The sequence below is a fragment of the Camellia sinensis genome, chromosome 8, assembly GCF_055761805.1.
Source record: "Camellia sinensis isolate YWXY chromosome 8, ASM5576180v1, whole genome shotgun sequence".
Classification (NCBI taxonomy): Eukaryota; Viridiplantae; Streptophyta; class Magnoliopsida; order Ericales; family Theaceae; genus Camellia; species Camellia sinensis.
Window position 1 is genome coordinate 182,817,825 of NC_138968.1, and position 72,089 is coordinate 182,889,913.

General features: G+C 37.4%; 2 protein-coding genes and 2 long non-coding RNA genes across 7 annotated transcripts; 1 reads left to right on the forward strand and 3 right to left on the reverse strand.

Annotated features, from left to right (window-relative positions):
• Positions 1 to 5,690: 5,690 nt before the first annotated feature.
• LOC114262158 (calcium-binding protein KRP1) lies at positions 5,691 to 6,029 on the reverse strand. The gene has a single exon (XM_028202519.1). It carries the CDS (start codon positions 6,027 to 6,029, stop codon positions 5,691 to 5,693), a length of 339 nt encoding a protein of 112 aa, XP_028058320.1.
• A 10,529-nt stretch (positions 6,030 to 16,558) lies between these two features.
• On the reverse strand, positions 16,559 to 19,263 carry LOC114262164 (uncharacterized). The gene is made up of 3 exons (XR_003629264.2): positions 19,103 to 19,263; positions 18,507 to 18,837; positions 16,559 to 17,640 (listed from the first exon to the last, which is right to left on the reverse strand). It is a non-coding gene; the product is annotated as an uncharacterized LOC114262164 (long non-coding RNA).
• Positions 19,264 to 24,234: 4,971 nt separating this feature from the next.
• On the forward strand, positions 24,235 to 28,590 carry LOC114262150 (uncharacterized). Of its 3 annotated transcripts, none has more exons than XR_003629253.2 (7): positions 24,235 to 25,206; positions 26,289 to 26,343; positions 26,424 to 26,543; positions 26,680 to 26,735; positions 26,837 to 26,910; positions 27,242 to 27,526; positions 28,259 to 28,590. It is a non-coding gene; the product is annotated as an uncharacterized LOC114262150 (long non-coding RNA). The 3 variants fall into 3 exon arrangements; XR_003629255.2 differs by having other exon boundaries at positions 24,246 to 25,206; positions 26,664 to 26,735; XR_003629257.2 differs by lacking the exon at positions 26,837 to 26,910 and having other exon boundaries at positions 24,246 to 25,206.
• Positions 28,591 to 29,137: 547 nt separating this feature from the next.
• LOC114262148 (G-type lectin S-receptor-like serine/threonine-protein kinase At4g27290) lies at positions 29,138 to 38,692 on the reverse strand. 2 transcript variants are annotated; one of them, XM_028202510.2, is made up of 7 exons: positions 37,315 to 38,690; positions 36,232 to 36,363; positions 34,967 to 35,124; positions 34,054 to 34,264; positions 33,686 to 33,923; positions 29,673 to 29,823; positions 29,138 to 29,590 (listed from the first exon to the last, which is right to left on the reverse strand). In XM_028202510.2, the coding sequence occupies exons 1-7, from the start codon at positions 38,591 to 38,593 to the stop codon at positions 29,285 to 29,287; spliced, it is 2,475 nt and encodes an 824-aa protein (XP_028058311.2). In that variant the 5' UTR covers positions 38,594 to 38,690; the 3' UTR covers positions 29,138 to 29,284. The 2 variants fall into 2 exon arrangements, with proteins under 2 accessions (XP_028058311.2, XP_028058312.1); XM_028202511.2 differs by lacking the exon at positions 36,232 to 36,363 and having other exon boundaries at positions 37,315 to 38,692.
• Between the last annotated feature and the right edge of the window lie 33,397 nt (positions 38,693 to 72,089).

Sequence of the window (72,089 nt, forward strand, 5' to 3'; positions counted from 1 at the left end):
AAAAGAGTTTATTATCCTTGTAATATGTTGAATTATGATTGATAACACACATGTGGATATGACATAGTTGTGATATATTGAATTATAATTGATAATGCAAATGTAGATGTGATGTAGTTGTTAGACAAGTAAGAGTTGAGTGTAGGATAACAATTATTGTATATAAAGGAGATTTGGATTTCTAGATTAAGAAGTTACAGCAAATATGAATAGATTGGTGGGAATAGCACATATGTGGGATGTTTTAGAGTGTTAAGGGAACTTGAACTTGAGGTTGTGATATTATAATAAATGTAATTAGTAAAACGGAAGAATGGACATAAAAGAGGAATGTTGAGATGGAAATTAAATGAGGAATATTTTGGAATGAGTTAATAAATATATAATGATGTGGCTCCTTAAACATATTTGTTTCCAAAAAGGATTTATGGTTTTCTGATGAAAAGGGATAGTTTTTTATGGTTAAAGGTTTTTCTTAAATGTTCAAATAAATTTTGAGAAAAAGATACTCTACGTATGATATTTTGAAATTACAAAATGTCACTGTAGTATATGGTATCACTATGCATGCATGATCATTTCTATCTATAGGATGGTTATTGTTTTAGAACTATGAGATTTCTATTGGGCAATTGTGCTTACCCCTTGTTGTTTTATTTTTTTTTTATAGGAAGAGAATTTGGATTGATTGGTTGAAGGATTAAAAAATTCATGTATCTCTTATGTGTAATCTCATTGTGCATTGATATTTGTAATTATTTATTTGTAACTCCATAGCGGGAGCTTGGTATGTATTATTACTATTGTTTTATTCATCAAGAGAGAGAACATGTACTATTATATTTCTGTTACTCAAGGGTAATAGATATTTATTTTTTTTTTAAAAAAAAAATGGACCTAAATTTTAGGCTATTCGTAATGTGTCCAAGTAATTAAAATTTGGGGTGTGACACTATGCACTATCTATATATTCTGTACATGTTCATTGTCACATATATGTACCCAAAAACCATCATTAAGTAGTGAAGTTATCTGCAAGAAACAACCAACAAAAAAAAAAAAAAAACAAAAACAAATCTAAAATCTGAAGTGAAGTTATCTACAGTAACCTTATGTTCTTGTGACCTGTGTCACACACTGAATAGGCATTAAAGGGCTCCCTCTTGGAATATCCTAAGTTGCAAACCAAAGTTAGTACATAAATTGCAAACCAAAATTAGTACATAAATACTTTGGTCCAAAAAAAAAAAAAAATGCAAAGGCAAAGAAAACAAAAGATGCTTACATGTGTATTCTCAATTGAAATACCTCTTCTCGATGAAGTTCTGCCTCTGTCTCTGCCAGATGAAGTGCCTCCTCTGCTAACAAATTTGCCTCCTTTGTCAGATGAAGAACCCATGTCTCCGCCAGATGTAGTGTTGCCTCCTCTACCACCCCTGATTGGACCACTCTGACATGTTCTCTTATTGTGCCCAAATTCCTTGCACCAATTGCATTTCAAAGTATAAGACCTCTTGGCCTAACTTGCGCCTGTTGGAGGCTCATGAGCACCCATCTTCCTGGAAATCTTTAGTCTTCCTACCAGTCTTTTCAGAGGTGGTGGCTGTAAAGGCTTCTTATTTATTAGTGTCCATATAGTGCGGTCTGATATTGGATATATAATCCCACTATTGGCCATCAAATATTTTTGCTTTGAGTAATAGGGGTGAACAAAGAGTTCTACATTCATTTTGCTGTGTGAGATAGCAGTCATAGAATGTGTGCATGGAATCCTAGAGATCTCCCACTCTCTACAGGAATTACTCATCCTACCTAGATGCACAATGTGTCTCACTCCCTTATTGTCCCTAATATCATACTTATGCTCTCCTGCATACTCTACTTTGCACTTTTTTAACTCATACAAGGTCTTATCAAGTTTCTTTTTAATGTTCAAAGTGACATTGGACTACCATTGCAATGCTTTTTGATACCCGTTTGAAACTTGCCCATTAACTTACATTTTATGGTCTCTAACATTGTCAGAATTGGTTTACTTCTGGAAATCCCCAACCAATTATTGAATGATTCTGTCATTTAATTTGAACAAATAAACAAATTGAACCAATTCAATAAATTTTAGCAAAAAAGATTCAACTAATTCCAAAGCTAGCATGCTTCAACCAGATAAACAAATTGAGAATAATAAATAATTCACAATATTAAGTAATAATGTTTAATAATCCAAAAAATTACAATTTTCATATAAATTTTTCACAACATCAAACAGATAATACAACATTGAATAAAATCTAACAAAAATCCTAAATCAATAATAATTCAATAAAATCTAACAAGCATTCTTATACTCCAAATCTAGTAAGTAATAATGTTGAATAATCCAAAAAATTACAATATTTGATTAAAAACTAGAAAAAAAAACCCTAAATACCAAAAAATACAACTCTAAAACCATAAAAATTAGTTCAAAATTACATTAACAAAACTCTCAAAACTCTAAAAATTCCTTCATTCATAAACCTTAAACCCACATATTGCATATTTTTTTTTTCAGAAATTTTAATATTGAACAGATTTGTTAGACAACTTACTTGGAAGCCGTAAATAACAAAACAAACCGATTAAAATCTTTCACACTTTGCACTGTGAAAGATAATCGGAGCAGATCTTCGACAAAACCCCTAAGCCATCATCTTCTCTTTCATTCCTTCGTTGCTTACTTTTCTCCTTCCTTCGATTTTCTGATCGTGAATTGTCACGATCCAAACTCGCCCCTATGGGTTTAGCACCGTAACCGGCCAGTAATCCAAGATTACCGAAGGCCTGCTTAACAGTAATACAGTAAAACAGAGTACAGGGGCCTGGTGGAAGCCAATACAGTAAATAAACAATGTCCAATGAGCTGTGACAGTCTGTATGCCAAAAGACTTTTTATACAAATATATACAGTCGGACAAAACAGTATGTACATATAGATAATCATTCAGTTTAGGGACCTAATCGCTATTAAATAGTACAGTATAGTAAACAAAACAGTTACAGAGATAGAAGGGGGAACTAAAATACCCCTAAGCCATAGTTTGACAGGCTCGGAACCTCGCAGTGAGGCACAGTGGTTGGCTTGACAAAACTGGAGCTTACTTGGACGCTTTTAACCACGGTCTGGTGCCTGTACACCTACATATATATATATATATATATATATATATATAAGCAGTGAGCTAAAACCCAGTGAACAACATAATGCGTAAAGGGATTTAGAATGAATGTCCTTACAGTAATGAAAACAGTTCATTAAATCAGTATTTCAGTCGTTCAGTCAGTATAGTCATATGTGGTACATCCATTAGCATAACAGTACAGTAAACAGTAGGTCTTGAAAGACCGAACAGTAAATGATGGCCATTAATCAGTAAATAGTAGTGGTTCCAACAAGGGAACCGACAGAGATCTCTATAACAGTAACAGTAAACAGTAGTTGCTAAGGATGCCACAATACAGTTCAGAATATAGGACATACATTCATTCAATTAACAGTAACAGTTCAGAAAGCAGTATAGTTCAATTGTTCAGAAGATAATCATTTTGAACATATCTTTACATAGTTGTTACTCACAGAGTTCTGGGCTACCGTAAAGCTAGAGCGCGTTCCCAGTCGCCAACCCTACACAGTTACAGATTGAACACACACTAAGCTACACAGTTGGGAAAGATAATAACTTAATCCCTAATTTGCCTCGGTGTGTTCTACATCTATATCCTCATTAAGATGCCTTAAACTAGGCCTAATAATGCCTAGGATGAGATGAGGATGCAAAAATGCACTGTAAAAGCATTTTCAGAATTTTCAGAAAACAGGGGTCACGCTCGAGTGTAGGTTACTCTGCTCGAGCGGACATGCAGACAAAGGTTTCCGCTCGAGCGTAGAATTACCTGCTCGAGCATTCTGCAAAACAGTCAAAAGTGCTGGATAGGTGAAAATCACGCTCGATTGGGCGCTCGACACCCGCTCGAGCAGACATCAAAACAATGCAAAGTGCTGGGAGCACGAATTCCACGCTCGAGTGCCAGTCACCCCGCTCGAGCGTGAGTCCAAATTCTAGAAATTCCAGATTTGAACCTCAAGCTCAAAACCAAGTTTTAAAACGTCAAAACCAATCCTTTTGGGCTAATTTTCCAGAAAACTCCTCAAAACTCATAGTTTAACATGATTCCAAAGCTCAATTGTAAAATCAAAGCCCAAGGGTGTTTCAAACAACTCAATTTCAAACCAATTTTCAAGAATATGAAAAACATGCAAACATGCATGAACTTAAATCATTTCAAAGCTTTAAATACAAGCTCAAATGAGCTAACTCTTACAAAAACATGATGAAACCATGGACTATCACACTATTATGAATATGCATGCACCAATTGCCATGAAATCAACATCAAAATGCAAGGATAAACACATTCATACATGATACAAGCTTTAATCCAACACTACAAGACCAATTCTTGACTTAGCTCATTAAACTATCATGATCCATGCTAGATAGAGCTTAAATATACAATTTAGAGGATGAAATTCATACCTAGGTTCCTCAATGACAAGCCTATAGGTTCAATTTGCCAATTTACTCTTCAATTCTTCAAGTTCTCTAGCCAAACTCTCAAGAACAACTCAACTCTCTCTCACTCTCTATCTTGGTCGGTTGTAGGCAACAAAAAAAAGCTGATGGGAGTGTTTTGATCAAGTGTACAAAGGCTCTAATATGTTTAGCCTACATGACCCACTAACAATGGCATTATGGTGATTAAGTCAAACTATGCAATTATCAATATTTAGTCTAGTTTAATCATACCAAATCAATTTTTAATTAAATATACTATAAAATCATATAAATTTCAATGATCTCAAAACATCAATCAATTTCTGATTTGGCCGCCGATAAGGCCTTCAATTTGCAGTTTAAACACAAAAACACGAACAGATCAATTAACAATCAACAGATAGAAAATGCATTTAAACAGATATAGTCAATCAATCAGTTTCGGATTTCAGTCAGTCAGTTCAGTATTTCGATCAATTCAATTATTAGTCATAATCAGTCTTAGTTTAGCAGTAATCAGTGATTAATCAGTAAACAGTGACGAGAGTTGTTACATGAACCCTAGGAAAAAGAATGAACAAGAGAGGTTTTTTACATTAAGGGTCAATTGTGTCTTTTCACAATATGGTTCAAGGGTATTATGGTTAATTCGACTGTCAAGTTATCGTTGTTCATGCTCTTTTAATGAGAAGGAGGAATCTGTGTATTATTTTTAAAAATATGGAAAGACAGTGTTATTTTTGAAACTAAAGAGGAGGTCCTTGTAATCAAGGTAAATCTTAGGGAAGGTCAGTGTAATTTACCCTTTTTATATTTTTAGCAATATTTAACTGAATTTCATTATTAACTATTTGATAATCTGAAATTACTATATAATATGCGGGTATTCATATATAGCCACATGAATTGAAGAAAGCAGTTGAAGTGAAAGATATGCCAGTCCAAGATTATAACATCAATCTTTATTAAATGTTTATTAAATTTGCATCACGTGTTACAATCCAAATGAAGAACATATACTTTATTTTTGGGAATACTAAAAATCATGAAACTAAACCAGACAATAGAGCTAGCCCTACATTAATTATTTAATTTTTAGATTACACCCATCTCTTCCATCCAAAGCTTGGATCCATCCATTAACCCAGGACTCAATCTAAACATGAGAATGCAAAACTCCATCTGACTGAGAGCTCCATCTCCATCCAAGTCTCCCTCTGTCAACATGCACACGAGCTCGTCGTCTCTCATGTCCTCCAATCCCAGTATCACTGTGTTTCTCTTCAAGCTCTCGAACGTTATCAGACCCTTTTCCACGTCCATCAACAAGAGGAACCCATTGCATAGCTCCCCCATGAACCCCTCTGCGCCGAGCCTCTCAACCATTGATGGAAAGTAGTCTTCGAACAGAAACGGATCATCGGCAATTGCCATTGTAGAGAATGACATGAGAGAGAGAGAGAGAGAGAGAGAGAGAAAGTTGTTTAATAGCCATTGAAACCAATCGGAGGTAGAGATATATATAAAGAGAAGGGAGGAGCAGTACTTTCATTGGTAGCATACATCCATTTCTCTATGTTCTATCCACGTTCACCTTCCTGGAAGCTGCATGGGAACCAAGGATACTTGGGGTGGTGTTATTATGTAGAATAAAGCAGGTTTATGAGGGACAATCACGGACCCAAAAAACACACCAACGTGATTATCGTGTTACCGTTGGGGCTTGTTTAGTCTCGTATGCTGTCTTTTGTTTTGCACTTCCTCCGCCTTGCTTGTTTTCACTTTTCAAAAAATACTTTTCAAAAAATTTTACTTTCTTATTTTTTGTATTTTTTTGTTTTTACTAATTTTTTTTAATATTTTAAGCAATTTTTTTACTTTTAAGACACACATAATATAAATACACCTAAAAACTAAAAAAATTGTAAAAAAAATCTTTTAAAAATTCACTAAATACCAAAAATATAAAAAAATACAAGAATTCAGTACATTTTTTGTATTTTTATGTATTTATTAATTTTTTAAAATATTTTTTCACAATTTTTTTACTTTTTAAATACATCTAAGTAAGGTACATCTAAAAAAGTAAAAAAAAATGTTTAAAATTTAAAAAATATTCACTAAAAACAAAAAAAAACACAAAAACCAAAAAAATCAATTTAAAAAAAACTTAATCCAGAAAACTCAAACCAAACACATTGGGCAAGTGGTCCGAACCAAATCGAACTACATTGATTTTTTTTTTAAAAATAAAAAAATTGAACCAAATCAAACTTCGTTTTATACGCTCGGTTTTATTGGTTTCTAAGAATTTCATAATTTGATTTAATTTTAAATTTTATAGAACTATTATAGTGATTTATCAAAAAGATTGCATAATAATCAATGAATGCCTTAATTATATGAGTGAAATCTACACCCCTATAAGCATCGAATTTTTTATAAATTCTTTTAGAATTCTTAACATTACTCTTAAAAATTGGACTATCAAGTTAAATCATGTGAAAATTTAGAGAAGCGAGAATTTGTGACAATGATTCACGATGTTGAGTGTTTCTAAATAAGAGAATATAGAAAGATAATCTCATGCATTTAAACTATAAGTAATGTTAGATATCATAAAAAATATTTCATAAAAATAATCATGAAAGGTTTATGACCCTTGAATTACACTTAGAATAAAGCCCCACATACTAATCAAGGTAATCTAAGGATCATAAATTTACTTTTCATGAAAATAATCATGAAAGATTTGTGACCCTTGGATTACACTTAGAATAAAGCTCCACACACTAATCAAAGTAATTTAAGGATCATAATTCTTTCATGATCCATAACTTTTCTCTTAAACTATACTAGCCTATCACCCGTGCTATGCTCGGGATAATTATAAATATTTATATTTGTTTTAGATTTTTTTTAATATATAAATTATGTTTTTTAAAGTTTTTTATAAAAATAATTTAACAATCTTATCATTAACCATAGTATATAGGAGAAGTTAAAAAGGGTATTGCAGTAACTATATACAGATTGTATCTATAATTATTTGCATGAGGGGATTTTAAATGTTGATCAAGGAATTTTGACCAAATCAATAAATGTAGGCATGTGGAAAGACATGTGGATTGAAAAAAAAGTTAATAAATGCTGATCATGAGATTTTAACAATATCAATAAATACTGAGTTTTTTTTTAAAAAAAATAAAAAATTTAGAAAATTCAGATTGAGATATTGAAACTCTCACAGATCTTGGGGTTAAAAATTTCTTTTTACTTAATATATAGTATAAGTGAGTTAATTGTTTTAAAGACTTTGTAATTTGATGGCATTTATGTCGATTTGCTAATCAAGTGCCAAAGTTTAAGTCTCTCCCCCATCTCCACCAACATGTTACGGTTTGTGTAATTCTAAAATAAAAAATAAATTGAATTATACAATAATTATTTATTATTTATTTGCATGCGTATGGTTGTTTCCTCATAATATATCAGCTTGTAAGGTCAAGTACAAAAATAAGTGGACATGCACGCTTCGCAGAATTTGTTTTTGTTTTTGTTTTTAACTTCGTAATTGAAATAGAATAGTACACGATGGCGATGGCGATGGCACTGGGAAGCATTTTCTTTCAACTTTTGTTGTAATCACTATGCAAATAGGAGGAAATTTCAATGCACTTTCCTTCGTCAATCATAGCGTACAGTGCACGCAACATAGCCACGCATCTTTCTTTCCCCTATTGACTCATCAATCTTTTAAACAAATTAACACCATATCACGGTTCATTACTTAAAATGAAAGACATATTTAAAGGATAAAGTGACTGCGGTGATCATCTATATACGTTAATAAAAATAAAAATAATAATAATCGAACGTAACTAACTAGTTTCTTTTATAAAAAAATTCTATTCTTATATAATAAATAAAAAATTATAAGTACATCCAAATTTAATCACAACATTAATATCTATAATTTCGGAAACATAAATATGGGTTAACTCTCAGAGACGACATCCATATTAATCCAAAACTTTTAAATTTACTACTCGCCCTTGTGGGTTAGATAAATGTGATAGGAATTATGGTTAAACTAACAAGTGGAAATTCTCATAAGCATTACAGATCTTGTTGAGCCCCGCCGATGCAGACTGAACATTAGAGATATATACACAAGTTGTCGGACCGGAGCTACCCTATACTTCCATGACCGCATATGCTATATAGGAAGTTAGCAGGAAGCTCACATATTGTCTATTCTTTTATTTAATGACAAAAATAAACACAATTCTCTCACACATTTATAATAGTAGTTGTTGTTGAAAATCAAGCCACATCAGATGCCATATGCATCAAGCCCTTTTCTGCTTTCGGTGATTATTTAATTCATTTGCTTTATTTAATTCATATGCTTTCGGTGAGTGTATGCTGATATAGATATAATATATATTAATGTATAGTTAATTATGTAGTGGCCTCGTGGCCTGCTTGTTTGTGTTTTTGGCCTCGTGGCCTCGTGGCCTCCATCTGATCATATTGTATAAACCTCCTATATAATGGAGTAGCATTGTAAGGCTTAAGTCATTGAAATAAAAAGTCTATGTTTAGTCTTTCAATCACTCTCTCTCTCTCTCAATATTAATATTTCTCATGGTATCAGAGCATGTGTAATCTTGTCTCGTCATTTTCGCCTCTTCAGTCAATATTCGAATTTTTCTCTTCTACTCAAATATATCCTTCTATTGCATGACTAAATACGGTCCAGCTTTCGGAATGACTATCAACTCATCCCCCTCTTCTTCTGATATTATCATCTCATCATCTTCATCCTCTCATCAAATGGAAACCTCTCATCTTCCGATCACTGCTCATAAACTGAATGGGCAAAATTATTTACAATGGTCTCAATCCATGTTAATGTTTATACGGGGAAAGGAGAAAGATGACTACATCACCGGAGCCTCGGCGCTACCAGAAACCACAGCATCAACCTACAAAAGGTGGATAGCTGAAAATAATATGGTCATGTCGTGGCTCGTCAACTCTATGACCACTGACATTGGCGAAAATTTTCTGTCATTTGATACTGCCAAAGAGATCTGGGACATGGCAAAAGAAACGTTTTCAGACAAGGAAAACACATCTGAAATCATCCAGCTTGAAAGCTCCCTCCACAATTTACGTCAAGACAATCTTACGGTAACTGAATATTTCAATACCCTTACTCGTCTATGGCGTCAACTTGATACGTTTGAGGTTCATAACTGGCAGTGTGTTACTGATAGTCTGTTATATAAAAAGATTGTCGAAGGGAAGCGTGTGTTTAAATTCTTGTTAGGATTGAACACAAATCTTGATGAAATCAGAGGAAGAATTATGGGAGTAAAACCGCTCCCTAACCTTAGAGAGGCATTCTCTGAAGTCCGTCGCGAAGAAAGTCGGAAAAAACTCATGATGGGATCTCATCAACAACTGAATATGGCAGAAAGCTCGGCTCTTAAGACTCAATTCGCTCCTATCGACAACCGTCAGAAAAATAAAGGAGGTAGGCCTTGGTGTGATCATTGCAGAAAGCCGGGTCACTCGAGAGAAACTTGCTGGAAGATTCATGGAAAGCCAGTAGATTGGAAACCACGTCAGCCTCTTGAGAAAGAAGGACGAGGTAATCATGTAGGTACAAATGAACCATCACCACAACCTGAAGTAAGCCCTTTCACCAAGGAGCAAATGGAGATGCTCCAGAAACTACTACAGTCACAATCTGGTTCGTCTTCCAACCACATCATAGGATCCGGAACCTTGGCTCACAAAGGTAATTCTTTGAACGCCTTTACTGTTAGTAAGAAACGTAAAAAACCTTGGATTGTGGACTCAGGAGCATCTGATCATATGACGGGAGATGCAACGATTTTTGATACATATAACTCATGTCAAAATAATTTAACGGTCAGAATAGCAGATGGTTCACTATCAAAGGTTGCCGGTACAGGTTCAGTTGTGCTGTCTAAGAATCTTATTCTCAACTCTGTTCTCCTTGTTCCTGACTTGGACTGTAATTTATTGTCAATTAGTAAACTCACTAAGGAAAAGAGGTGTGTTACTAATTTTTTCTCCACTCATTGTGAATTTCAGGATTTGGATTCGGGGAAGATGATTGGCAATGCTGAGGAATGCTCTGGACTCTACATCCTTAAGGAACGCCACTATCCACAAGAACAACCTCAAACGGCAATTTGTGGTAGTTCTTTTTCGGTTTCGTGTCAAAATAACGATAGAGCAATTATGTTGTGGCACTATCGCTTAGGTCATCCTAATGTTATGTATCTCAAGCATTTATTTCCTTCATTATTTAATAAAAATCCAAAACCTTTTGATTGTGAAATCTGTCAATTTTCTAAGCATGTACGGTCCCATTTTCCCATTCAATCCTATAAAGCGTCTCGTCCATTCTCACTAATTCATAGTGATATCTGGGGTCCATCCAGAATAAAAAATGTAACTGGTACTAGGTGGTTTGTCACATTCATAGATGATCACACTAGATTAACCTGGGTCTTCCTCATGAAAGACAAATCTGAAACGAGCCAAATCTTCAAAAATTTTCAAATTATGATTCAGACACAATTCCAGTCAAAAATCCAAATTCTAAAGTCTGATAACGCTCGGGACTATTTCAACTCAATTCTAGGAGATTTTTTAGCAGACAAAGGGATAGTTCACTTAAGTTCATGTGTTGACACCCCACAACAAAACGGCATCGCTGAACGGAAAAATCGGCATTTGTTAGATGTTGCTAGATCACTCATGTTTTCCACAAATGTTCCACAATTCTTCTGGGGGGAAGCTGTTCTTACAGCTGCCTATCTTATCAATAGGATGCCATCTAAGGTACTACAATTCCAAACTCCTTGTCAACTTCTCCTAAAATCCTTTCCCACTACTCGCCTCATCTCCACCATCCCACCCAAAATTTTCGGGTGTTCTGTCTTTGTTCATGTCCATCAACAGTATCGAGGTAAACTTGATCCCCGGTCGCTCAAGTGTGTCTTCATTGGGTATTCGTCACATCAGAAAGGGTATAAGTGTTACTCTCCGGTCACTAGGAAATTCTACACTTCCATGGATGTCACATTTTTTGAAACCCAGTCTTACTACCCTAAAATTGATATTCAGGGGGAGACTCCAACCCAGGAATATCAATTTTGGACCCCTGAGTCATTTAGTGAGCCATCCATCACCACCAAAAATCCCACACCTCCTGAGTCATTGAATCCATCTGTACCTGCCGAAAATTCCGAGTTCATTGTTGCCTTGCGGGATAATGAACACATCCAAGAGGAAATGGAGGAAGGAGCACTTTCTCAACAATCCCATGAGGCTGAACCGGGTTCTAATCCAAGCAACATTCCAGGTAACAATCTTCTTACCACAGATAGTACTGTTGATTCTGAGTTCGAAAACAGTATTCTTAATATGCCCATAGCTTGGAGAAAAGGAGTTAGATCATGTACTCAGCATCCCATTGGGAACTTTATTTCTTATGATAATCTATCACCTTCGTTCCGTGCCTTCACTTCTAGCATCACGGAGATACACATTCCTCGGAATATTCAGGAAGCCTTCAAGTCTCCTCAGTGGAAGGCAGCAGTCATTGAGGAAGTTCGGGCTCTGGAAACGAATGGTACTTGGGAAATTACTGATCTTCCAAGAGGTAAGAAACCCGTTGGATGTAAATGGATTTTCACAGTAAAACACAAGGCAGATGGTAATGTGGAACGTTATAAAGCTCGGTTGGTTGCCAAAGGATTCTCCCAATCCTATGGCATTGACTATCAAGAAACCTTTGCTCCGGTTGCCAAGCTCAACACTGTTCGTGTACTTTTATCCTTGGCAGCTAATCTCGATTGGTCACTTCACCAACTTGATGTAAAAAATGCCTTCCTCAATGGTGACTTAGCGGAAGAAGTTTACATGGACATTCCGGCTGGACTTGAGACGACATCAAATTTCAACAAAGTTTGCAGACTCCGAAAATCCTTGTATGGTCTCAAACAATCTCCCAGGGCCTGGTTTGAACGGTTCACTAAGGCAGTAAAAGGGTACGGTTTTGTTCAATGTCAATCCGATCATACATTATTTGTGAAGCACTCCCTAGGAGGGAAATTGGCAATTATCATTGTTTATGTGGATGACATAATTCTAACAGGTGATCATGAAGAGGAAATTGGCTTACTTAAAACATTCCTAACAAAGGAATTTGAGATTAAAGATCTTGGAAATCTTAAGTACTTTCTTGGAATGGAAATTGCTAGGTCAAAGAAAGGTATAGTCGTCTCACAACGTAAATACGTTCTAGACTTACTGAATGAAACAGGGATGCTAGGATGCAAGCCGGCAGAAACTCCTATGGACACAACTATCAAATTGGAAGAAAGTGACGGTAGTGCACCAAGTGATAAAGGGAGATATCAACGTCTTGTGGGAAAACTCATTTATCTTTCTCATACAAGGCCAGACATCGGCTTCTCTGTTAGTGTGGTCAGTCAATTCATGAACAATCCTACCGACAAACACATGACTGCTGTGACCAGAATATTGAGGTACCTAAAAAAGACACCGGGAAAGGGTCTCTTCTTCCAAAGAACAACAAATAGAAAAATTGAGATTTTTTCAGACGCAGATTGGGCAGGTTCAGTAACTGATCGGAGATCAACCTCTGGCTATTGTTCATTTGTTTGGGGGAACGCGGTTACATGGCGAAGCAAGAAACAGTCAGTGGTCGCCCGTAGTAGTGCTGAGGCAGAATTTCGTGCTATGGCCCTAGGTATCTGTGAGGGAATCTGGTTGAACAGACTGTTAGAAGAATTACGAGTTCCATCTGAGCATCCCATGGTTTTATACTGCGACAACCAAGCCGCCATCAGTATCGCTAAGAATCCTGTTCATCATGATCGCACTAAGCACGTGGAGATAGATCGACACTTTATCAAGGAAAAGATTGAAGAGGGAGTTTTTCAAGTCAGCTACACTCCAACAAACTGTCAAAAAGCTGACATTCTCACCAAAGCTCTTGCTCGAGTTAACTTCGAAGATCTGACGGACAAATTGGGCATGATTAACATCTACAACGTTGCTTGAGGGGGAGTGTTGAAAATCAAGCCACATCAGATGCCATATGCATCAAGCCCTTTTCTGCTTTCGGTGATTATTTAATTCATTTGCTTTATTTAATTCATATGCTTTCGGTGAGTGTATGCTGATATAGATATAATATATATTAATGTATAGTTAATTATGTAGTGGCCTCGTGGCCTGCTTGTTTGTGTTTTTGGCCTCGTGGCCTCGTGGCCTCCATCTGATCATATTGTATAAACCTCCTATATAATGGAGTAGCATTGTAAGGCTTAAGTCATTGAAATAAAAAGTCTATGTTTAGTCTTTCAATCACTCTCTCTCTCTCTCAATATTAATATTTCTCAGTTGTGTCTAATTCTATAATCGATTTATGCTTTTTTATTTATTTTCCTTCCCTGAATAAGATGATCCTGAATGTTGAGAAACCAACCACGCACCACTTGACTTGACCCCTAAAGGTCAGTTTTAGTGGTCATCTTAACTCCAATGATAACCTATTTATACTAAGTACTGGCTTCTTTAATAGTCACATGTCTACTGTTTTCCTGTTGATTTTTTTTAATTTTTTTTTATCAAAATATAATTATATTAATATAATAAAGAGTACAAGGAATATAACACAATTACATTAAAAGAGAGAATTAAAAAAAAATAGCATCAGCGCTTAAAGAGCAAATTTCAACTAAATTGGCGTAAGCACTCAAACCAAACAAATGCATACTTGTATTTCACTTTTGAGAAAGTCTGGTTACCTTGATAAAAAAAAAAACAAAAATTTTTATCCAAATTTTAATATCAATAGTATAGATTTAATCTTATTATTGTGGGATTATACTATAAATCAATCTTGACCATTAATTATAGATTTTGAACAATTTTTGAGTTTGTTCGTTTGGGATGGTAGAACCGCTGTTCACTTTTACATTACAAGGATTCAGGTTGCAAACTTTTAAAGATTATTGTGTTGACCTAATGTCTATGAGAAATCATGCGATGATTAAATTTTTAAACTAAATTTATTTATAATTTGAAGTGGCAATACTCATTGCAGGAAAAATTGCCTTTTCCGCCGTTTCAAAAATGCCGCTATAAATGGCAAAAACGTTGCCAAAAGGGTATGCCAACGTTTCTACTTTACGTTGCTGACATGGCCGTTGCCATAGGTATAAGGCGCTTTATGAACGTCGCTAATACTGGCAGTGGCATTTTCATAAACATCGGTATAATATGCAATCCATTAAAATAATAACTGATGACGTCACAGGAGATAGTGACGTTTTGAACAAAAACGCCATCTTTTTTTTCTTTATTTCATAATTTAATTAATATAAAATATGTTGTTGAGCTGGCTGGTTATTTATTCACATTCCAATTTGCACAAATCATAATGCACGACATAGCCAAAATAAAAATAAAAGTAAAAGTTGATGAAATAAAACCATCAAATTTGATATTTGATAGAAAAAAAATAAACAATACATGTTCATAGAAGCATATTTAAGTTCTAAACTTCACCCTGATATTTGGATATTTTAATGCTCTTACCAAAAATAAAAAATAAAAAAATTCTAACAAGATTTTAATTTTGGGCCTGTAAAAAAAAAAGAAAAAAAAGCAACAACTTCCTCTTACATCTTGAATTAGATCTTTCCCTCAGCAAAATTATCCTTTTGACCTACAAATAAATAAATAACAGTTGCAAATTATAATCCTTTTGAAGAAAATCTAGAACAAAGCAATATATACTATCAAAAGCATGAAGAGATAAAAGCTAACATGCACTACAACATATAAGACTTTTAGAGACCAAGTGTTTTGATCCATGAAAGTGAAAATTTTGTTACAAAAGACGTTTAGGGACCAATTTCTATCGTTATGAGGATAGTGGTTAAAAGGTCATCTCGAAAAGTTAAAAACAAGGCTTTTAGTGACAAAATTTTGAAAATGTCACTAATAAATAGACTTTTAGGGACAAAATAATTTAATCTCAAAATGATTTATTTTTTGCGACAAAAAATTTGGTCTCAAAATGGTTTATTTTTTTAGACAAAAAAATTTGGTCTCAAAAAGATAATAATTCATCACTAATGTCTAATTTTTGTTGTTAAAAATATAATAATGACACTTTTCACAACAAAATTATTTGGTCCTTAAAAATAATTTTGTCTTTAAATTTTAATCTCTAAAACCTTAATTTTTTATATACATAAATCACCATTATAATAAGAACTTGTATATTTCTTGCTTGTTCTAGATTTAATATAATCAAATTATGAAAAGCATATTATTTAAGTTCAACAATTAAAAAAGAAAAAAAAAAAAAGGAACACTTCAGCTTTTAAGGTGCATATATCAGAACTATTGGACCATAGAGGTTCATTCACACTAGTAGAGATAAGAGAAATAGGGAGGAACAAGATGGTTTCTCTGACTTGAATGTGTGTTTCTCATGCTTGTAGCCTAATTTTTGCGGTGAAATTAATTAGTAAGCATAGAAATGATAATTCAAGTGTAAAACTTGTTGAGTTCTAAAAAAATTCATTATCTAAACTAGCTGATGTCAAAAATTCATATCGAACAAGAATTTCTTTTTGCTGAACTCCTTTTGTTTCTAGTTTTGTCTTTCTACTTTCCTAAATAAAATTTTTTAGCAATCATCTCACCTAGTTAACTACATGAACAATTTAATAAAATTGAATAGATAGAGAAAAAAAGAAGAAATTATCTCACACACTTCTTATTATTCCAACAAAGTATTAATTAGCTGTAAGGAAACAGGTCATACGTGATATTCAGATGGGTAATCTGCAACATTAGGAAGTGATGATTTACTTTATGCAACTGGCCTCTTTTCTATTGAACGACTATGTCCATGGTTTTTCTTGCATATTTCAGGTAAACTAACATTCTCAGTAATTTCATAAAGAAATCAAATAGCTAGCAATAAGAAAAATTTTAAACCATGATGGACATGAGAAACTTGCACATAATTCATATAAATTAGAGAGAAAATTATATGGAGAATAGCTTTAATGCACACTACTCCTTTTAAAAATATAGAATTTCAAAGTAGATTAAAATGACAAAACTCACAGACAAAACTTGTCAACTAAAAACCATAAATTATTTAAATCACATTTGGTATTTTCTATCGAGAGTGATAGGTGCCAAAGAGGAACAATAAGGTAGATGCTTTATTGGACACTGTCAATAAATCCATACTCAAATTTATCATATGAAACTCTTGAAAGGGCCACAAACTACTTTCACAAAACAAAATTGGCAAATAAAAAGTCAAAATAGAGAAGTCATAGTCAATAATGCTTTGGAATCATGTTAAAAACAAAAAACAATGATAAAAAAATTTAATTCAAACAAATAGGCATTTGTTTAACCTACAGTTATTGCAGTCATTCAAGCTTAACCTGATAAAGGCAACAACAATGATTGAATTCAGAAAGAATACACACATACGTATAGAGAGAGGGGGCTCAAACTTGTTAAAGAGTGATGTCTTTCATAAATAAAAGTTTTCCAGACACACACATATACACAAGTAAATCAGTAACAAATTATATAAGAGATAATAATTTGAAAACTAAAGAACATAAACAATAGCATTCCATTCAAAATTTCAGTCAGACATCAAATAATGTAGCCTATTCAAATCTACAACCTAACCCAAAAAAAAAAAAAAAAAAAAAATCAAAAACATTAACATTAACATACACTACTAATTAAAAACATAATTAAAAAAAAAAATTCCTAAATAATTACAGTAAATATGACAATGGTTAACAATTACGATCCTTCAATTACCTTGAAGTCAGGAGCAATTTCACGGACAAGCCTCTTGAATAGAAGCTTCCTAATCAGGTGTTCAGTACTCTTTTTGTGCTTGCAAATTTCACTACACATCAATTAAGATAACAACTTCCTTCACTAGTTAATAACAGTAATATATCAACATAGCTTGAAAATTTATGTAACATTCTTTGTAAAAATCCTACACTCACAGAACCTGTACTGTACAAAACTACAACCATTCAGAAAGATGAAGTCAATGTTGATTAATGTGATGGACCAACAAACATTTTTGTGTAAATTCACACTTATTTATCACTTATATTAACTTGTATTTCATTTACTTTTATCTCACCTTTTATTTTTACCTTTGCAAATCTCTATATAAATTTATAATCCAAACACAATTTTAGTGTTTGAACAAATTTGCACTCATTTTTGAATGGGACTAATTATCCTGCCTTTCAAAAAATTCACGTTGATGGTATGCCCAACCAATGGCAGGGCTAAAAATGAAAGAAATGGTTGAGAAATGATAATATATCATTGGATGAGCACGTGGCAACATCTAAATAATAATTTATGGTCAAAGAGGTAATTTTTTTTTTTTTTGAAATAGTTTTAAGTCATTGCCAAACTAGTTTGAAAGAGAGTGTTTGCTACATTAATCCTTGTGTATAAGCAATAACTTGAAAATTTTTAAATGCACAAAATTCAATCACAAAATTAGACACAATCTTTTGTAATTAGATTATATGCATGTAAAATACCTACAAAAACTTTAAATCAATACATGAAAAGTTGAGAAAGAAAAAAGGGTTTGTATCAATCCATGTTTGCAAAAGAATAATTGAACACAAGAAACAGTGGAAGCCAATTTATGGAAAGTAGTAGAAAAACCCAAATGCACAAACTACAGGGCCAAACAAATCATAAGCAAGGTAAGGAAGAAGGGAATCAAACAAGACTCACCAGAGTGGAAATCAGGTGTCTGCAGTGCCCAAAACCCATTGTGAGGAAGAGAGAGACATTACTGCTGCAAAAATTGACACAGTATGGTTGTGATGGTTGTTTTGTGACTCTGTACACAAAGCTTGGATCTTCTCCCTCCAATCTTGTGTGAACAGATTGATCTATCTTCCTCTTCCTATAAGCATTGGACTGTTCTCTATATTTTCTAGCCATTATTACATGCCAATGGTTCTTCATTTCATTGTCAGTTCTACCAAGGAAGAGCCTAGCAATCATTGCTCACTTGTTTCCATATAGTCTATGAGCAGCGATTAGCCTCAATAGACTAACCCTAGAATTGCATATGAAGCACAAACGCAAAGATCACCACGAATGAGTCAGACATAAATTCGGTTTGAGGATGTTAGTATGTGCATAGGGACTAAAACTTACAGATCTAAATGAAAACAATCAATTGATCAAATCTAGAGAGAGTGTTCGATCGCAATCAATAAACTAAAATCAATCAATCGATTGATCTGTGTTCTCTTTAACATAAATTAGTATTTTATATATATATATATATATCAAATAGATCTGAGATCGTAGATACAGACCTGAGTTTAAATCAGATTGATCGAGAGTTTTGAGCCAAGCTGGAGAGAGTTGGATAGAGATTACGATCGTGAATCGAAGCCTAGATGCTCGATCTAGTGAACTTTCATCATAAGAAACAAGAGTGATGAAAAGACAGAAAACCCTAGATCTATCTCGGGACTGAGAGAAATGGAAAAATGCGTGGGCCTTAAAAGGGGAAATATTTTAGTACACCAAGTACGCGTGTTTTTTAAAATGAGTTGCTTACAAAATATTTTGAAAACCTTTGAAACAACGTTTTTTGAAAAAATGCCATAACAAAAACGTTGTTATAGGCTAATTTTCTTGTAGTGACTTTTTTGGGGAAATTATATTTCAGTACAAATTTAGAAAAAAAAAATTACACATTAATGATAAAGTTTATAAACACTAATAATTAAAATTATAAATTTTTTTATGTATTTGAAAATACTTTTTAAAAAATCCACTGATTTGTAAATCTCCCTACTTTTTTTTTGGTGCAATGGACTCTATATTGTGGTTTTGGATGATTTAAATAAGTTTACTTTTTGATTTTTTGTGAAAAGATATATAGAAAAATAAAGAGGTGATGTGATCCAAAAAAAAATAAAAAGATAAAAAAAATATGTACTTATTAGTACACCCCAAACCAAGCCCATGTGTTTTGTTTTTCTTGGTCTTAGTCACTCTTTCACTTCACACAATTTTTAATTTTATTTTTTAGATATCAATTTTTGATCAAAATTACATGATTTAAAAACTCAATTTAAAAAAAAAAATTAATAATTTGGAAATCAACTTTTGATTCAAAGATTTAATCGAACCATAAATTTTTGATTGCAAGCTGATTTTTATACCATCCGCACTAGTTTTACTTTTTTTAATTTTACTAAAAGAAAAATTAGTGTAATTATATTGTTAGGTGTGGTTTTTATAGGGATGCAACTCGGGCGGGTTCGGTCGGGTTGAGAGGTTGTTTAAACTCAGTCCAAGTTGTGCTAAGACCTGCCCAAGCCCGAACTGTAACCCGAGGTTGTCTGCCTAAGCCCGGCCCAAGTTAAACTCGAATTGCCTGAGTTGCCCGAATTGTAAATGAATTTTAGTTTATTTTTTTATTTTTTTGCAGCTACATTATTGAATTATTAAAATTTGATTATATCTACAATTTTTTTTATGTATAGAAAATCATTAATACCATCAAAACAAATAATTTATATAATGTAAGAGAGATGCCACTATAATAGTCCTTGTATATGAGTGAAAATAAAAAGAAAAAAAAGTAAGATTTTATATTATTTGTATATATAATATATATTCAATATGATTTAATAATATAAATTGTTTTAATATCATATAATGGCTAATAATTTATATGTATATTTAATATTTTTATATATCTATATATGTATAATTCGAGTTTCGGGTTGTTCGGGTTGTTTGACGTTTTTACCCAAGTCCGTCCAAATTTAATTTAGGCTTCTGAATTTTTGTCCAAGCTCGTACCAAATTTGAAAATATTTTGTCCAGACCCTAAAAAAATTTGGTTAGGCTCGAGTTGCTTGGGTTGAGCCCGCCCAAATTGCACCTCTAGATTTTTATTTATAATTTATTATAAATAAAAACAATTCAACTAAATTAATTATTTAAAAAATAAAAAAATAAAAGTAAAAATAAATTTTATTTTATTATTATTACTAAATTAAAAACAAGCCTAATATTTTATTATTAATAAATTTACAAGTCTAATATTTCACCTAAACAAAAGCCCGCCATTGAAAAAAAAAAAAAAAAAAATGGAAAGAAAAAATTGATTCAACGTTATTATAATTAGGCCCCGTTTGGGGACTTCAATACTTCTTTAACCTACGGTAGCGTACATGACAAGCTAATTACTATTGCTGGTCGATGATAGTGACAATGGTATCACCGTTAGGCGTTTGGGTTGTGTCATTCTCTCACTCATCACTGTCTCTCTCTCTTTCTTCAAAGACGCTGACAAAACGTGTCGGTATGTTCGATCCGCGTTCCTCTTATCCTATCTCTACATGTTATGCGTATGAATTATGTGTTTGTCTTTGTGTTTCTGTAATTAAATGTTAGTTTTTTTGGGTTTAATCGAAAAAGAATCATTGGTTGGGAGATTTGGAGAAGGATTTGGAAAGGGAAATGGAAAAGGTAGGTGAAATGTGAATATATCATGCCTATATTTCACATAATTTCACACACTTTTTTCCTTTCTCTTTCCAAATCCTTTCCCAAATCTCCTAACCAAACACACCATTAGAGTTTACTCTTCCCCAAGTCTTTTAGATAGAAGATGAAAAATCTCTCAAAAGCTTATTTATTAATTTACTACCGAACAGTTTCACGAGATGATAAACACAATTTTAGCTTCAGCAAGGCTACACCTTTTTTGGGGGATTTATCTTGCATCCAAACCGAACAGAACGGGAATTTGGCTAATACATTGTAAGGAAAAAGATTGTACCCAGTAACCAAATTAGTATATCTAACACATAATTTAAATGTGAATGTTTGTCCTCTAAAAAAAAGGAAATATTGAATGAATTGATTGTTGGAATAATCTTTTGTGTAAATAAAATAAATTGAAATAATTCAAACGAAATAAAATAAAACTTACAGAATTTATTTTGTTGAACCGAATAAATAATTAAAGATCAAGTCGAGTGTGTGACACTTTGTCCTTAAGACAGATTTGCCCCGTTACGGTGCTTACGGTTGAGTGGCGTCTATCTCCCAGGATACAATGATTTTTATAAACTTGTAGTAGCACTCCACACAAATTTGTACGGCGAACTAGAACCTCGTGTTCTTATACTCTCTTAAATTTATTCTAAATCTAATATGAAGAATAATGCAAAAGTAGAAAATTCTAGACAGCAATGAGACAATAATTTCAAACTGTTTTCGGATGTCTAAAACACTGCTGGAATGTTGGTATTTATAGGCAGCACATCTGACCCGAACTGGTGCAATATGTAAGTGAACAGGTGCAAATTCAAAAAGCACAGCTATAGTTTGAATTTCAAACAGATCCGGCACTGTTTCAACAGATAATTGCAGCAGTTATTCATCTGTTAAGAAACTGCTCAAAACCGAATCTGTTATGGACTGTTTCGAACATGTTTTGTCATGGACTAAATAAGGAAAGAATTTAGGACATAAATTAAATTCAAATTTGAATTTAATTAAATTTTCCTGCAATTAATTTTGAAAAAATTCAAAAGAATTTTTGTCCAAAAAATTAATACAACAACCAACCCACACCCGCGTCCGGCTCGGACGGTGGCGCGCGTGTGGTGGTTTGGGCTAAGGTTCACTTTGTCCATAACTCCTCCCTTCTACAAACTTGGGGTGCCCCTTGGGCCTCAACCCAAGTGTTGTAGGCTAGAGCTTATAAACTCAACAAAACTCTCTTAAAGTTTCAATGTGAGACAAACCTCACAAGGAAACCCACATTTAAACTTAAATGTTCTATTTCATGAACCCTGAGAGGGGAGATTTGCGCCGTTAGTACGGCCAAGTAGGGATTGGACGGGTCTGTTTTGCTCGGTGTCGAGGATCGGCTGACCGGGCGGAAACCAAGCCTGGCCGAGCTGCGACTAGCAAACATTTGGCGGTGTGCACAGCTAAGAGGCGAGACCGAGCTATGGATAGCTCGGGCTAAACTGTGGACAAGGGAGGGATGACACGTCTCTGACCGGTGAGCCGAGATGGGAAGATTCAATATAACCTCAGATGAAGGTAGAACGGACGGGGGCCGGCATGCCTCGCGACCGGTATGCCACGACGAACCAGTCAACTCCAGCCCGGTCCATGGGCGTCCCCCCCGCCGCCTCTTTGCCAAGGGGCAGTCCGGTGGGGCATAGCGCGGTTGAGCGCCTGTAGCGATAGTTCTTCTTGGAAAATAGGCCGGTCGTGATACTGCGGTCAGGTGTGCCACCTGGGCCAATGGCACGAAAGAAGGGACATCTGCTCCACATATGCCTCAATACTGTTAGGCAGTTCTGCGTGTACTGTTAGGAGGATTAAGCCTTTACACGCGTAAGGTGGTGAGAGGCGAGTACTTCCACCTGTCTTGGGAAGGACAACAGAGGTAGTGCGCGCATAATCTTGAGGCTGCATGGCCAGCCTTGAAATAGGAAGGAGGGTGAACGTTAGAGGTATGCAACTTCTTCCCAAAAGAGAACACTCTCTCTCTCTCTCAGTCTTCTTCCCCTTCCTCAAGTGAACTGACTTGATCGTCGGAGGGTCTATTCGGCACACCACCGCCGGGCAGCTCATCGTTTCTGTGTTGCCAGGTAGACGCCGTCAAGAGAAGCTCAGAGTACAAGGAGTACGGAAAGCAGAAGATATTTCGCCCCCGTACAAACCCGAAAACGACCTCATGTTCTCATTCACTCATAAATGGTTTTGACGAACCGTCTTCACTGTGTGACATGCCACGCGACAAGGAACACTTCACCTCTTCGGACCCACCCCAAAAGACGTTCGAGGCCCACTCAATTTTTGCCTTAAAATCGGCCCAAAATAAGCCTAATAAACCAAAATTTCCAACATTGATAGTAAATTTTGAGATTTTACTTTTCCTTGGTAGCTTCAGGACACCGCCTCATTGGAACTAATGCTAGTGATATCTTGGTGTCATTTGACAAGTTGGCTATTTTAGTTTTTAGCTATTTTAGTAGATTAAGTTTGGGAAGATGGTTAGATTTTTTTTTTTGTAATTGGATGTGATATTTGTGAGGGAAAAAGTGAAATGATTATGAATTTAATGTGATATTTTGTCTTATTAGCTATTTTAGCCTGTTTTATTTTTTTGTGAATTTAGGCCAAGTTTGGCATAGCTGAAAAAAGATAAAAAGTCAAAAAGTCACTATCCTATTTAAGTCACATCATCTTATTTAAGTCACATCACCTCTCTATCACATCACTTTAAACCCAACACATATTTAATAAAAAGTAAAAAAGTGCATTTATTTAGAACATCCCAAACAATCCCTTAATTTAAAAGAAGTCCAATTTTTGGCTTCCCAAACACCGCAAAACATTAACAGGAATGGGACGATGATGATCGTTATTATGAATGGGATGACAAGATTGAAAGTTTGATTCTTGCATATGATGATGAGAGTCTTATCTCATTCATGACAAGCCCGCCTTTTATAGATGGCACATCTACATATTCCACATTCATTCTTTTAAAAAATATATATGTATTGTTGAGGCTGTGAAATGTGCCACTGCATTGCTGGAAGGGAGGTTGGGCATAGATCCAAAAAATGTTATAGATGGTTACCACCTGCTGCATCATGCCATTATGTTTTCATCTTATGACTTAGCTCAATTGTTTCTTCACTACGGAGCTCGTAGGTACGATGCGATGATCCCGCTTGAACTAGCACTTTATAAAGTGAGGTACAAAATAAAAAATGGTAAAAGATTCGCGTAGTGGTTATTGTTCCTATTTTGGCAATGTTTTTTTCTCCTTAACTCTGATTTTTCCTTTTATTTATTTATTTTAAATTTATTGTACTGATTGAGCAGAACTACTCTATGTATGCTGTATGAGTGTGGAGAACAATCTGCTTTTGACTTGATAGTAACACTTTGTCTTCCGACAATACATATGTTTGGTTTTTATTCTGAAGTTGATGAGTGAGCTAATATAATTTTCTTCTTCAATTACTTGTTGCTGAGAGAGGCTTTGGCCATGAACAAGTTGGCTGCAGGGTTCACCAGGGATGTTGAAGAGTTAGCTTACCACTATGCCATGGAAGGAAAACTCATTGAGTTGGCTGTCTTGCTGTTTGTGGCTCGAGAAAAGGTTTTGGTTCCCATCACATTTCATGGAAAAGATGGTGCTGTTTTAAATGGGAGTATGACAATCCATGAATGTCTTAAAAATCAATTTGTGTCTCTAATTAACGAGGATATTATGGGTCAAGTTAAACATGAGAAATTAAATCAAATTCACAACAAGAAGGCAATTATGAAGTTAGCTATGGTATTGCTTGAAGTTTTTGAGAGGGCTGGTAATAGTATTGAGGAATATCATCAGCTACAACTACAACAACCTGATGTATGTATTAATACCTGTCCAATCCTCTTTGTTTTGATGCTTCTTGCTACTTTGTTTCATAATACATACAACATTTATTTGGTATAGGTATATGCATTAATACCTGACCCAGCAAATTTGGAATTATTTATTTATTTTTTAATTGTCAGAATGCAACATCTTTTATGTGAAAATAACCAACTTCCATGCATAATGTGCTGCTAATTTGGTGATTGAAGGATTAAATAGGATCTAGTTAGACACGCTCTGAACCTTTCCTTGATGAGAAAACATGTAAAACTACACCCTGTAAGTATGTTCAAGGTCAAAACTGAAATATCTATTGCTGTTCTCTTATATAAAAAAAAACATAATTTAATATGTATTGGTCGGATTAGTTGGATTCAATGGTTCCATAAATTTTTCCCTCCTTGAATAACAAGTTTGCAAGATTTCATTTATATTGTCTTATGTTTAAAAAAAAGGGTTCTCAACTACCATCTCTTATTTGAAACGTTTTGAGGTTTTTGGGTTTATTTTTGAACAGTATAAAAAACTATGGTTGGTGGGATTTGGAACCACATCTCTTGCGGTGAAGCCAAATGCCTTCACAATTAGACTATGTCATCATGCCCTTACAGAATTTTATCTTATAATATGGCCTCATAATCATTTTATTTCATTCTCTATAGCATTTATGAATTGTTTAACATATATATATATATATATTTATAGTTTATGCTGAATATTACGTTTCTTGATTTGCAACAAATAGGATTTCAATTCATGATTGTTGATTTGATAACTATGATCTTGTTCCCCGAGGTTGTGTTTGGATTTTGGATTTGTAGATGGCTTTATATTGGGAAAATAAAAGGCATGGGAAACAACAATTGGAAAGATTAAAAAATAGAAACTGTTTTTTTCTCCTCCCTCAGCAAATTCCTTCACAAATCCAATATCCAAACACTACCTAATTAGATGGAGGTCCCAACTTCTCCAGCCAGGCTTCCCGTAATATCTGCTTGTAAAGGTCTCTATTAACGTTCTGTCATCTAAATTTTTGTATCTTGCATGCTAATTTTCATCTTTTGTTTCTTCAGATGGATATCTGAGCTTCCTCATGTGGATATAAGCTGATGTTTGTAAGTTGTTAAGGTAATAAACTTGTTCTCACATGTGCAGTAATGCATATCAGCACATTATTACATAAGGTAATCATTTGGTGCTCCTTATAGGTGTAGAGAGAACACGTGGAGAAAGATGTTGCTCTGAGGCTTGTGGAAGCAGGCTTTAACTTGAAGGCTAGAGACTTTGATTTTAACATTAGAGACTGGTTTGAGAGCCTAATATTTAACGTATGAATGTCTTTTCTGGATTGTGTTTGTTTTTTTAACGTACATTTATTGATCATCCTTTGTGGTTCAGTATAACTAAACTATTATGTCATTGAATGGCTAATTGACACTTGGGAGTAGCTTTCTTTCTTGACAGGATCGTTTCCTACGATTCTGCAATGACCTCTACCAAATACATAGATACTCGATTAGGTAATTTATTGAGTTCTAATTGAAATAATCTAACTTCTGCTTCATAAGTAATAATGAAGAAATACAAATGGTATGCGAGTTTCTGATATGTTTTCTTACAGAAGATAAGTCATCTCAATTGTGGAGCCCTCATTTGCCCATGCAGCAGCAAACAAACGCTTTTTTTCCCCCAAGGGTTAGAAAATGATATTTGTTTTGTTTTTTGCTATTATTTTTATTGGTTCAAGTATTACTAGGAGTCTTGTTTCTTGGATGGTTTGTGCTAAACAACATTTTTCGCTTTCTTTTTTTCTTCTTATGATACAGTTTGCAACAATTTCATAGTTATCACTTTATAAGAACATGAATTTGTTTCAGAAAGGAGCTGTTTATGAAAGTTGTGATTATTTTTTTTGATCTATAACACGATGCAAAATGTTTTAATGATTTGCATTTTTCATTTACAATTTTATATCTATGTATATTTATTATAATATGTATAACTTGTTCGTCTCTTATTCGAGCAGAAAGAAATACCTGGTGATGGTAATTAGTCATCAGTCTCGACTACCTGTTTCGACAACACCTGTGCTTTATCGTCTGTGGTGAAGTCAAATAATAAAATTCAAGTCCCAAAATCCATCCCTGGTTCTCAGTATTCTACAGGTTTGGATGTTCAAGTGAAGAAGAGAATGAAAGCAATAGAACATAATGGGCCCAAATGTTTGTCAAGGGAGAAGTTTGTGTATACTGCAATGTTGATCAAGAGGGGAATAAGAATTGCTTGAATCTTTTTGGGACCGGCTTTGGTGGTATGAATGACTACTTTTGATTGTTCTTGTTTTTTGTACTTAAATTCTAGCATTTACTTTTATTTAAAATTCCCATTAAGTCCTACTTGTCACATGAAATTTCCGCCGAGTTCTATTACCAGAGGAATCAGTACTCTCAACATAGTGTTAAACGGACTTTATGGAAATTTATTGGAAAAATGTAGCACTTACGAGATATTTTATAACTTTTGTTTGTGTCTTTTTGAGTGTCCTAATTTTTCCTTCCTTCTTTTTTGTTTTAAATTTTGTGGTCTGTTTTTTTGTTTGTTTTTAGTTCCAATTGGCCCCAAATGTGTTCGGCTTGAAACTAAACTATATACAAACACTATCACTAATATAATTTTACTCTTTTCAAACTTATTGCTTGCATTAGTAGGGGAATTCCAAGGTACCATCGCCCCAATTTTTTTTGGGTACACAACTCATCCTTTTATTGGCGGAGCCGTGAATTTGTTTGAGTTTCAAGTTTGTTTCCAACAAATTAGTGCCAACTTGGAACTACTTTTGGGATTATGCATCATTTGGTGGTTTTAATGATTAAGTGGAGATGCTATCTCCAATTAGTGTTTTCCTCTTATTCTAGATCATTTATCAGGAGTTTGAGAAGTTGGAACTATCAAATAATTTAGTTGTGCTGACTTTTTTCTAAACTGTTGCTGGGCATAGTTGGTTGGATTTGGCAATCATTGAAATCAATTTTAAATGATGCAGGTGCTTGAAGGACTTACAAATCCATAGAATCTGGAAGACTACCTTCTCAAATGAGAAGGCTTTTGCAACTGTATGTATTTAAATCTGGAAGATTACCTGCTCAAATGTGAAGGCTTATGCATGTATGCTTGTCTGCGCGTGTACATGTGCGTTTGCTTTTTGATGGATCTTGATGGATCGATGACATTATAACAATGTAAATTTTTTTTCCTTTCTCTTTTCTTCTAGTTCTATATTAAACTCTATCCCCCATTAGTATTTATCTTTTCTAATCTTTTTATGTGACCTTTGATAAATTTTCTGCAATTAAGGATGCTTATAATTTTCCCTTATTTATTTATTTATAATTGGAGTTGAGGGTGATGGAGTGCAAATCCTGATTAATAATGATCTAATTACATATATAGATGACTAAAGTCTTGAGATAGCATTCATTTAGAGGACAGTTTTGACAGAGTAGGTGATAATTAAGTCAGCACAATATTTGTAGAATAAGCAATTATATCCCCAGAAGAAAAACAAAACAAAGAGAAAAGGGGAGGGGGGTGTGGAGGGGGGAGAATTTGGCAAACCCTCATGGAACATGATCAACATAAGTACCCATTATTTATTGATATTTTTCATTTCAACTATATTTTTTCTTTCCAATTTTGGTGAATATATTTAGGTTCATACATTATATTTATCCTCTGAAAGTTCTTCACAACAGTGTTGCTAACGAGCTATTCATTGCATCATTATAAAATTGCAATGACTATATTTTGATGCATGTGTGACATCGTCACCATCATGTTTGATTTTTGAAATGCTCACTCTCATCACATCAGTGATGATATGAAGTCATAAAAGTGGTATTTTTTAGATTAGAGTGCTAAGAAGTTTTGTTATTTTAATTCCTAAACATTCTTATTGAGAAAGAAATGTACAAAATGGAACTGTTTTCCTTTCTTCTGTTTAAAAATGTCTAATGCTGGAATAATAATGTCATATATTCCAAAGGACCAAAACTTCAACATGAAATGTCTTTTATCTGGGACCCAAAAATGTAACAGTTAATAGGTTGGCTGAATGAGATTCAGCCTTACTTGAAGAATAATCTGCGTCGAGAAGTTTCCTCTCACTGAAAAACCCGGGCTGCTTCGGCTGAGGCAATACCATATCAGTACAAAACATGAGAACCACAGATGACATGCTTGGCCTGTCCTCTGGACTCTGTTGCACGCACAATAGACCGATATGGATCGACCGAATAACTTCAGGATGATTACATGCATCTGCCATTGACGTGTCAATTAATTCTGAAGACTTGCCTTCTTTGTGGAGGTTCCATGCCTGGACAATTGCATAACATTTTGTCAGTAAGTTTTGTTTCCTGGCATTGAGAGATTAGGTAAACAGTAGTTTTGATGCTTACATGCCCTAGAAGGTTGAGGTTGTGGTCAGGATGATAAAATCCTCTGTTTTTCTTCCCACTGATTATTTCAAGCACCAATACCCCAAAACTGAAGACATCCGATTTTATGGAAAAGAGTCCATCAATTGCATACTCTGGAGACATGTAACCACTGGAAGAATCAATGTGAAAAGAAATTAATGTCCCAACTTCTTGTGAGGTGTCCTATATTTTCACTATGCACTCAGGTTTACTGCAGAGGGCTTTTTACAAAAGGTGGAGGTTTGAAGCTCAGATCTGTGTGTTTGCTTTGTTCTATTTATTGTTTTATAATTGGAACCATTCGACTTTTGCATAACATGATCAATAATAGTAGTCTCCCTCATAACTGATGTTAATGTACACTAAACCTAACCCACTAACCTAACCCACTACATCCACCCCACTAAACCTAACACACTTACCATCTCCACTACCACCCACCACCTCCACTACCATCCACTACCACCACTCACTTACCTCACACCTCTCCTATATAATAGCTTGTAACATACAAATCAATACATCAATCTTGTAACAAATACAATCAATTAATAATACATATATTATTACATGGTATCAGAGTTAGGTTAGGAACCTAATATTTTCGTTCCACCGGCGGGCGGCAATCTCGCCTTGGCCGCCCGCCGGACAAACCCAAATTTTCTAATTCTCTTTCTCCTTCCTCAACAAACTGATTCATCACCCAACCCGTGAATCAACGGTCCAGATTCACACAAACCTCTTGTTACTTCTCCCCACGCAGATCGCCACGTGTCCCGCCGGCACATCGGATCTCGTTGATCCCGCCGCCGCCGCCGCTGCAGCCTTCTCCGGTGCCGGCTTCTTCTCCTCCGGCTGTGGCTGTTCTATCGCTGGCTCCGAGCAAGAAGAAGACTATTTCTCATGCTTATTCAAACAAAACCAGGACAACCACATGAGAGAGATTTTGAAACCTAGAGAGAGAGAGATCAGTGAAGAAGGCAGAGAAATCGTGAGTCAGATCTCGATTGGCTCCATCACCGTCGACTTCCTCACCTGCATTGGCTCTGCAATGCTCCGCTGTTCACCGCTGCTGGAAGGACTAACGCAAACACCTACTCTAATACCAGATCAGCCAAGAACTTGAAAGTCAGAGCTCGTATGCACTCTTGCATAGAAGGTGTTTGGCGCCCAGGCACAACGCTAGCCACCGCCGTTTTCGCTACCTCTCCACTGTCGCCTCCGATGTTGCTCCTTGGCGGATCGACAGATCTCAGATGTCAAACCCCCAAACTCTTTCTTTTCTCTCAGCTCTCTCTGGTCCCTTTTAATCAGACCTATGCACATGGTCCCTTTTTTTTTTTTTAATTAACCCACCGCCCAACCTTCTTTAATCAGACCTATGCACATGGTCCCTTTTTTTTTAATCAACCCACCGCCCAACCTTCTTTAATCAGACCTATGCACATGATCTCTTTTATATATATATATATATATATCTAATTCATTTTATCATCCACATACTCCCCCCACATATATTCTCTGTTTTCTTTTTCTATTTTATTGTATTCTTATTTTTTTTTTTTATTCAAAAAAAAAAAAAAAAAAAAAAAAACACACAGCAGACGAAGAAGAACTGCAGCCACACTTATTTTATTCATATCAGGGATTCACCCCGCTCACCATTCTCCACCACAAAAAAAAAAAAAAAAAAAAAAAAAAAAAAAAAAAAAACAACAACAACACCACAAAACACACACACAAGGAACCAATCAGGCAAAAGATGTCTTCAACCTCTCTCTCACTCTCGGTTAAGACCACATGCACGCACTACCCTTCTTTTTACTTTTTTTTATTTCTTTATTTTTTTTTTGTTTCTTTACATCTCTTTACACCACTCTCTCTCCTACCTTTTCTCCACCACCCAACACCATCATCACCTTTTCCACCACCCACTTTTTTATCTTTTATTTCATAAATAAATAAATACATTAAAAAAAAAAACAAAAAAAAACAAAAAAAAACAAAAACAAAAACAAAAACCACGTTTCATATTTGCGCCACACACCATTTTTATTCATATTGGGAATCCACCCCGATCACCATTTTACAACAACAACAACAAAAAAAAAAAAAAAAAAAACAAAAAAAAAAAAAACAACACACCCACACCCACAGTGGGATTTTTCTTCTCTACTCTGCTGCAGGTCTCTTCTTCTTGCCTCCGTCTTGGACGGCCCTTGACGGTGTTGCCTCCGTGTTTCCCACTCCACTGGGCATGATCAGTACTCCCTGCTCCTCCACTGCAGCATATGGCGGCCCTCCAAATCGGAACATCACGGTGGCCTTCCGCTTCAGCTCCTTGTTTTCTGCCCTTAGCACGCTTATCTCTGCTCGCGCATCCTTATACATGCGTTGGAGCAGAGCCAGCTGGGAGTTTAAATGCTGCACCTCATTTGTCCTACTCTGCAGCCGGTTCGACAAGTTTGTGACCGCCGTCATGCTTTCCACACATGCCTTCAGAGTATACTGATTGGCCTCCACATCCGACTGCACAGCCATTTTTTGCTCCACCGACTGCATCGGAAAGTTCAACGGAGCAAACCCAGTGGTGTTTGGTTGAGGTTCACGGGACACCGCACCTGTTCTCTCTCCTGTGGACTCGTTGAGATCGGGAAAGAGAGTGAGCAGACCACGGGACGACGAAGCCATTTTCTCTCGCAACAGAGTGTTACAGACTCTCTCTCTCAGCACAATAGTGTTACAGCCTCTCTCTCTCAGCACAACGCAGACTTCTTCAGAGGTTTCTCTCAGTTTCTTGTCTGAGCCTCTGCCTCGGCCTCAGCTCCGTCTTGGTTAAATAGCCGAGGCAGCCACGCGCATCGCGCGCCTCTTCTCGCCGACAAACTGGCACGCCTTTTCATGGCACGCCTTTTGATGCATTCGGGCACGCCTTTTGATGGCACGCCTTTTGAGGGTGCGGGCACACCTTTTGAGGGCACGACTTTTGAGGGCTCGATATCTACATCCATGTATATTTTTTGGGCAGCCTATATACACACTCATACAGTGTCTTCTACACCGGTCAGCTTTATCAATCCCTTTGTTTCAACCTCAAATAGGTTTCTATCTTCACACCTATTTGAGTTTGAGGGGGGGTTATACCAGTATCATGTATAAGTCGCTCATGGCGCACTCCCTAAGTCGCCTCCTCGGTGCACCACCACAGCTTCTACAACGGTCCGACATGACCCCATAAACTGTCTTCTCCTCGGTGCACCACCACAGCTTCTACAACGGTCCGACATGACCCCATAAACTGTCTTCTCCAACGGTCCGACATGACCCCGTAAACTGTCTTCAACAACGGTCCGACATGACCCCGTAAACTGTCTGCTACATCGGTCCGACATGACCCCGTAAACTGTCCTGCTACAACGGTCCGACATGACCCCGTAAACTGTCCTGCTACATCGGTCCGACATGACCCCATAAACTGTCTTCTACATCGGTCTGACACGACCACACAGTGTCTGCTACAACGGTCCGACATGACCCCGTAAACTGTCTTCTACACCGGTCCGACATGACCTCGTAAACTGTCTGCTACAACGGTCCGACATGACCCCGTAAACTGTCTGCTACAACGGTCTGACACGACCATACCGTGTCTCCTATCCTGTTTTATTTTATTTATCAGTTTATTTTTTCTGTTTTGTAACTCTCTCCAAACTCAAGTTGGTTTGTGTCTAACCTCCTTGAGTTTGAGGGGGGCTGTTAATGTACACTAAACCTAACCCACTAACCTAACCCACTACATCCACCCCACTAAACCTAACACACTTACCATCTCCACTACCACCCACCACCTCCACTACCATCCACTACCACCACTCACTTACCTCACACCTCTCCTATATAATAGCTTGTAACATACAAATCAATACATCAATCTTGTAACAAATACAATCAATTAATAATACATATATTATTACAACTGAAAATATACTTACTATGTTCCAACTACTCTAGTCGTATTTGCTTGAGTTTCATTGCCTCCAAAACTTCTGGCCATGCCAAAGTCTGAAATTTTTGGATTCATCTCGTTATCTAGTAAAATATTACCAGCTTTTAGGTCTCTATGGATGACTCTCAGTCTGGAGTCTTGGTGAAGATAGAGAAGCCCTCGAGCGATCCCATTGATAATGTTGAAGCGCTTAGGCCAATCCAATAACATGCTTTGCTTTTCATCTGCTCAAATTTTAATCCAATTTATCATGCTTTTGCTTAATTAAATTTGTGAATATCATAGAAACGAATTTAACACAGTTGAGAAGTTCTAAAAAATATGCTATGTATAGAAGTTTAGAGAGAGACAAACCAAAAATAAAGGAATCCAAGCTCTTGTTGGGGAGATATTCATAGATCAACATCCGTTCCTCTTCTTCAATGCAACATCCTAGAAGCTTGACAAGGTTTCGATGTTGAAGTTTGGCAATACATAACACTTCATTCTTGAATTCATCAAGTCCTTGTCTTGAACTCTTTGATAGTCTCTTCACAGCTATTTGTTGTCCCTCTTCCAATGTACCCTGAAAATATCAATATTCTGCTTGTTTTCACGTTCCCCTGATTTTCCCTATGCAAATCTATGCCATGTGTTCTGAATAGATGCACTAATATAATTGACTGTGTCACAAAAAGCAAAGCCACAGTTCCACAGGCAATGTGGTTGAAGTAATGTGTTCTGCTGTACCTCCTTTATTTTTTTTCTTCCAATTGTGCAAGTGAAGCTAATATTCTGTGGACTTCTATATACCCCATTGGATTATATACATCTTGTAAAAAGACCATTTTTTACTTAACTTTTAACTGTGGATTGGGTTTGGAGACCCCCTTTTTTTTTTTCCTCTCTCTCTCTCTAAAAACACTGGGTGATCTTCAACCAAAACATCAAAATGAGACCTTATCTTATTGGATAAGATATTCGCAGTCTTACTCCTATTTCTGGAAATGTTGTTTCTGTGACTCAAGTTTGTGCCACCAAGACACTATGACAAGCTTTACGGTTAAGCCAAATCACCTTTTTCCGAAAGCATTAGTGCTGACTTAAATTTTCATAAGAATGACGAGCTTTGTGCCATAATTTGAGAGAAAGTGATAGGAAAGCTAGTGGTAGATTGTTATGTACACAAAAATTGGTCTCGGTGCATAGAAATGTTACCATGCCCAATGGGTAGCGTGAACTATTTTCCTTCTGATGCTGCATAATTGTGTATGAATATTAACAATACCTTGTACACAGGTCCAAAGCCGCCTTCTCCAATCTTATTGCTTATTGAAAAATCGTCTGTAGCTTTTGATATTGTAGCAAAGTCAAATAGTGGTAATTCTATATCTTTTCTATCGTTTTCATCATTGTAGTTTCTTTCTGGATTGAATCTAGTCATTCCTGCAGAGTATAATTCATGTAAGTAAATGAAGCTTTGGACTACCATTTATGCCAATAGTCACAACCTTACAAATTTGGTTGGTTATGTTTTCGGATATATAAATGTTTTTCATTTTTGGTTTTTGTTTTCATCTTTCGTGTTTTCAGAAACAAAAACAATTCAACCTTTGAGCACAGACACCTCTCCAGAGGTCGCGTACAGGTGTCAGACATGGACACACTCCGGACACGTGTCGGACATGCTGGAAAGAGTTGGACACACTGGGACATGTTGGGACACGCTAGGGACGTGCTGAATACTATTTTTTCAAAAAAAAATTTAAAATTTTTAAATTTTTTTTACTAAAATAGCATACCTAAGGCTGATAAATTTGATAAAATTAAATATTTGACATAAAATTCATATTAAATATTTAAAATAGACATATAATAAAAATATAAAAATATATGTTTTGAACGTATTCCCAATGTGTCGTGTCATGTATTTTTTGAAAATTTACGTATCTACATGTTCATGTTGTGTCATGTGTCCGTGCTTCTTAGACCCCAACTAATTTTGAAAATTTGTTTGAAATCATCTATCTGCCTACTTAAATGGATGTCATCTGTTGTACTATTTCATTTCTTACAGCTCAGTCCTTAAAATCATTCTGATTTCATTTGGAAGTCCCTATGAGCCATGCAGAGCTTGTTCATTGGTTTTGGAACTCTTCTATGATGCCAATGGTGTTCTTTGGACTGTCCACTGGACATTCCTCCATGGGGAAAATACTTGTTAACAAGGCGCGGGGGGGGGGGGGGGGGGGGGGGGGGGTTTGGTGGATTAAATTAAGGTGTAGAATGAGGGCCTAGATACTCCGTCCCGAAATTCATCCATGTCATAATCTCAAAGTACTCACAATAGTTAGATCATGTAAGAATCTCAAGATATGAAAATCTCCAGACATAATTCAATGATCGGGTGTTTTGGAATAGGGATGCAAAGGAATTTAGGGATACAAGATGCCAATAGGACAAGTGGCATAGGAAGTCAAATTGAAACATCATTTAGTAATGACAGATCATTTAGTAAACAGATTTAATATAAAAATTTATTCATTACATTACCTACTCTCTTGAGCTTTCTTTTATTCCTGACTTGGAAGAAGAGGAATAGGATTAGGAGAACCACTCCCACAAGTGATATAGGGATGATTATGATCCTCACTCTTCTCTTTGCACTGGAGCTGTTAAGTTTCTCTGCATAACAAAACAGTTGATTGACTCTGTAAAATAACTAAATTCAAAGCAGGGAAAATTATGATTAAAATATAGCAGTAAAAGGAGGCATTTTAATTCTTAGTGGCTTTACACAGTTTTCAGAAGTAACAGAATTTTAGGACTCAAAAATAATAATAATAATAAATAAATAAATTTTGAAAATAAATTTTCACTCACCTCCCTTCTACCGGCTGGTGGCCACTACCTCTGGCAACCCTCCATTCCTCTGGTCACTCCCTTGTGCAACTCACCACACATTTTTGTTTTTTGTTTTTGTTTGTTTTGAAAACATGTCTATGATTTTTTTATTTATAGAAAAAAATAAACATATGTATGTTTTCTGTTTTTTATAAACAAAAAAATAGAGAACTGTGAAGTTACCGAACTGTAAATGTGGAGGCATAGGATTCCTTGGATAACATGTCTGATTTACTGTTTAGTATGTTTATGTTTTATCAAATGCACTGACATCATCACAGTAGTATGCAGTAGTCGTAGATGAATGAGGATCAGGCTTGAGGCTACGTTGCACCAAAGGGTAAAGTTCATTATCGATGACCAGCTAGTCACTATCCTGGCTGATGACGAAGAGGGCTCAAGAAAGGTAGAACTTGTGCAGCATGTAGAGTCGGGAAAAAATAGTAAGTTTCTAATGTTGCTTCATAGTGCTCGTTTTTTTTTTTAGGAGGGGGGGGGGGGGCGCTATATCTAATGAATAAAAGATTTTAACATTTTTAAGGCTGTGTTTGGATTATGAATTTGGGTAGAAATTTGGAAAGAAGAAGGGAAAAGTACATGAAATGTAAATAATTCACATTTTTTATTTTCCTTTCTAAATCTTTACTCAAATCTATGATTCAAACACAACCTAAGTACACACCATTTAATTAATCTAGTTAATTACTAGTTCTGTGAGAAGTAAATTCATACCCAATTCTGAGGCTGCCATTCTCACATAAAGATCTTGCCCATTCTCAGCATACTCTCTAATGTCAATCAGGTCCCCAAACCAAATCAAGCATCCACTCCCACCATCTCTGATATCCACGTTTGCATAACCTGTACAATTACAGTTCCTCAAGCAAACCCTCTCACATTCCTCAAGACCCATGCTCACATTGAACCACGAATGTTGTGTGTCTGGCAATTTCAAACCAGAAACCTTCAAAAACCCGTCTCCATTCCCACATTCCAACCGAGTCTTCCTCACACACCCGTTCGACCAATCTGCCACGTCCCATTCCTTTGCAAATCTCGGCTCAAATCCTTTCAAGCACCCGCAGGCTGGCGAATTATTGATGTTGCAACTACCATATGGCCCACACAGTGCGTACCGGTCACAGTTATCCATCTGCGCGGTCAAGAACAGTAACCAACTTTGCGTCCTGTCAATCCAGGTGAATCGCTGTATCATTCCGCCTGGATTCAACACCATCCTGGAAACTACTGAGCTGTTAACAAGTTCATACTTATAGTATACCTCTTCCTGATCATAAACAAATTGAAAGGTGTAGATTGGGTTCGGCTTCAGATTAGGCATGCCACTGAACCGGAGACCGTTCCAGGGTCCAGACCGGAACTGTATACTCGAGCCTTTCCTCATAAGTATTTGCGGATACCCACCAGAATGAAACTTGTTTGTGTATTCGCCAGGGGAAGGATCGTCAGGACTCGTCCACGATGACAGGAACCGATTCAGGCCAGTTGTCAGATTTATCCCGAATTTCATGCCTGGTAAAAAAGTGTCTCCAGGATAATCAAAACTTTGCCACAGGTAGTCTCCAGGGTTGCTATCACTGCCGTCTCTCATAACTAAGTTCCCAGTGTCCAAAAGCTGTGCCACTGGATTGGCTGCCGAGCTTGACATGTTTGATAACCAAAGAACATCGTTGGCGGAATTGAGAAGTACTAGGTTTCCTGGGCTGACAACTTTGAGAACTCCTGACTTGTCAGTGATTGGACTAGCTCTGTTGGCCACCCATACTACAGTTTGAGTCTCAGATGATATCTTTTTGTACCATATACCCAAGTACCGGTGCTTGGAGCTACCGGGACTGAAAAATCCGAGTTCAAAGTTCCCACCCGCTGAAACAATGGTATCACCATCTTTGATGATTTGGTTTAAAGTTATGGTGTCTATTGCAGTTGATGAATTTATCAAGATTGGAAGAAAAGTGGAGATAAAGAAAAATATAGTAATAGTTTCCATTGAAGTGCAAGCTCATGGCTCGCATGGTTTGGTATATGTTTCGTGGTTCAAAGACTTGGGCTAATTGATGGGATTGACCGATTGATATACATATACATAATAGGGCTGCAAACGAACCAAGCTGTTCATGAATAGTTCGAGCTCGGCTTGTTTAAAGCTCGTTTGAGCTAGCTTGCTTCAAACTCGTTTGAGCTCGACTTGTTTACTAAACGAACGAGGTCGAACTCAATTTTTAAACTAGAGCCCTAAGCTCGGCTCAATGAGGCTCGTCAACATAAAAATAAATAAATAAATATTTATTTTTAATAATATATTAAATAATTTTTCAATAATCTATTTTATTTTTTATTTATGTTTGGTGTTTGTTTAAATTTACATATTTTATTGATGAAATTTATTATTAATATAAGTATTATTATATATTTTACTCGTAATTTTTTTTTTTAATCTTAATAAGTAAATTAATTTAAATTTAATTTTTTTCAAGCTCGAGCTCAAACTTGAACTCAGCTCGTTTATGTAATCGAACGAACTCGAGTTCAACAAATATTTGACGAGCCGAGCTCGAGCTCGACTAATTCTTAAACGAGCTTGAACATTCAAATGTTCGACTCTGTTCGGCTCGTTTGTAGGCCTCAGGATGTATATAGTTTTCAAAGCAATTTTTCCTTAGATAGCTTTTGTACTAGTACAAAAATTAATCAAAGATGTGAATACAACTTTTTTTTGAGAGGCTTATAACTATTATACTCGTGTGTTGATGTTGTGTTCAATCCAGTGATCGATTTTAATATTATATATATATATATATATATTTATTTATTTATTTATTTATTTTTGTTTTTTCGAGATGTTACCAAGAACCATCGGATTCATAACATGAACTAGTGGCCTAATATAAGCTTCTAGTGGTGGGCCTAAGCTTCTGGAATGCTATTGACATCAAGGACCAGGCATTTTCTTTTGAGTAGTCTCTACTTAAAAGACTAATGAATGGTTTTAATTCTTGGGTTGTTATGGACCAAACATATTGTTAACGGCCAGGATTTACACAGTCAAGCATGCTTCACAAGATGTTGATGAAGCAAGTGGGAAGGAAAATTGATCATCGATATTAGATTTCAAATATCACTACTGTGACAGATTTGCTTTTTTTTAGAGTTCTATCTTTCACTTAAATTCCGATGAGAAAATCATTCAAAAAAATCCGCTAAAAAAATGTGAATCAAATTTATTTTAGGTGTGAGTCAACTATATTAAATTTAAATTTATACCATACATTTAATTTTCATAATATTCTTCTAGGAGTTTGTTTATCTCCAATCCAAATTTAGACTAAATTGATACAGTTTAGACTAAATTGGCACTGTACAGGTTTGTGAGCCTTTCAATTTATATGCAGATAATTTTCAATAATTGTAGCCACAAGATTTATTATATTTGTTTTCAAAAAATAAAGAAAGAAAAATATTATTTAAAAGCATACTATCAATTTTTTTAAAATAAATTTCTAAAATCACGTGAATAAAATTATTTGATTAATTTGATTTTTTTCATAAATAATCTACACACGTAAGTTTAAAAGATGAAAGAATTGGATCATCAAAGTGAGACTCATGATAAGTTCATAAATCTAAACGAGACTAATGTAATAATCTACCACGTAAATTGAAAAAAATCCAATCCCCAATTTTTTTTTGTAGGTGGTGTTTGGAGCCACGTATTTTTATTCGTAACGTGTCATAACATTGTTCAATTTTCCTTTTACGGTGCTAAACTTCTGCATATTGTTTTTTTTCCCGCGAAGACTTGGAAAATGGTGTGCAGAGAACAAAGAAGATTGATAACATGTCAAAACATGTTTGTGGAGGGTACGTAGTGTCAGCATATGCGTGTCACATACAAAAAGTTTGACAAAGTCTGATTTGGGAAATCTTTATTGTCGTCTTTGTCTGACTTTTGTTGCTGGGATAGTGTTTTAGTTCGGGGATCTGAGCTTTTACTATGGTGGGTTTGTTTTGGACGGAAAGGATAAGAAGATTAAAATTTATTTTGATTGTTAGTTTTGAGATATATTATCATCGGATTATGTGGTTAGACTATATTTGTATCCCATATTTATTTAGTCTAATCTCATATTTATTTAGTCAATGATTAGATATTAAGAAATGACTATTTAGTTGGATAACATATGAATTAGAATTATTTGATTAGATAAGCTATGAATTATAGTTTGTGATATTATAGAGAAGGATAAATGTTCAAATGACTATTTTATCCTTTTCAATTATTTACTAAATAATAGCAATATTAAACATATCTTCAATATTTTAATTATTTTTAACCAGATTAAATAAAATTTTATTTTATTTTATTTTTTACACAATTAAATAAATTTATTTTTTAAAAATTAAATAAATAAAATATCAATAAAAATATATTTTATTTTTTAATTAAAATTTTAAATAAATTTATTTTAAAAAATAATAATAATTAAATAATGAAATTAAATAAAACATCTATTAAAATTTAAATAATGAAATTAAATAAAATATAAACAAAATTTTAAAATAAAACATCAATAAAATATCTATAAAAAAATTATTTTAAAAAATTAAATAAATAAAACATCAATAAAAATTAAATAAAATTTATTTTATTTTTAAATTGAAACATTTAAATTTTATTAAATATAATATATAATTAAATAGTAGAGGGTCAACATGGTCATTTCACCACCTAATCTCATATTCTCCCTTATCCCTCCATTTGTGTCGCATCCCTCATGGGACACAATAGTCCTATGGATTTGTGACTAATAGTCTGAAGGGACTAATAGTCTGATGCACAAATTTTGAATCAAACAATAGACTATTAGTCCGGATGGATTAATAGTCCAATCTCACCCCTCAATCTCTCCAAACAAACACCATCTTACAAGATAAGGAGATAGAATGAAATTGCCCATTTTGGGAATCCCAGAATAAGGGAGGCAATGGAGGATAATAAATTCTCTCTCTTCATGGGTGGTGGCGGTGGAGTCGTCACGGGAGCGAGGGGTGATGCGTATGCGATAGTGGTTGGGAAAGGGGATTAGGGTGGTGGCTGCTGGGGGACAGCAAGAGGCAGTGAACAGGTGCCGGAGGCTGGTTGTGTGTATTAAAAAAAAAGTTTTTACAATTTCGTATAAAAAAGTAATTTGATTAAGGGTCAAAAATATAATTAAAAGAATTACCGAGATGATGTATACTAATGAATTGATGGCGTGCAAATAAAATTTCTCTTATTATATTATCTACTACTATTAAAAACTTGAAGATTTGATTTATAAAAATGTTAGTAATGGGCGCCCATGTGGCATGACCATTAAATTTGAATTTGAATCCTTATCCAAATAGGTTTTGAAATTGAAATCAAACCTATTTAGGATAACCACTCAAGATACAGATATTATCAGTTTTAACTGATATGGATATATATAATAATATATTATATATCTGATATATGGTTATGGGTAATCAAGTGAGAAACAACGTATAGTCTGTTTCTACCCATATACTGACTCTCTCCCAAAAAACACAACGATCAAGTCTTTGCACTGTGATTTTGTGTGGGTGATATTCAATCTGTGATATCACTCCACTGCTGGGTTGATTTATCAGTTTTCTGGAAGCACGTGATTTATCCAAGAAGGTTCTATCATCAAGAAGGTATGATCTGATTATTTTATCCGCTGCATATTCTGTGTTTTTAGTTAACATTGGTATCAGAGCATGTTAATGGATATTTTCGTGTTTCCTTTAATCATGTGTACACTTTTATATGTATATGTATACATTATACACATGAATATTTGTAGAAGAAAATTTTTTTTTTATTAGATTAGGAGCATAAAAATAATTTTTTTTTTATGTTCATTAATGTCTTTTTTCATATCATAAATAGTTTTATTTTGAAAAAAGGAGTCCGGCAGTACAAAAATCGGACCAGAAAACACCCTGGAAGGCGGCGCGTGGTCTGCACGCGCCACCTGACGCCGTGGGCCGTTTCCACGCGCCCCCACGCGCAGCCACGCGCCCCCACGCGCCAGCTGCTCAACCGACGCGCTTGCACGCGCTCTCACGCGCGCGTCAGCGGCGCAGCCACGCGCGCGCCCTTCGCGCCACGCACGCGCGCCGTGCTCTGAGCCGCGGGCTGAGCCGCGCACTGAGCCGCGAGCCGAGCCACGCGCCGAGCCGTGCGCCGAGCCGCCGCTGAGCCGCGAGCCGAGCCAAGAGCCGAGCCGCGATCTGGGCCGCGTGCTGAGCCGCGTCGTTTTCCTCGACTGGCTTGGCTGCTGGCGTATTAGGCACTGTTTGTTTTGTTTTTAATTCTGAATTGCGTTAAATGGTCATAATTAATTCATTACATATTTGTTTTATGCGTGGCTTATACTGTTAGACTCAGAATTAATTTTTCTACATTCTGTAAAATTTTGAAAATTTTCAGAAAATATAAATTATTTTTCCTGTGTTAATAATTCATGTTTTATGCTTTAAACTGCTTCTGGTATTGCATAAATAATTTTCTGAGGCTGAAATAATTATTGTAGACTTCTGAAAGGTTTTATTATTTACTGGTAATATTGTCTCATTTTATCAGTTTCTGGATTTTTTATTTCTAATTTTATGTGTATTTATTAGTCATTTAAAATTCCAGAATATTTCAGAAAAATTTCAGAATATTTCAGAACAATGTACATTTTAATTATGGCATAATCTGAATATTGTTTCTGTTTACTAGTTTCTGGATTTTTTATTTCTAATTTTATGTGTGTTTAATTAGTTATTTAAAATTCCAGAAAATTTCAGAAAATTCCAGAAAATTTCAAAAATGATGTACACTTTAATTATGGCATAATCTGCATATTAAATACAACATTTTTTTTTGGTTTTTTAATATGTTGCAATTAAAGAAGCATGATTAATTATTTATTTGAATTCCATTATTAAATAAATATAGCACGAGTTGTTTGTAAATTTATATTGAGATGCTATTGTATGGAATTTATCATGCTTTGTATATGCCATAAATAGTGGGAGATTGTTTGATTATTTTTTGCGCATGGAATGAAATTAAATTTTGATAATTATCACTAGAGGTGCAAGAGATGATTACGAGCATAGCAAATTTTCGATCTTGAGACATGTGTAAAATTGTCATTATTTAATTTAGATTCCTTTTTTGCTGCAAAATATTTGATTTTGTGTTGCTATCATTAATATCCCCTGCGCATTTATTTACTCTGTATGTAGAAATGGCTGCTAAGACAGTGGTGGCAGACTTAACTAAGGGAGAGAAATTGGATGGCGACAATTATGACATATGGCGCTGTAAGATCCAATACCTCCTCAATGAGCAAGAAGTGTTGACCACACTTGAACAAGTGATGGTTGAGCCAGAGCAGGGCAATACAGCTCAACATCGTCGTGATCTTGAAGCCTTTCAGACTTGGCGTAACAAAGATCGGTGTGCGCGCTTTACTATGTTGAGCAGCATGCACAACGACTTGATTAGTGAGTTTGAGCATTGCCCGACTGCATTTGAGATGTGGGAAGCTCTCAAGCAAAAGTTTGGTATTACCTCTTTGGAAAAGCTACGTGGGCTGACTATGAAGTTTGACTCATATCAGAAAAGGGCGCATCACTCGATGAAGCAGCATTTGAGAGTCATGTCAGCCATGATACGTGAGCTTGCGGCTGCTGGGCATAATTTGACTCAAGAGCAGCAAGTACAGGCTGTGATACGCTCTCTGCCAAATTCTTGGGAGCAGATGAAGCAGAACATGATGCATAATGAGAGTGTGAAAACATTCGAAGACATATCGCGTCATTTGGAGCTAGAGGCTGAGCGCCTTGAGGCGGCTAAGTCTGATGGTTCTGCTATGGTGGTTGAGTCAAGCTCACGTAGGACTTCTTAGTTCAAACGTGGAAAAGCAAAAGGTGCCCCTAAGAAGCAAGCAGCGGCTGCGCTTAAGCCCAATGGCGCTAGAAATTTCAAGCGTAGGGGCAAGAGAGGTGGTAAGAAGGCAAAGGCTAAGATGACATGTTTTAACTGTAACAAAGAAGGACACTTCGCTCGGGATTGCCCTGAGCAGAAGAAGGTACTCCCTTACTTAATTTCTCGCATTCAATGCTTTGTGTCTAGTCAAGCATTAATTGCTCATTCTCCTCATTTTTGGGTTGTAGACTCCGGAGCAACAGACCACATCGCGAGGGACAGAGTAGGGTTCGTTGAGTATCGCCGAGTACCTGCTGGGAGCAGAAAAGTTTACATGGGGAACGAGTCCAGTGTGGAGGTGCTTGGCATTGGCACATTCAAGCTGGAAATGCGACGAGGGCGCACCTTGTATCTTCATGATGTTCTTTATGCTCCGGATATTCGGCGAAACTTAGTTTCAGTTATTAGCATGATGAGCCTTGGTTTTAGTTTTTGTTTTGAGAATAATGGTGTTAGCATTTATTTGGGAACAATTTTTTATGGTTTTGGTTATCTTTCAGATGGTTTTTTAGTTTTGGATGTGGATGATTCTAGTATTAATAAAAATGCCAATGGCTCTATTTCTAATATTGCATCTTTTTGTGATAATGATTCTATGAGATGGCATGCTAGATTAGGCCACATAGGACAAGACAGGATGACTAGATTGGCTAGAGAAGGTCTTTTAGGCCCACTCGCTAGAGTCACTTTGCCTACTTGTGAGCACTGTCTTGCTGGAAAGGCAACAAGAAAACCATTTGGGAAAGCCATAAGGGCATCTATCCCATTGCAACTTATTCATTCTGATATATGTGGACCAATGAATGTGAGGGCAAGGCATGGAGCCCCTTATTTCATCACATTTATAGATGATTGCACACGTTTTGGTCATGTCTATCTGATTTCTCACAAGTCAGAAGCATTGGATTGCTTTAGACGGTATGTTAATGAGGTTGAGAATCAATTAGACAAGAGCATTAAAGCTCTAAGGACTGACCGAGGATGTGAGTATCTATCTGAGCAATTTAAAGTGCTCTGTGAGGAAAAAGGAGTTATCAGGCAATTGACAATTCCTAGGACTCCGCAACAAAATGGTGTAGCGGAGAGAAGGAATCGCACATTGCTTGACATGGTTAGATCAATGATGGCGCAAGCTAATCTTCCAATTTCTTATTGGGGAGATGCTTTGTTGACTGCTGCCTACGTCCTTAACCGTGTGCCCTCCAAATCAGTTCCTTCCACCCCATATGAGATGTGGACTGGCAAAAAGCCTGATTTGGGCAATTTGCGGCCTTGGGGTTCGGCAGCTTACATACACAACGCTTCTCATAAGTTTGGGAAGTTGGGCCCTAGAGGAAAGAAGTGTATCTTCATTCGCTATAGTGAGCATTCTAAGGGCTATGTGTTTGTTGGGGAGCATCCGGATGGAAGTGTGACTGAAATTGAGTCGCGAGATGTGGATTTCCTAGAGGAGGATTTCCCTAGCAGAGGTGAGGTAACTAGAGAAGTAGAATTCTACGAGATGGAGGATCTACTTGAAGGCGCACCTAGTAGCTTAGTAGAGAATGAGGAAATAATTCCTCAAGCTCCTAGGGACAGTGGGAGCGATCTACCTACCCATGGATTAGATCCAATGGATGAGGATTCTCAACTACGTAGAAGCAAACGTGGAGCTATACCCCGTCGTCGTTTTGAGATTGAAGGGGAAGCATTCATGATTGCTCCGAGTGATGAGATGGAGCCTAAGAATCTCAAAGAGGCTCTCTCATCCCCTGCTAGTAAAGAATGGAGTACTGCAATGGAAGAAGAAATAGAGTCTATGAAGAAAAATCATGTCTGGGACTTGGTTGATTTGCCGCTAGGGCGCAAGACTATTGGGAACAAATGGGTTCTCAAAATCAAACGCAAGGCGGATGGTTCCATAGAAAGGTATAAGGCTCGCCTAGTGGCGAAAGGTTACACCCAACGAGAGGGTGTGGACTATGAGGAAACTTTTTCACCAGTTGTAAGGTTTGCCTCTATTCGCCTAATCCTGGCCATAGTAGCTCAGCTGGACTTAGAGCTATATCAGATGGACGTTAAAACTGCATTTCTCAATGGAGAATTGGATGAAGAGATCTATATGAATAAACCAGAAGGCTTTGTGGCAGTAGGTCAGGAGCGCAAAGTTTGCAAGCTTCAACAATCTATTTATGGCTTAAAGCAATCATCCAGATAGTGGAATCTGAGATTTCATCGAGCCATTGTTTCAAATGGGTTTACGATGATTGATGAAGATCACTGTGTGTACGCTAAGCGGTCCAAGGACATTTTTCTGATATTGTCATTATATGTAGATGACATATTATTGGCTGGAAATGACAAGGAGATGATTGTCGCCACTAAAATGTGATTGTTCTCTACATTTGAAATGAAGGACATGGGTGAGGCGAGCTATGTGCTCGGTGTTAAGATCCTTAGGGATCGCTCTAGGAGACTTCTTGGTTTGTCTCAAGAGACTTACATTAAGACTATTCTAGAGCAGTTCCAGATGCAGAGCTGCAAACCCATTGACACTCCTGTTGCAAAAGGCGAGAGCCTAAGCCTTGATATGGGTCCTAAGACTCAAGAAGAAAATGAAAAGATGGCCCGTGTTCCCTATGCAAATGCTGTTGGAAGCTTGATGTATGCTATGATGTGTACACGTCCTGACATTTGTTATGCAGTCGGATTGGTGAGTCGTTACCAATCCAACCCAGGACCAGCTCATTGGAAAGCAGTTAAGAGGATATTACGATATCTTAGAGGGACTGCAGATTACACACTTTGCTACCAGAGTTCAGATCTACATCTAGTTGGCTATTGTGATGCTGACTGGGGAGGAGACCTAGATGAGCGTAAGTCTACTTTAGGATATGCTTTCATGCTTAGCGATGGTGCTATTTCTTGGAGCAGTAAGAAGCAATCCTGTATCACCTTATCGACTATGGAGGCTGAGTTTGTGGTTTGTTCATCTGCCGTTCAGGAAGCCGTGTGGTTGAGGAGATTCCTTCAGCATTTGGATGTTGTCACACACACTTCAGACCCTGTGACTATCCATTGTGACAGCATGGCTGCACTCGCTTACGCTAAGGATCCTAAATACCATGGCAGAACCAAACACATTGATGTGAGGTTCAACTTTATCAGAGATATTTTGGCGCAGAAAGAAGTGATCCTGGAGCACATCCCTACGAGTCGCATGGTTGCGGACCCTTTGACTAAGCCCATTGCTAGAGATGTTTATCTTACTCATGTTAGGGCTTTAGGACTACGTAGGTGGTGATATTTTTTTTATGTGTATTCAGTTGAACTCATTTTTGGGGATATTTATGCCATTAGTATTCATACTTGTTTCTATCACACATTTATGTTTACTACTTTTAGCAATGGTTTGTGAATTAGCATACACAAAATAATTAAATTGATGTTAGCAGGCAAGATTGGCTCACTCACACGAGCGATCGCCCTTAGCGCTGGGTAGCGAGTAAGGATGAGACTAGAAGCTAAAATTATCCACTGGCTATGTCGCCTTGGTTGGAGCCAAGATGAGGTCTTGTTAGAGACCGACCATGGATATGAGAGTACCCACTTTTCCATGATATGTCTGTTATGGATAGCCAGATGCGAGATCTCATTTGATGCCTGAGAGGCGAGCAAATAGAGAATTCGAGTTAGACGCTAGGAAGCGACTCGTGCGCTTAAGAGCGACTAGAGTAAGATCTATATGGTGTGTGAGTTTAACATCACTCTTTGGAAGAGTAACTCCACTATAACATGCATTCATACTGCATGTGCTTATCGACCCGTTAGCGAGGTGAAAGAATGGATCCCTGCTTCTTCACCGTGTGAGTCCTAAAAGTCATTTTTTCCCTAAATGACTTCACTTTGTGCCTTTTGTGACCTTTGACTATGTCATAAGATGAGGAGTTGATGTTCAGCTACTTTGGTATGTTGCCTGCGGTCATGTATGATTCGGCTTTAAGGGACATTACTGGGAAGGCGGTCAACTTCAAATTGAATGATATGAGGGTGAAGGGAAGATCATCTAGTTCTACATCTCTGCTCTATATTTACTGTCGACAACTCACATCGCTCTTTATAGGATGCTGATTGGGTGTGAATATAATGCGGGACCTAGGAGAGTCAAACATGCTCTTTGAGGGATTAGAGATGTTTTTGGACTGATGTAGCTAGATGGGTCTGGGTACATGAGACACTATTTCTATTCTTTTTGGGTTGATGTCTCTGTGCTGACTCATGTTGAGTTTCTAGTATAGAGCTCCCACTTGCAGGTGTTCTCAGCGGTCGCACGGTACATTGGCTAGTATGAGATTGTTCGTTTTTTGGGGAGATTGAGATAAAGATGTGGCAGTGTCATGCCAACTCATGTGCAAGTGGGAGATGTTAGTAATGGGCGCCCATGTGGCATGACCATTAAATTTGAATTTGAATCCTTATCCAAATAGGTTTTGAATTTGAAATCAAACCTATTTAGGATAACCACTCAAGATACAGATATTATCAGTTTTAACTGATATGGATAGATATAATAATATATTATATATCTGATATATGGTTATGGGTAATCAAGTGAGAAACAACGTATAGTCTGTTTCTACCCATATACTGACTCTCTCCCAAAAAACACAACGATCAAGTCTTTGCACTGTGATTTTGTGTGGGTGATATTCAATTTGTGATATCACTCCACTGCTGGGTTGATTTATCAGTTTTCTGGAAGCACGTGATTTATCCAAGAAGGTTCTATCATCAAGAAGGTATGATCTGATTATTTTATCCGCTGCATATTCTGTGTTTTTAGTTAACAAAAAACAGTAATGCTACATGCATTAAAAAAAAAAAAACAAAAACAAAAACAAACGTGTACCCTCATATTATGGGATTGGTGCGAAGCACACCTACAATAGATACGTGTCGCATTGATTTTTCTGTGCATTTTTTCATTGTATTTTTATTGATGGAGCTGTGAATTTGTTTGAGTTTCAAGTTTGTTTCCAACAAATTAATGCCAGCTTGGAGCTACCTTTGGGATTATGCATCATTTGGTGGTTTTAATGATTAAGTGGAGATGCTGCTATCTCAAATTAGTGTTTTCCTCCTATTCTAGATCATTTTATCAGGATTTTGAGGAGTCAGAACTATCAAATAATTTAGTTTTTGCTAAAATGTTGGTTAGGTTTGGCGATCAATGAAATCAACTTTAAATGATGCCGGTGCTCGGAGGACTTACAAATCCGTAGAATCTGGAATACTACCAGCTTAAATATGAAGGCTTATGCAACTGTATGTATTTAAATCTGGAAGATTACCTGCTCAAATGTGAAGGCTTACTATGCCCGTCTATTTATCTGTGCGTGTATGTGTGCGTTTGCTTTTTGATGGATCTTGATGGATTAATGCACGTTATAACAATGTAATTGGGGTTTTTTTTTTTCCTTTTTTCTTTTTTTGTGTGCAAGCCTTAACAGTTGAAAACAATTTCAAGTTCTTGTTTTAATTGTTTTTTAAAAATGAAATAAAATTTACTGGCTAAAAATTTGACTTTATTAGCCCAAGTCCAGTTTGTTGGTCTCCCAGCTATGACATGATTACCTGGCCTGTACATGCATGACTAGTTTTGAAATTCATAGTTTGAGTACCTTGTAGAGATTCATTGGTTGTTTGATAATTTGTCGATTTTGTGTTTAGATGAAATAGGTAATGTACGAGCACGAAATAATGTTCTCGTATAATCCTGTTGACCAAGTCTGTACTCCTCCAAACGTCGTTGCTTTACTCCCTGAAAACACAAACGTGAGCTAGCCGGTGGGTGTGTGCCGGATACCTCTCCGATGCCTAAGTCAGCAAAATAGACAAAAGCTCTGTGTATTCGAGAGTGAAAGTTGTGCTACCTGTACATAGGTTTTGTTGTGAGCTTTTATAGTTTTTGCCTAGCACAATCCTAATAGGACTCTTATTCCTCCATGTAGAGTCCTCATAGGAATCACACTCCTGAAAGATAATGCTTATCCTTCAACACCCTCCTCACTGCTTAAACCAAGTGAGATGGTTTTTACCTCGGTTGGATAACAAAGCAACCGGGATAACATTAGCCCTTTGTCATAATCAAATCTGGTGCTTTCATACGCAACACCTAGCTCGGCTCATATTCTCTTGTACCTCGGTTTTGTTTGTTTAAACCAAGCTAACTACAGCCATCTCTGACCGAGCTAACAAGGACGAGGTCCAACTTGCGAAGCCCAAATACCCCGGCCCACAGCTCGGTTCGAACTTCATCTGGCCCAACTTTGTTAGTTTTTCTACCGAGCTACAGCAGCTCTTATCTCGGTGCAACACATGGCCTACCTTCCAAAGAAGCCTTTAGCTTGGCCCAATTTACTTATAAATTACCCTCTTAAATAACAAGTTTTTGTACACAAATGTTTTAAAAACAAATGATAACAAAAACAAATAACAATGTTTGGTGAATTGCTAGTTGCAGGATGTCGTGTCCGGAGGTGGAAGAGGGTGAAAACTTGTTTTGAAAATAAAAGATGATACTTTTTTCGCTGCTGAAAATCTTGAAATCAATTCAACTTGTTTTTAAAACTTTCCAGTTTTAAAAAAAATAATAAATACAAAAATAGGAGACATTGAAGTATTAATGAACAAATTCTTGCACATTTCATTTTTGGGATACTTTTTTGTGTGCATAATATTGCTACAAGATGATCCAAGCATATGAACAGAGCCTACATGCTACACCAATTCACACTCCTGGGTTCTGTTCTGTGGCTGTGTGTGAACAAAATCAAAATTGAGTGATGAAGAAATCCTCAAGGCTAACTCAAGCTCAGTGTGGTTTGCCAAATTAGCAAAACACCAAACTAAAATGAAAGGTGCTTATAATACTGGATATTTCATTAAATTAAGTCATTTTTGTGGGAAAAATATATTCACAGGTAGTGGTCTTCTTCTATCTTCCCTCCAACAGTGTAACTGTGACACTGACGATGTTGTCTGAACCTGGTTCATACGTTCTTGTTGGAGAACCTGTCTCAGGTAGGAGATTTCTTTCAATGAAAAAATCGGGTTGCTTAGGCTGAGGCAATGCACCCTCACCGCCTAACATTAAAACCATAGTCGACATGTTTGGTCTGTCCTCTGGATATTGTTGCACACATAACAAACCCACATAAATTGCTCGGACGAGTTCAGATAGATTTTCTAATTTTTCCACTGATGGATCAACCAGCTCCCGAGGCCTGCCTTCTTTACAAAGTTTCCAGGCCTAAGAAATCAAAACCGTTTTTCAGAAGCAGTTTTAAACTCTCAACACAAAATGAAATAGATTGCTCAAAGCTTACATGTCCAAGAAGGTTGATGTCACGACCCGAACCCGCCCCTATGGGTTAAGGACGTAACCGGCCAGTAATCCTGAGATTACCTACGGCCTCAAACCAAAATAGACATAAGTCAACAGAGTAAAGGGGCCAAACGGAAGCAATAATCAAAAACTTTGTCCATAGAGCCGTGCTTATATGCACTTCAAAACAAACCATACTCATATACGTTAATAACCCATGTCAAAAGTACAACACCATAAAATTCTTTATAGATAGGATCATCCAACTAAGTCAACCCATGACAGACTATTTACAACTATACATAAAGTCCTTGCCAGCAAGACAAAATATAGTTACATAACGAAATGGCAAGGATAGGTCTCGTGCGTGAGACACAAGGCTGACTTTCTCAAAACTCATGTTGTTCCTGGCAGACTTCACTGGGCTGGGTTTGGACTTCCCTCGGCTCACCTACAAACACATGAATGAGCGTGAGCAATAGCCCAGTGAATAATATCAAATACAGAAGTCATATAAATAATATGTAGGACAACATACTCCAAACGGCCTTGGGCCCAATTCATTTATGTCAAAACGGCCTTCGGCCCATCCATTTATGTCATAACGGCCTTCGGCCCATATATTTGTGGCAAAACGGCATTCGGCCCACTCATTCATGTCAAAACGGCCTTTGGCCCACTCATTCATGTCAAAACGACCTTCGGTCTATCCATATATGTCAAAACGGCCTTCGGTCCGTTCATGTATATCAAAATGACCTTCGGTCCAGTTATTTCTATCAAAGCGACCTCCGGTCCATTCTTTACTATCAAAGCGACCTCTGGTCCATTCATCTCTATCAAAACGACCTCTGGTCCATTCATTTCTATCAAAACGACCTTAGATCCAATTATTTTCATGTCAGACTTTTGTCCACAATCCCAATCAGCAAATCATAAAGCTTATAAGGGAATAAACAATTGGACATTCACAATTATTCGAATATCGATATTACTCACAGTGATCGGCTTGTGGATTCGCCCTGGAGCTTGACCCTACACATTCCATGAACACAAAAGGGTCATTATCAATTCAACCCGTTCTTTAATTCACATATTCCTCTTTAGGTTTTATTCTTATCTCATTAACTCATTTACAATACTTAACACATGCTTAAGAGTGCTTACAAGTGAAAGAGAACGGAAAACAAAACATAGAACGAGCATATAAAATTTCGGAGAACAGGGTCCCGCTCGAGCATCAATTTCCCCCCTCGAGCGGACCCTTAAGGCCTGCAAAAGTACTGGTTGCATGAAAACTACGCTGGGGCGTGGAATAGAAAGCTCAAGCGGAAGGCCTGTTTGCAAAACTCCTCGCTTGAGCTTGAGATATCCCGCTCAAACGGACATCCAACTCTGCAAAAAAAGTGTTGGGAGCACGATTTCTCCGCTCGAGCTTCCTTTCCCCCGCTCGAGCGGAAGTCAAAATTCTGGAAATTCCAGATTGAGTTCTTGAGCTTCACCTCGACTTTCAACCCATAATTTATGCATGTTATGGCTCAAAATTCACATTTACTCATGCTAACATGCTAGCAATACAAAATTACAACATTAGGAAGCTCAATTTCTTATGTCATTTACATGCATGCCTCAAATTAATCCAAATTCATCACCAACATATCAAGTTTCAACATGCAAAGCTTGCTCTTTTATGATCTACTCTTGCATGTAAGAAATACACATTATTCACAACTTATTTGGTGAAGAAGTGGTCATACCCATGGATTTCATTCAAACTTCAACATAGATTACACAAAGTAAGCTCAAACATGGAAATCTATAACAATTCTTTACATGCATGCTTCTATTAGCTTGAAATCCAACATATACAAATCAATCCCTTCACATTCAAACTAATTCATGCTCTTGGCCATCTATTAAACTTGAATTCACAAGATGATGACTAAAAATGCATGAATTACTCACCAAGGAGTTTAATCTTCACAATCTATGGCAATTCTTGAGCTTAACCATCAAAATTTCCAAGCTTTAAGCCAACCCTCAATCTCCTATTCTCTTTTCTTCCAACCGACCCTCTCTTCTCTTCTTTGAGTTTATTATCAGTCAAAATGAGGCTAGGGAGAGAGAGATTGAGTGTTTAAAGCTTGACAATAAAACCCACTAAGGCCAAGATTATAATAATAAGGTAGTTGGGCTCTAATTCATCAATTTAATCGGTTTAATCTAACCCGAATCAATTTTCAATTAAAATTCACCGTAGGCTCTAAAAATTATGCCAATCACAATGGCGTAATCAATTTCGGGTTCTGTGGCCGATAGGGCCCTCAATTTAATTCCCAAAGCAATTTACTCAAACAGATATTCCTACAGTGGACAGCTAGAATTGTAAAATCACATATATTCACATAATGGCACATAAAATCATGCTAAACACATAATCATATTCAAATTAAGGACCAATTTAGCATATTACGGAACAGGGGTATCACAGTTGAGGTGGCGTTCTAGGTGAGAGAATCCTCTGTTTCTCTTCCCACTAACTATTTTTAGGACCAAGAAGCCAAAGCTATACACATCAGATTTTACTGAGAACAACCCATCAATTGTATACTCTGGAGACATATAACCACTGATTGAACCATTGAAAAAGAAGGAAAAAAAAAAAACATTACCGACTGACTGAATAGGAGGGCAATATAGAGAACATGACAACAAAGAAATACTGACTATGTTCCAACCACTCTGCTTGTGTTAGCTTCACTTTCATTTCCTCCAAAACTTCTCGCCATTCCAAAGTCTGATATGTTCGAGTTCATTTCGTTATCTAGTATAATATTACTAGCTTTTAAATCTCTATGTACAATTCTCAGCCTGGAATCTTGATGAAGATAAAGAAGTCCCCTGGCAATTCCATTGATAATGTTGAGGTGTTTAGTCCAATCTAGAAACAAGCGTTGTGTTTGATCTGAAAATGGAAATAAAAAGTTATTGGTCCGTTCACTTGACATTGGTCCCAACAAATTATGATGAAACCATGTATGAAAAGTATAACTAGTTTTTTATGCTGAAAATAACAAGGTTTGAAGAGAACCGAACCAAAAATGAACAAGTCTAAGCTTTTGTTAGGCATGTATTCATAGATCAACATCTTCTCTTCTCCTTGAAAACAGTAGCCAAGAGGCTTCACAAGATTCCGATGCTGGAGTCTGGTAATATATATGACTTCATTTTTGAACTCATCAACCCCTTGCTTGGAATTCTTTGAGAGTGTCTTCACAGCTATTTCTTGCCCGTCTTCCAACACACCCTGAAGAAAATTGTCATTTCTGATAGTATTCAGTAGATACCACAGACATAGGCCATCAACTACTATCCAAGAAACTGCATAGCTAGAAATGTGTCTAATTGTTACCTTAAAATTGGCCCAAAACCGCCCTCTCCAAGTTTATTGTTAATTGAGAAGTTAATCGACAGCATGAGTTATGGTAGCAAAGTCAAACTGCTACAACTCTAGATCTTGCTTTTGGCTTTCATTGGTGCAACCTTCATTGAAACTATGCCTCATGCTAACTGCAAAGTTGGGATGAAGTGCATTTTATTAAACCTAATATGCATTGATTTTGCTATGCATTTCAAGTTCTAATTGTAAGATTTCTGAATAGTTTTCTGTATCTCATATATTCAATGTGTATCAATTACAATCAGACCTTAGAATATATATATAGCCCTAACTCCTAAACCAAAAAGGAAATACAAATACAATACGACCATGACTCTAATAGAACTCTAATACAATCATGCCTCTAATAGGACTCTAAGTTAATTTGTAAGACTCACAATATATTTCACAATATATTCTCACACCCCCGCTCAAACTCAAGGTGTTTTAGCAGAAAACACGGAGAGTTTGCTAAGAAGAAACTGAAATCGAGCAGTAGTGTGAGTCTTGGTGAAGAAGTCCGCAAGTTACAAAGTTGAAGGGATGAAAGGAAGTGAGATAGAGGCAGACTGCAGATGTTGGCGAACAAAGTGACAATCAATCACAATGTGTTTTGTCCGCTCATGGAAGACAGTATTGTGGGCAATCTGAACAGCACTGCGGTTGTCACAATAGAGAGAGGTCGGAGAAGACTGAGAGACACCCAAATCAGTAAAAGACAATGAAGCCAAACAATCTCAGCAGTGGCATGAGCCATAGCACGATACTCAGCTTCGGCAGTAGAGCGGGCAACGACTAATTATTTCTTACTTTTCCAAGAGATCAAGAAATCACCAAGAAACATACAGAAACCAGACGTAGACTTGCGATCAGTAACATCATCAGCCCAATCATAGTCAGCATAGGCCACTAAGTCCAAAGAGGAAGTAGAGGACAATAGTAAGCCTTGAAATATGGTACCCCTGAGATAGCGAAGAATGCGAACCAAAGCTGCCCAATGGATAGAGCGAGGAGCAGAAACGAACTGACTAACCACATGAACAGCATAAGCAAGATGAGGGTGAGTGATAGTCAGATAAACTAAACAACCCACAAGCTCGCGATATAAAGTAGGATCATCCAGAGGGACACCATCAGTAGAATTAAGCTTCACATTAAGCTCAATAGGTGTATCAGAAACCTTAGTATCGGTAAGACCAGCACGGTGAATGACTTCATTAGCATACTTAGCTTGAGACAGAAAATAGCCCTTTGGAAAAGAAGCAACCTCAATACCAAGAAAATACCGTAACGGACCCAAATCTTTCATTTTGAAGGTGTGGAAGAGATGCTGCTTGACTTCAGAGATACCAGAAGAGTCAGAGCTAGTGATGATCATATCATCCACATAGAGTAAGAGAGCAACAAAACCAGCCGATGTATGTCTCAGAAATAAAATAGAGTCGGAAGCAGAAGAATGAAACCCAAGCTCGGTAACAGCAGTCTGGAAGCGATCATACCAAGCACGAGGAGATTGCTTCAGACCCTACAGAGCACGCCGAAGACGACAAACTTGGCCAGAGGAATGGAAAAGACTAGAAGGAAGACGCATGTAAACCTCCTCAGTAAGATGGCCATTAAGAAAAGCATTCTTAACATCCATCTGATAAAGAGGCCAAGAACGAATAGTAGCAACAGAGATCAAAGTACGGACAGTAGTCATCTTGGCAATAGGAGCAAATGTTTTCTCATAATCAATACCATACTCTTAAGAGAAACCTTTGGCAACCAGACGAGCTTTGTAGCACTCAAGAGATGCATCAGAATGAGTCTTGACTTTGTAGACCCATTTACAACCAACCAAGTTCTTACCAGCAGGCAAAGGAACCAGCTCCCAAGTACTAGTTTTCTGTAGAGCAGACAACTCATCTTCCATATCGTGAACCCAATGAGGGTCCTAACATGCCTCTTTGTAAGACTGAGGTTCTGAAAAAGAGTGAATAGTAGACAAAAAAGTACGATAGGAAGCAGAAAAACATGTATTAGACCAACCTAACCTGTTTGGAGGATGACGCGCTAGAGTAGGATATCGGTGTGCAACAGAATTAGAGTCGGTAACAGTAGGAGGATCAGCAGTAGGAGTAGAGACAACTAGTGGAGGAGGAGCCTTGAGACGAGAATAAACTAACAACGGAGAAGGAGAACAAACTGAAGGAAGAGAAGCAGCTAGAGGTGAAGCAGAAGGAGAAGATGAAATAAGCTCAGGAGGAACTATGGAAATATACTCATCAGACGGTACCTTAGAAGGAAATGGGTCAATGTGAAGAGGAAAAGATAAAAGAGATAGAAGAGGAAAAGATAACATCAAAACCAGAGGCGTCAAGCTGACTGATAGATAATAAACTGACAGATAATTGAGGAACATAAAGAATAGATGGAATAGAGACAACAGACATAGCAAACGGTAGGACAGACCCAACAGATATAACAAACATACCAGACCCGTTAGCAGTATTGACAGTAATATGAAAAGGAGGAGGAGTGTAATTTTGAAGTAAGGAGAGATGAGGAGTCATATGATGAGAGGCACCAGAGTCAAAAAGCCAGACAGATGAAGAAATACCTAAAGAAGACTCAAGAAAACCTGAATGAAGAGGGGAAACAATGGAGGCAGACATAGATGGTTGGGAGGTACACAATGTATGTTGAAACTGACTAATTTGAGCAGTCAAGGAAGCTAAGTCAGGATCAGGAGTCAAAGCAGATACAGTAGAATTGGTGGGAGGCCGAACAGTACTGAGAGGAGGAACGCAGAACTTAATCGGCAATTGCTGAGAAGACGAGGCAAACACAGACAAAGTAGACAAACATCCCTTCTTGGGACAATGATACTTCCAATAACCCCTCGGATGGCAGAAGGTGCACTCATCTCGAGCTAGTGGTCCTTTCTTAGGTTTTGTTAAAGATTGAAGCTTATGGGTATTCAGCATCAAAGTGAACCAAAGTTATAGAATTTTGGGGTCAAATTATAACCACTATCTCAGTACTTAGAACACATAGGGGAGTGAGCCAGTCCAAGTGTAATAGTTAATGAAATTTTGGGATCAAAGTGTAAATACCAACAAATCAGTTATATGTATCACAAGGGACTGATTGCGAACCAGAGAAGATTCAAAAGACAGGACGGAGTCGCGATAGCTGAAGACGATCGCGAGGTGAGTCGCGATGGCTGTGGACGACGGCGGAAGACAATCACGACCTGAATCAGAAACACAGTGATGACGTTCGTGAACCAGAAGGACCAGAACTGAGCCGCGATGAAGCAAGGGCTGAAGCTGATCTCGAGTTGCTGATGATGACTGAAGACGCGACATACAAACCAGAGAGACCCACGAACCCTAAGTCGCGATTGTGAAGAAGACCAAAGAACAGAGACAACTTCAAACAATCGGCGACAACTTCGAACAACAGGCGTGGACTTAGGGTTTCGAACAAGGCTCTGATACCATGTAAGATTTCTAAATAGCTTTTTGTATCTCATATATTCAATATGTATCAATTACAATCAGACCTTAGAATATATATATATAGCCCTAACTCCTAAACCAAAAAGGAAATACAAATACAATACGACCATGACTCTAATAGGACTCTAATACAATCATGCCTCTAAGTTAATTTGTAAGACTCAAAATATATTTCACAATATATTCTCACACTAATGACTCATTTGACTTACCTCCACTAATTTGATGCTGCTGCTTCTTCTTTTTCCAGAGGTAAATGGTCAAGCTGAGACCTGTCAGAAACACTCCTGCTAATAATGCCAAGTTGATTGCTATGATCCTCCGCCTAAGCTTTTTGGCGCCAATTCGACCTATATTTAAACTATTAAAAGCAAGAAATACATGACTAATTGTATTTGGAGGGGACATTGAGGCCCGAGAAATGTGAATTAATTATCATCACAAAGGCAAAGACTTAAGATTTTTAACAAGGTTAAAACTCTGTGGAAACTTCATCGAACTTTGCACTATTAGGCTGTGACTTGAATAGAATATTTAATATGATTGAATTTGTTGTAGAAAATAGTGATTTGTTACTGAATCTTATACTATCAGTTTTTAAATCATATTTATAGTATAAATTGTATATTACAGATGATGCGAGTTAGAGCCAGGGTCAAATACCATGTAAAGTATTTCACAGAATGCAAGTTGCTTCTTTTTTATTTTACTTCTTCACAGTAAAGGAAAACTCAATTAAAAAAAAAAAAAACAATAAAAACACAAATTCTTCTACAAAAATGCACAAAATGCAGTGACAGCAGCACTACATTACGCACTTTTCTATGAAAAAATTCCCGTGTCTGTATCAATTTTAATTGCATTGGGAAAGATATTCCATACCTAATTCTGAAGCAGCTACCTTTACATAAACATCTTGCCCATTTGTGCTACACGTTCTTATATCAATCAAGTCACCAAACCATAAGAAGCACCCACTTCTTCCTCCCCTGATATCCATATTTGCATAAGTTGTGCAACTGCAATTCTTCAAGCATCCGATCCGACATTCATCAAGTGTCATGCTCTCATTAAACCAACAATACCACGTATCTGGCAATTTAACATTGGAATATTGAAGAAAACCATCTTACCCCCAACAACCCAACTGAGTCCTGCAAATGCACCCATTAGACCAGTCTTCCACATCCCATTCTTTTGGGTATTTGGGCTCAAACGCTGGATGACCCCATTCGGATTCAACACAAGCCTTGTAACAACCGAGCTATTTATCTGCTCATATCTGTAATAAATCTCCACCCGTTAAACACAAACTCGAATGTAAAAATTGAGTTAGGCTTCAAATTTGACACTCCACTGAACCGAAGACCGTTCCATGGTCCAAGCCTCATTGTTTCAACTGCACCATTCTTTATGATAAATTGTGGGTATCCACTCGGATCAAGCCCATATGTAAAATTACCTCGCACTGGATCATCGCTACTCTTCTAGGATGATGGGTACCAGTCCAGCTCGGTCATCATGTTCATCCCAAACTTCATACCTGGTAAAAGTGTATCGGATGGATAATCAAAACTCTGTCACAAAAAGCTCTCCGTATTATTATTTCCATTCCAGTCGTTGACAACAAGATTTCCAGACTTCAAAAGTTGTACTAGTGAATTAAGGCCTTCCATCAGTATTCTCAGGCTTCTCTTCATAGCATATGCTTCTATATTTCAAGTAGGAAAACAAACTAGTCGTTTTTTCATAGAAAAAATCACAAAACAGAGACCAGCAAGGAACAGTTTCATGGAGTTTTATTGTAAGCTACTTGGTATGTGTGTTGCTGGAGGTCCATTGAATTGTTAAACCATAGATAGTGGAATTATTTGGTGATAATCGATCAATTTCTTTAATATAGTCTTCTCTTTTAATGAATTCCATTTAGTTGAGTACTTGTTAAGGTCTAATTGGTATGATGAACAGTATGACGTCCATGACAGTATTAATTATTTGTTAGAAAAAAAAGTTTTCAAACAGCATTACAAGACTAGTTTGAACTTTGAATATCATTTGCATCAAAAATTAGTAATTAATATGTCTTTTTCCATCATCCAGGGCGTTAGAATAATGTATAGAGGAAGAGAGTGAGAAATATGTATCTCAATTATTATATTTTGTATCTGTGTTGTTAGCTCCTTTATATAGGAGAGAAGTTACATAATTTGGAGGAGCCATTGAGGAGCGGCTTACCGAAAATGGCCGAAAGGCTTACAAAAAGGAAACACTAATGATGAAAGCAAGCAATCACTAACCTATTATAATACTAACATATTATAATAATCTATTATATAATATAATACATTAACATTTGAATAACATATTATAATAGGTTATTATACAATATTAACAGCCCTCGCAAACTCAAGGAGGATAAAATCAACCAACTTGAGTTTGGAGAGAGTAAATTGGTGTAGAAGACACTGTATGGTCGTGTCGGACCGTTGTAAAAGACACGGTGTGGTCGTGGTAGACCGGTGTAGAAAACACTGTATGGTTGTGTCAGACTGTTGTAGAAGACACTGTGTGGTCGTGTGTAAACACCCCATTTTTGACCGTCCTCATGACTCGGTTGTGCTTGCAGGTACATCCAAACGCAAGTTCGATTGCTCGTCGGGTATTCGACTTTCGCGGCGGAACATCACAGGTTCAAGCTTTCCGGACCCTGTATCCTTTTTGCCCCATTCTTGGACCATGACTTGGTCCTTTCAGAATGAGTTTTTTGGTGCACTGCCGGCCCCACTTTTGGCCCTACCGACCATGCCCCTCTTGCTGCCGGCCCTGATGGCCGGCACCACCTCTGTCTCAGCTGGTTTCACTCCAAATCTTTTGAGCCAACTGCAATCCTTTTATCTGTCCTCCATACACGTGTATGGAGGGATGAAGCTCTTGCCAAGCTTTTTGAAGAAGCTTTGTATTGATTTTCTTCTATATAAAGAGAGAGCCTCTCTCCTTAGCAGAGGTTCAGCTCTTTGGGAAGAAAAATCTCTCTCTCTCTCTCTCTCTATATATATATATATATATATTGTTGTCCATTTATGCTTTGAAGTTCACTTTCCTTGCTATTTTACACTACAACACGTAGAGATACATCACCACCTTTGGGTTGAGGCTCTTAGGAGGACTTCTTGAGCTCTGAAAGTGAGTTTTTGGCCCCTGAAGTTGCTGGTCTTGAAGTGGTTCTTCAAGGGTAGGTTTCTTCCAATTTTTAGCACTTTCTTGTACCTCATTTTGGCAATACTTGCATGTTGTTTTAGGCCTTGCTTTCAACTGAAAAAAGTCTTATATTTAAGTGCTTTTGAAGTTTGTTGAAGGTCTTTTTGCTGTTGGGGGTCTTCAACCCCCTTGTTGGCCTTGTTTGGCCTTGTTTTGAGCCATGCCTTAAGGCCTCTGAGCTAGCCTTGGTTTGGCCTTCTAACCATTGAAATCTAGTGAATTTTTAGTGGTAGGCATGAGGTTTTGAGGCCTCAAATTAGAGGGGGTGGCCCCCTCTCTTTTGGTTCTTGTTTGCTTGCATTTTTGGCCTTCCAAAGGAGCATGCCTGTATGTATTTTTAGGCTTGGTTCAGGCCTTTTTCTGTGACTTTTAGGACCTGCCTTGGCCCTGTCCATGGCTAGTTTGGTCATATTTTGCATGCATCTTACATGTGTAGTGTAATCCCATTCATAGCCTTACAAAGTAGCATGTTTTTTTTGCATGTATTGGCTCCATTTCAGTAGGTTTTTGGTGATGTTTTACCATACCTTAGATCTGTTTTGGATTGGTTTTGTCACTCCATGCATGTGCAATACACTTGTAGTGTAAATCCCATAAACTAGTCTTGTATACTTCTTGTTTTAGCATGTTATCCTAGCTTATGTTGAGTCCATTTCAGCATGTATTTGGTCATTATTTGGCATGTCATGACTCTATATTTTGCTGGTTTGGTCATCCTTTACATGCTCCATGTACTTGTAGAACAAATCTTGCTTACTAGCTTTATGTGCATGATGCTTTGACTCATCATCCTAGCATATTTTAGCTTTGCTCCAGGATGATTTTGTCTTTGTTTTGGGCTGTTCTTGGATTGTTTTGGGCTACCATGGTGTAGACACCCCATTTTTGACCGACCTTAAGACTCAGACGTCATCGATTGAGCGCTCGATGATGATGCATGTTGTGCTCGTTCTGAAGTTTCAGAGTTTTGGTTGAGAGCCTTATCCTCCGAGCCTCGAAACTTTTTTGTGCCTTGACTTGGTCTGCGGACCAGGTCTTTTTTTCTCTTCCCGGAGGGAGGGAGAGGTCTTGTAGACCATCTCTCAGTGGTCGTAGACTACGTTTTGTGGTCGTAGGCCACGGTTCCCGTTTGGAGACTAGTTTCCGATTTTCAGAGCCGTCGGCCGTGCGCCTCGGTTTGGGACCGCTTAACATTCTCCGTTTGCCCTGGTTTTCGGAACACACCTTGTTTCCTTTGTCTAGAGGGGCACTGTGGTCCGGGAGGCCACTTTTGGTGCTTAACAGCCAGTTTTCAGGGCACTCGGCCACGCGCTTTGCCCCCCGAACTCTCATTTTGCATCCTTGTTGGTTCATTTTTGGCATGAACCTTGTTTTCCCTGTTTAGAAGGTGGTACAAGGGTGGGAGACCAGCATTTCCCTTGGAAACCACTTCTCTCTCCGCCAACCAATTTTCTGCTCAGGAAACTGGTTTTCTTGGTCTTTGGGCCACATTTACTGGTCTCCCACCATACCACTGACTTGTTTTCAGTGTGGAGACCACCAATACCCTTGGCCGACCACCTTTTATCTGGGAGACCATTTGCCTTGGTCGGCCGACCAGGGAAAGTGGTTGGCCGACCACCTTAATTGGTCGGCTAGCTTTCTCCTGTTTTGTCTGACTGAGTGGATGCCAGCTGTGCCAGCTGGAAGGCACAAACTATATCCTCCATACACGCGTATAGAGGATTTGCACCCTTGCTTTAGCTTCTTGAGGAAGCTTGAACCTTTGCTCTAGCTTCTTGAGGAAGCTTGAACCTTTGCTCCTCCATAAGAGAGGGCCTCCCTCTCCTTATACCAAGTTCCAAAAAAATTTGTTTAAGGCAAAATATATATCCCTCTCTATATCTCTACATTTTGGGTTCAAAAGTGCATTGTTCTTGGCCTATTGCACCACACCTCATAGCCACACATCTCCACCATTGATCTGAGGTTCTTGGAGGGTATTTTCAGAGGTTAAAGAGTTGGTTTTGGGCTGGAGAAGTTGCTGGTTTTGCTGAGCTTCAAGGGTAATCTCTTTTCCCTCTTTTAAAACTTTGTCTTGATCACTCTCTTAGCCAAACTTTGCATGCTTATTTGAGCTTTGTTGTCAACTGAAAAAAGTCTTGTTTTGAGGTCCTTTTGATGTTTGTTTAAGAACATTTTGGTGTTGAAGGTCATCTACCCTTTTGCATGCTTTAAATAGCCTTGTTTTGTGCCATGCCATAAAGCCTTTGATTTAATCTTTGCTTGGCCTTCCTACCACTAAAATCCAGTGGATTTTCAGTGGTGAGCATGTGGTTTTGAAGGCTTAAATCAGAGAGGGGTGACCCTCTCTCTTGTTGTCTTGTTTACTAGCATTTTTAGCCTATCAAAGGAGCATATGTTTATACCATTTGGGGGCCTAGTTCAGGCACTTTTTGGTGACTTTTAGGACTTGCCTAGGCTCTAACCATGGCTGGTTTGGTCCCCTTTTGTTTGCTTCTTGCATGTGTAGAGTAATCCCTTTTATGGCTTATCAAAGGAGCATGTCATTCTTGTATGTATTGGTCATGTTTTAGTGGGTTTTTGGCCATCATTTGGCATGCCATGACCCTATTTTTGGATGGTTTGGTAGTCCCTTACATGCTTCATATGCTTGTAGTATAACTCATGTTCACTAGCTTACAATGCATGTTGTTTTGGCCCTCTATTCTAGCATATTCTGACCATGCTTCAAACTGATTTTGTTCATATTTTGGGCTGCCTTAGCTCTATCTTGAGGCCTCTTGGTCAAAAAATTCTTGCCATGCATACTTGTTGTGTAATAGCCTTGCCTAGCTTTGAGTTTTGAAGCCCCTTGCATGCTTAACTTGAGGTGTTTGCATGTTTTAGCATCATTGTGCACGATGTTTCAGAGCTTATTTCTTGGCCATATTCTCATGTTTCTCACTCCTTCACTGTGTTTGAGAGTTGCATCATCATGCCCTATTTATGAGCCATTGCATTGAGCTTCATCCTTGTGCCTTTCAAGCCATCATCTTGGTTCATTTTGCTACTATTTTTGACCTGTATAAGGTCTGTTTGGAGTCGGTTTTATGATTTGAGCATCGCTTCGTATACCTATAGTGTAATGTGCTTCACTAGTTTCAGTACTTGAGCCTTTCAACATGCATCGTGTGAGTTATTTGCATGATTCAGAGCCATTTTGTATGACATTCCAGAGCTGAAATATATGCCATTGTGTTCCATGTTTCATCCTTGCCATGCTCTTGGAGAGTTGTATCTTGTGCCCTTGGCTTACAGCCTTTGCATTGTGCATGCTTGTGTGTGTCTTGTTGCTTTGATTTCATCATCCATTGGCCACTGATTTGGGTGTGGCCGAGGCCCATCTACTTTGGTTTAAGTCCATCTTGCATTGTGTATGCCATCTAGTCCATGTTGCTGCATGATTGATCATTGCATTGTGTGTGTTTTGTTTATCTCATTGTGTATGTTAGCTTCACATGTGCATTGTGTATGCCATATAGTATCATGTGCATTGAGTATGCCATTGTTAACCCATAGCATCGTGTATGCTAGTTGCATATTTACATGTCATCCTTTGCATGTTTGCATGACTAAGTTGCATTGCATTTAGGATTGCATGCTAGAGTCGTATTTGTGCATGCATTGTTTGTTGCATTGTGTTTAGAATATGAGTTAGTCCAAACACGGGAAACGAGGAACGTTTTGTACTCAAAGTGACGAAACGTGCCTCAATTCCCGGTCGCCGACACTCTTGACTATACATGATGGAGTTTAGGCCTTATTGTGTTCATATGTACATTCATTTCACATTGAGTCATACAATCCAACTCCTCGGCCATCATGCATCGGGATACGTGATTGGTGGCCCGAGGATCGAGGACTACGCTCCCTAAAGCTTATGCAACGATGGAGGGAGTGGTCATACACACATATGTTGAAAATACCTTGCCTTCTCTCTCTCTTGCCTTTGTTGTAGAAAAACCAGAAACCAGGGGCAGAAATTGGTCGGCCGACCAGCTTTTCTGGCAGGCCAACCACCCTTTAGGGTTTCCCTCACAAAAGGTGGTCGGTAGGTGGTCTCCAAGGCCATAAGCTGGTCGGCAGCCTTCCCATGGGTTCCCAGGGTGTAGTTTCAGCCTTCTGGAGCTTAGTGCAAGTTTCTGAGATCAATTGCAAACAAATGCGAGTCGAGGCATCGCGATGGATTTTTCGAGCAAGGCGATTTGAGCATGCATGCATCCTTTGTCATCCAAAGTAGAGCTGAGGCAGCCCATTTCATATAGTTCATATGTTTATTTAAGTTGCTTACCTAGTTAATTTGTTAATTAATTAGAGCTGTGTATTAATTAGCTGTAGCTTGTTATTTATTTTGTTGTGTAATAATTAGCTTAATTAGTCAGCTTAGATTAGCTAGTTGGTGTTGTATTATTTATTCGGACCCTCCGTCGAGAGGGCCAACTGTTGTAATAAGTGTGCGTGTGTGTGATGCATGTCTTCCAACCCCACGTCTTTCTCCCTTTTATTTACCAGCTTATGATGGTTAGTTTTAGGGCATGTTTCAATTAGGATCCTTATACTTGCATGTTTGCATCCATTCATCTGTCTTGCATGCACTGGGCTCGGCGCATCATACTAGCTGCATTATATTTCAATTCGAAGTTGAATACATGTTATCTGTAACATCTCATATGCCATTTTAGAAAAGTCGAGTCTATCTTAGTTGCATCCTGCATGTGTTGCATTAGGCATCTCAGTATAGTTAGGATTCATGCATAATTTCTAATTAGCTTCTTTCTTTGGCTCGGAGTACTCGGTGAGTGTTTATGCTTTAGCATCCTTGCATGTATGTGAGTGATTGCCATGATAGCATGCTTTCTATGAGGCTAACTGCTTATGTGATATAACTACCTGAATGCCTGTGGGTGAAGGTTGGGTTGATTGAATTGGAACAATTCATTGATTGTGAGTTTTAAGCCCACTCAAGAGTGGCAAATCACTATATTTTCTAAGCCCACTTGAGGGTGGCAAAATCTGCATTTTAGCCTACTTGCGAGTAGCAAACCGCTTTCAAAAACAAACATGAGATGTTTTGTTCTAACTTAGGTGATCCAGTCTGTACTTGTTTGCTGTGCGCATCACATAGTAATTCTAGGTTAATAACCCGAATAAGAGCACATATATTTTTAAAAACAAGATATCATGTTTAGTAGTGGCCGATCTTTGATCGGGCGAGCGGGGGTGTTCATTGTATGACCTTCTCCAATCGTACCCAAGTTCCCAAGCCGAGGTAACTTTGGTGATGATGGACACGTGGCCTTAGGCACGAGTCAGGGTTTCTTAAATTCTCCCAAAACAAAATATTTAGGTGGCGGCTCTGTATCTGGCAAAGCAGTCCATGTTTGGCACTTCTTTCTAAAAATCAGTTTTTTAAAACGATTTGCCAGATTTGGACTCTTTGGTGATTTATCGGCCTCGCATTTTACTTTGCGGGATTAGATTCAAAACCATGACATTTGAGTCCGAACTGTAGTAAGCCCAATGAACAAAACGGGATTTCCCCGGGACGTTCGGGGACGTCTACACATGGCCATATCACTCATGCTTTGTGTAGCTATAGTGTAAATGCTTAGGCTAGCCTTGGGTTTTGAGGCCCCTACCATGCCATACTTGTGATGTTTGCATGCTTTGCCATCATCCTAAGTGTTATTTCAGTCCATGAAATGTGGCCATACACTTGCATTTGACATGCTTTTAAATGCTTTGGAAGCTTGGCTCTTTATGCCTCAAGAATGAACTTTTGTGCATGCCATTAAGCCTAAGACTTTGGCTCATCATTTCAGTGCATTTTGGGTCTTGTTATACCATGATGTAACTCTGTTTTATGCTGTCCAAGTCATGCCATGTTTGGTTTCAATAGGTATAGTGCATTGCCTCTTTTGTAGCCTTGCATGCTCCATGTTTTTAGCCTTGTGTGCTGGCTTGTTTTGGCTTACTTCCATGCATGTTTTAGTCTCATATTAACATGTACTAGGACTGTTTTGGATTGCCCTTGCCATATCCTTCATGCTTTGTATAGCTGTAGTGTAATTGGCCTTGCTAGTTTTGTGTTTTGATGCTTCATGCATGCTATGTTTGAGCTATTTAGATGATTTGACATCATTTAATACTTCATTTCAGAGCATGTAGCATTGTCGTATTCCCACTTCAGTCATGATTTAAGTGCCTTAGAGTGTTATGCATTATTGCCTAGTTTATGGCTTAGCTTGTATGCTTGCATACCTAGGTCTTTGGGCCCTCATTTCAGCATGTTTAGGCACTTGTTTAGACCTAATTAAGCTCTGTCCATGCTTAGTTCATACATTTGTGCCATGTATTGCATGCCTCCTTTGTAATCCTCTTTCATAGCTCCATGCTTTAAGGACCTTCGCATGCTTTACTTGTGTTGTTTAAATGATTTGGCATTGTTTATCATCTCATTTCAGTGCACTTAGTGTTGTTACACTTCCATGCTTTTCACTCTTTAGGTGTTCTTGAGAGTTGCACCTTTAGGCATCTTTGATGAGCCTTTGTATTTTGCATGCTTGTGTGTGTTTTGGTGACTTAATTCCATCACCTTTGGCCACTGATTTGGGCCTATTTGAGAGCTGCCCATCTTGGTTTAAGTCCATCCCTTTGCATGTTGTTGCATGCTTGTCTTGTATATTGTTGTATACTTGCCCCATCTTTGCATGTTGTCGCATGCTAGTTCCATTACATGTTGTTGCATGTTTATTACACTGCATTTTGCATGCTTAAGTCATATTGCATGATTGCATGTTCGAGTTAGCATTGTGTATGCCATCCTTGCATTGCATTGTTGTTTGGATTAAGTGTTAATCCGAGCATGAGAAACGAGGAACGTTTCATACTTCAAGTGATGAAACGTGTCTCAATTCTCAGTCGCCAACGCTCTTGATTATCCATGATAGAGTTCTAGGCACTTATGCGTTTATTTGTGCATTCATTCCGCATTGATTTGCACAAGTTAGATCTTTGGCCATCATGCATCAGGATGCGTGATTGATGGTCGTGGATCCAACTATGCCTCTCCCTTGATGTTTTGAGATGATATGGGATGGCATAGTGCGTACATACCCTTGGGAGACCCTCCATTTTCTCTATTTTGTGCTCTGTTGCAGCTTGGTGTCCCAGCACATCAGTGGTCGGCAGTGCACCATCCTTGGCCGGCAGTGCACCACCCTTGGCTGGTAGCACAACATCCTTGGCCGGAAGGTGGTCGGTAGTGGCTTCCCATGGCCGACAGGCCACTGATGCACTTCCCCAGTAGTGTTTTGGTAAGTTACAGCAGCAAGTTCTCGAGGACACCCTGCAGACAGAGCCTCAAGAGAGCAACTGGAAGGCGTTTCGAGGCGAGGAATCGAATGCAAGCATGCATACTCTCCTTCTTCAAACGGAGCTGGAGCAGCTTTATTTATTGCTTCTCATTTATAGTTAATTAATTAATGTGTTAATTAATTAAGTTTTGTAATAATTAGTTGTAGCTAGTTATTCAATTTGGTTATGTAATAATTAATTAGCATGTTAGTTAGTTAATTAGTTGGCATGTATTATTTATTCGGACTCTCCATCGAGAGGGCGAATTTTGTAATAAGTGTGTGTGCGTGCGTGTGTGCATGTCTTCCAACCTCCATTTCTTTCTCCCTTTTACTTACCTGCTTTCGTTGGTTAGTTTTAGGTCATTTTCAATTAGCATACTTATGCTTTGCATGTTTGTATCCATTCATCTGTCTAACATCCTTATGCCCGCATATTTGCATCCATTCATCTATCTTGCATGCACCGGCTCGGCGCCTCATGCTAACTGCATCGTATTTCGATACCAAGTTGAATACATGTATCAATTGTCTTATCTCATATGCCATATTAGAATAGCCGAGCCTATTTCTAGTTGCATTTTGTATGTGTTGCATTAGCCATCTTAACATGAATTAGGGTCATGCATGATTACTAACTAGTTTCTGTTTTGGCTTGGAGTACACTGTGTGTGTTTACGCTTTAGCATTCTGCATGTGTGTTAATGTTGCCATGATAGCATGCTTGCCATGAGGCTAACTGCTTATGTGTTTAACTGCCTGAATGCCTATGGGTGAAGGTTGGATTGCTTGAATTGGAACAATTCATAGAAATCCGCATTTTAGCCTACTTACGAGTAGCAAACTTCAAATCATTTTCCAAACAAATGGATATGCGATGCTTTGTTCTAAATTAGGCGATCTAGTCTATACTTGTTTTGCTGTGCGCATCACATTGTAGACGTCCCCGAACGCCCCGGGAGGGTGAGTCCCGTTCTGTTCATTTTGGGGTCACTACAGCTCAGGACTCTCAAATTTGTCACGGTTCTAAGTCTGAACCAAAGAGTCCAAATCCGGCAAATCGTTTTGAGAAAAACAGATTTTTGAAAGAAGTGCCAAACATGGACTGCTTTGTCAGATACAGAGTCGCCACCTAAATATTTTTTAATGGGAAATTTAGGAAACCCTGATTCGGTGCCAAAGGCCACGTTTCCGTCATCACCAAAGTTGCCTCGGCTCGGGAACTTGGGTACGATTGGGGAAGGTCACTTCGTGAGCACCCCCGCTCGCCCGATCAAAGATCGGCCTCTACTAACCATGATATCTATTTTTGAAAAAATTGTGTGTTCTTATTCCGGTTATTAGCCTAGGTTACTATATGATGCGCACAACATACAAGTATAGACTGAGTTGCCTGAATTGGAACAAAACACTTCATGTTTGTTTATTTGAAAGTGGTTTGATGGTGCTACCCGCAAGTAGGCTAAAACGTGGATTTGCCACCCTCGGGTGGGCTTAGAAAAGATGGTTTTGCCACTATCTAGTGGGCTTAAAACTAACAGTTGATGATTTATTCTAATCCAAGCAACCCAACCTTCACCCACAGGCATTCAGGCAGTTATATCACACAAGCAAATAGCCTCATGGTAAGCATGCTATTCATGGCAGTCACTCACACGCATGCAAGGATGCTAAAGCATAAAACTTACCGAGTACTCCAAGTCAAAATAGAAACTACATTAGAAATCATGCATGATCCTAAGTATACAGAAATGCCTAATGCAACACATGCAAAATGCAACTGTAGTAGGCTCGGCTATTCTAAGATGGCATATGAAATGCTACAGCTAACACGTATTCAACTTTGAAATTGAAATACAATGCAGTTAGTATGGTGCGCCGAGCCTGGTGCATGCAAAACAGATGAATGATGCAAACATGCTGTCATACTGTATGCTAATTGAAATATGCCCTAATCTAACCATCATAAGCAGGTAAATAAAAGGGAGAAAGACGTGGGGTTGGAAGACATACATCACACACACGCACACTTATTACAGTTGTGCCCTCGCGCAGAGGGTCCGAATAAATATACAGTCCCGAATAAAAGAATATTACAGTCCGAATATTACAAATTCCTAATTAATTAACGAATTAACTAAGAAAACTGTAAAAACTGGCGTGCACGCCAGGGACTGCCTTGCTTCTGATGAATGATGTACATTTAGGCTGTCTTGCGCGGAAATCCACCGGGATGCCCCAATTAGCCTCTGTTTAGCAGTTATTCTTGGAAAGCGTGCCAAGCTCCGAAAAGTTGTTGATTCTTCATTTTGCTGCAACAGAGAGCAGGAAAGGGGCATAGCAATGTATTTTCACAAATATATGCATGCCTCGATCCTCGTGCCACCAATCACGCATATCGATGCATGATGGCCGAGGAGTCGAATTGCATAACTCAATATAGAATGGATGCACATGAAAACACAGCTAAAACCTAACTCCATCATGGATA

Coding starts and splice junctions, on each gene's coding strand:
- LOC114262158 (XM_028202519.1), bottom strand. CDS start 6,029: ATGGCAATTGCCGATGATCCGTTTCTGTTCGAAGACTACTTTCCATCA.
- LOC114262148 (XM_028202510.2), bottom strand. CDS start 38,593: ATGGAAACTATTACTATATTTTTCTTTATCTCCACTTTTCTTCCAATC. Junction 36,364..37,314: donor AATGGCAGCCTCAGAATTGG/GTATGAATTTAC, acceptor TTTGTTATGCAG/AGAAACTTAACAGCTCCAGT. Junction 33,924..34,053: donor CTTGGATTCCTTTATTTTTG/GTTTGTCTCTCT, acceptor AAATTTGAGCAG/ATGAAAAGCAAAGCATGTTA.